The sequence below is a fragment of the Lathyrus oleraceus genome, chromosome 4 (assembly GCF_024323335.1).
Source record: "Lathyrus oleraceus cultivar Zhongwan6 chromosome 4, CAAS_Psat_ZW6_1.0, whole genome shotgun sequence".
Lineage (NCBI taxonomy): Eukaryota > Viridiplantae > Streptophyta > Magnoliopsida > Fabales > Fabaceae > Lathyrus > Lathyrus oleraceus.
The window spans coordinates 154,314,914-154,387,002 of record NC_066582.1 but is presented as its reverse complement, the minus strand read 5'-3'; the positions used below and the strand labels follow the sequence as shown (position 1 = coordinate 154,387,002).

General features: G+C 38.3%; 2 protein-coding genes and 1 long non-coding RNA gene across 3 annotated transcripts; 2 read left to right on the top strand and 1 right to left on the bottom strand.

The window, feature by feature from the left end:
• The first annotated feature begins 15,956 nt into the window (after positions 1–15,956).
• On the top strand, positions 15,957–18,226 carry LOC127135300 (uncharacterized). Its single transcript, XR_007808505.1, has 2 exons — positions 15,957–16,432; positions 17,910–18,226. It is a non-coding gene; the product is annotated as an uncharacterized LOC127135300 (long non-coding RNA).
• Positions 18,227–19,256: 1,030 nt separating this feature from the next.
• Positions 19,257–24,857, top strand: LOC127136480 (uncharacterized). Its single transcript, XM_051063029.1, has 2 exons — positions 19,257–23,716; positions 24,356–24,857. Exons 1-2 carry the CDS (start codon positions 19,257–19,259, stop codon positions 24,855–24,857), a joined length of 4,962 nt encoding a protein of 1,653 aa, XP_050918986.1.
• Positions 24,858–32,818: 7,961 nt separating this feature from the next.
• On the bottom strand, positions 32,819–37,057 carry LOC127074264 (novel plant SNARE 11). Its single transcript, XM_051015570.1, has 10 exons — positions 36,629–37,057; positions 36,445–36,537; positions 35,780–35,873; positions 35,660–35,697; positions 35,457–35,545; positions 34,595–34,674; positions 33,949–34,005; positions 33,751–33,843; positions 33,584–33,658; positions 32,819–33,297 (listed from the first exon to the last, which is right to left on the bottom strand). The coding sequence occupies exons 1-10, from the start codon at positions 36,703–36,705 to the stop codon at positions 33,205–33,207; spliced, it is 789 nt and encodes a 262-aa protein (XP_050871527.1). The 5' UTR covers positions 36,706–37,057; the 3' UTR covers positions 32,819–33,204.
• Between the last annotated feature and the right edge of the window lie 35,032 nt (positions 37,058–72,089).

Here is a 72,089-nt window from a genome sequence, read left to right as displayed (position 1 = left end):
CTTTACTGAACATGGAGAGAGATGGAGGAAAAAGGATTTACAACATCCCTCCTAGGTCAAAGCGCATTACTGATGTAATCAATCCAACCATCTTCAAACCCAACACTGAAGGAAATCCTTCAAAGAACAAAGAGCTGCATCAGAACCTCAGAGTGTGGCTGAAGATCATTCTGGGAACTATTCACCACCGCCCAGCATCCAACTCCTCTGATTACATCAATGCAGATCAGAAGTGCATTTTGTACTGCATTCAGAAGGGTGTGAAGATCTGCCTTCCTGCACTTCTCTTCAGATATCTCAGAGATTCTGTAAGGGAAACCAGGAACAACATGAAGCCCAGATCCTACATCCCTCTGGGAAGGCTCATATCTGATGTCTTCATTGAGAATGGGTTGGTAGATCATCTGGAGAAAGCCAAGCTGATGCAAGATCTGGCAATAGATACTGGGAAGCCTCTGAACGCCAGAAATCTCAAGAGTATGGGAATAATAAAGAAGATTTAAGTCAGACCCACTATGGATACCTCCTGGGATGCCTTGAAAGATCAGAGGAAGCTGCCTCATGGTCTTGCAAGGTTCTTCAAGGATGAACCCAGAGATGCGGTTGTTATCTATCTTCAGCGTCTGCTGGATGAAGGTGTTGACATATCTGACTTCAGCCTCGACGATTGTCTAGATTCAGAAGAAGACTTCGTCAGGTACAAGAGAGGTCTCTCTGAGAAGAAGATAGCATCTCAGGCAAAGAAGGCAAGAATTGGAGAATCTTCTGGAAGCAGATCTCCAGCTCCTCTGAAAATTTCTACTGGTACGTCTGTTCCTCCTGTTTCCTCTGACCCTCTGATGGTTTCCTCTACTCCTTCCTCTAATCCTCTCCCAACACCACCCATTTATACAACCTCTGATATCCCACCTTCAACCACCAGAACTTCACAATCTTCACCAATTCTAAATATCGCCCGTACATTCATACCTCCTTCTGAACCTGAACAAATGAACCAAAGCACTTCCTCTTCATCATCCTCAGCCCCAGAATCACCACCATACCTCAACATTTCCTCTGACCAAGATTACTCTGACCCTGACTCTCCAACCTTAGCCCAAATTTATGCTCAAAACCTCGCTTCACAACAACCAACAGAACCTGAAATAACTTCACCACCACAACAAACAACCACCATCCCTTCTGAAAACCAACCTTCTGAAGACCAACCCTCTGACCTTCCCACCTCTGATATCAACCCACCAAACACCTCTGCTGCACCTGAATCAGAAACTGAAACTGAACCTTTAGACTTAAACCCTCTTTACGCTTCACCCCAAAGATCTGAACCTGAAGCAGAATCTGAACCTCTCACATTAAATCTCAGCCCTCCAACATCTCCACCTCATACCTCTGAACCTGACCTTTCTATACCTACCCTTGAGGAAGCCATCATGCTGGTAGCAGGGGCTTCAGTACAAAAGGTCAAGTCTCTAACCACCAACTCTGAAATCAGTGATGATCCTGATTCTGTAAGGACACACTTGAACAGAGTCATTGGCTGGATGACCTCTGAGGCTTTTAGACTGAAAAACATCTCTGAACAAGTCAGAAATGGCTACATCAGAGATGCTGAGGCAAGACTCCAGGAAAGACTTGCCAGAGAAGCTGCTGAAGAAGCCAGGAGGCTAGAGGAAGAGAGACTTGCGCGAGAAGCTGAAGAAGCAAGAAGACTGGAAGAAGAAAAAGCAAGGGAAGCTGAAATCCTAAGGTTAAAGGAAGCTGAAGCTAAGGCTCTGGCGGATGCTGAAGCGCAAGCTGCTGCTGAAGCTGAAGCACAACAGGCTCTGACTCTGGGAGAGTCCTCTTCTGTTATCCCTATGATTCTTCAGACTCTGAAAGAACTTAAGCAAGATCAGAATGAACTCCGGGCCAGAATGGACAAGCAAGATACTGTCAACGACAACATCCAGAACATGCTTGCTATGCTGCTTCAGAGAATGCCTCCGCCTCCAAACTCTTAGGCACTTAGGATATTTTTTTGCTTGCCTGTTGTTTTGTTTTGCTTTCTCTGAATCTGATGTTTCTTGTTCCTTTTGCCTTTGTGCTTTTATCTGAATACAATGTTTTTCTCTTCAATTATTTATTTTTTTGCTATGTCTTTTTGATTCTGACAAAAAGGGGGAGAAGTCATTAATAGCTCTGATGAAAATATTGTCTAATACCTTAAGCATTCTGCAACATATTTTTCTTAAAAATAAATTTATCTAACCTGGACTTAAGAAATTGCAGAAGGTATCAACAAACCTCTTTACTTAGAAGCTCTGGTAAGAACTTCTGAACTCCCTAGCACTATCTCAGGGGGAGCTTCTGTTTATCTGATCTAATATTATTCATGTTTCATCTGCTAATTAAGATTGTTTTGTCATCATCAAAAAGGGGGAGATTGTAAGAACAAAAATTGCTCTACAACAGATTCCTTGATTTTGATGATAACAAAGGATGAAACCAAAAATGGCACCCTAACGAAAAGTTTCTAAGTGTGCAGGGTTCTAAAGAAAGAAGGAAGAAATTTGATGATGTCATCAGATACAGAACCAGATCAGATACAAATTATCAGAAGATAAGAAGCATCTGAAGTGGAAACAAGTTCAAGAAAGTCTAACTCTGAGCATAACAGCAAAGTATCAGAAGCATCTGAACAAGAAGTAAGCTCTAGATGGTCTGACTCTGAACAACGATATCTCTAAATTCCAGAAGTTATCAGCGCTGTCTGAAGAAACTATCTGAACTCAACATCAGAAGCAAGATTCCAAGATTCTCAGATACACGAAGACTCTGATCATGGAATTGCTAATTATGAAAGAGTAACGTTAAAGTCAAGTAAAGATTTGCAAATGGATTTCCTAAAACAGAAAGAGACGTTAATCTCCAATTTCAATAAAGAAGATACTATATGTGGTAAGTAGTCATTTCAAGGAGAGAAAGTTATCCTGCAGAAGCTATTTAAGTGATGGCGTAAATTCATTTTAATATCCATCAGTTTCAACTACCACCTCACTGATCTATATAAAGAACTGCAAATCAACATTCAACATACAATACATACAAGCAGAAATTATACTGAAACATCAACGCACAAGAAAACATTCTTGCTCTCTAAATCTTCACGAAGCTTTTGCTTATAACGTGAATCACTTTGTTCTTACTATTGTAATATTAGCTTATCTTAGAAGCACTCTAGATTACATAAATCTTTCATCTATTGATTGTTGATTTCCTCAAGTGACTCTGTGTAGTCTGTATACTTGAGAGGACTAAGAGATTTTTCTCTTAGACGTTGTTTGTAATCTTTCAAGATTAGTGGATTAAGTCCTTGTTGAAGGCGAAATCACCTCGGCCGGGTGGACTGGAGTAGATTTGTGTTATAAGCGAACCAGTATAAAATCCTTGTGTGATTTTCATTTTGAAAAGCGCTTATTTTTCCAAACAATTCAAACCCCCCCTTTCTTGTTTTTCTCACCTTCAATGCATTCCGAGCTGGTGAGTCTTCATCAGAGTCTTGATAGATCAGAGTTTGCCTTCAGAGGATAAATATGTCTAACCACATCAGAGCTTCTCAATGCTCTAGACTTCTTTATTCTTTTATCGGAGTTTCTGACTTCTTAATGTTACGCTGGTATCTGCGTTGATCAGAATCAGAATCTTCTGGACACATTCTTTCTGAGTAACATCTGATAATCAAATATTTTGTATCTGACATAATTTTCTATCTGATGTATGGTCAGAGTCTTGCACACTAAGAAAAAATCTCGTTAGCGTACCATTTTTGTTTCATCCTTTGTTATCATCAAAATCTTAGAGATATATTGTAGAACCAACTTTGTTCTTACAATCTCCCCCTTTTGATGATGACAAAACAATACAGAGTAAAGGTGAAACATTAAAGAAAATCTTAGATAAGATAGTACAGTGGGCTCCCCCTGAGTTAGATCCTTGGATAACTCAGGAGTTCTTACCGGACCTTCCTTGGTTTGGTGCTTTTAGTTACTTTCCTGCATATCTTTAGTCATTGATTTAGTAATAATTTATTGAAAATGTTTGCAGTGCTTGAGAGGATTTAGTTATGTTTTCATCAGAGCTGTTTTAGTTCTCCCCCTTTTTGTCAGAATCAAAAAGACATGGCAACAAAAAAAGGTTGATATTGATAAAGAAGCATTTACAGATAAGCACATATGTCAGAAGGCAGAAAGAAAAGAGAAAATAACAAAATAGAGAAAGCAACAAGAAAATAGCCTAGGGGCCTAAGGGTTTGGGGCCGGAGGCATCCTTTGAAGCATCTAGGACAACATGTTCTAAATGCTGACGTTGACTGAGTCCTGTTGATACAGCCTGGCCCAAACTACCTGTTGTTCTTTCTACAGTTCCTCTAGAGTCTTCAAGACCAGAGGGACAAACCCAAAGTTAGAGTGCTCCCCCTGAGTCAGTTCATCAGCATTGGCTTTGGCAGCAGCTTCTTCAATAATGTGAGTTGCTTCTTCAGCATCGGCTTTAGCTTTTGCCTCAGCCTCGGTAGCAGCCTTTGCTTCAGCTTCTCTGATTCTGTGAAGTTCTTCTTGGCGCGCTTTCTCTTCAGCATCCTTCCTTTCCCGTTCCTCAGCTTCTCTGGCTAGGCGCTCTTGAAGTCTAATCCCAGCGTCTCTGATGAAGTCGTTACGGACTTGTTCAGAGAGGCCTTTCAGCTTGAAGGCTTCAGAGGTCATCCAGCTTATCACTTTATTCCAGTGGATCCTTACAGCAGAGGGATCACCACTGATACCAGAGTTGATGGTCGGAGACTTGACCTTCTCAACTGAAGACTCTGCAAAAACCTGGATTGCTTCTTCAAGGGTAGGAAGGGTAGTTTCTGGTTCAGTGGCAGAGGCTGGGGAGGGTGAGGAGGGTGAGTTAGGGGCACTTAGATTAAGTGTGGGAGTTGTTGGGTCAGCGGAAGTGATGGGTGGTGGTATGTCAGAGTGGGTATGTGAGAATAATTCAGGTTGTGGGGTTGGTTTAGATGGTGATTGGGTTGGTTGTGGTTCATAGTGGGTTGGTTATGGTTCAAATGGTGTTTGAGGTGGTTCAGATGTGGTTGAATTTGGATGTTCCAGAGGTGGGGAAGTGACTTCAGGTTCAGGTTCAGGTTCAGGATGTGATGGTTATTGAGAGGCCAGAGCACGGGCTTGGAGCTGAGCCAGAGTGGGGGATTAGGGGTCATATGGTTCGGTATCAGAGGAGAGTTCGTAGTAAGGTGGGGATTAAGGAGATGATGATGATGATGGTGAGGTGGTTTCATTCAACATTTCTACTTCTAAAACTGGTAATGTTATGGTGGCGAGGTTGAATTTCAGAGAAGGTGGGTTAGAAGATCTAGTGGTTGAGGGAGGAGTTTTAATAGAGGTGTATATGAGAGTTGTTTGGGGAAGAAAAGAAGCAATTGGTTTAATTTTGACAGAGCGCGGGAGAGATACAGACTTACCTGGAGAGCCAACCAGAGGAACTGGGGGTCTTGATCCAGAGGATTCTCCCAGCTTAGCTTTCTTCGCCTTCTTGGATTTCTCAGAGGGCTCCCGCATCCTCTTCATGAAGTGAGTGGATGCTCAGGAAGCCAATCCACTGCGAAGTCAGAGATATCCACCCCTTGATTGGCAAGGTCCTGTAGATAGTAGGCTACTACCTCTTGAGGGTCAATCTTGGAGAACAGGTAGAGTCCGTTGAGAATCTCCCTATAATCTCTGAGTGCTTCCCAAGAGGTATCAAGTGTTGGTTTGGCTCTGACTTGATCAATGATTCCCATGCTCTTCAGATTTCGAGCATTCAGAGGTCTTCCAGTGTTAATGGTGACATCTTCCATGAGTTTGAGCTTAATCAAGTGGTCCACGAGGCCACTCTCGATCGATACATCAGATATCAGCCTCCCTAGAGAGATGTAGTTCCTTGTCTTCATTGTGTTTCTGGTGTCTTTAACTGAATCTCTGAGGTACTTGAAGAGGAGTGCAGGTAGACATAGTTTCAGACCTTTGTGAATGCAGTACAAGATACACTTCTGATCTGTGTTGATGTAGTCAGAAGAGTTTGAAGCAGGACGATGATGGATGGTGCATAAGATGATCTTCAGCCAGACCTGGAGGTTCTGATGTAGCTTCTTGTTCTTGGAATGCTTGCCTTCAGCACTCTGTTGGAAGATGGTAGGGTTGATTTCCTGGGATAAGTACTTTGCCCTAGGGTTTATGTTGTAGATGCGTCTTCCTCCTATCTTCTCCATGTTCAGAAGGGAGGCAATTAATTTTTCATTAATGACTATCTTGACTCCCAGAACCTAGGAGACAATGTAGTGAGCATCTGAGTCTGCAAAACGCCAGAACTCTTTAACCAGATTCGTGTACACAGGGCCATAGAGGCGTTAAAATTAGGTTTCCCACCCTTTCATTTTCAGTTCTTCAGTGAGGTCGACGCCATTTCGGTTCATGTTTTCGAAATCAACCAAGGATTCACATAGAACTTCAAGCTTCTCAAAGGGAGTTGCTAGATGTATATGGGGCTCACGATCGAGGATGTGGGGTTCCCTATAGGCTGGAGTTGAGACTACGCCGGTGGTTGCAGTGGTTTGTTGGCTAGAATTGAGTGCTTGCTCTGTTGAGTTCATTTGTTGTGAGAAGTTGTAAACGGATTATTACTGAGAATCCATGAAGAACAGTTGAAGATGATGATGAATGTTTGAAGAGCTTGATGAAGACTGTAGAAATTCTTTGAAGGAGATGAAGAACTGAGAGAGAGGGTTTTGTGAGGTCGTGGGTGTAAAGTGTGCAAGTGTAGTTTGTGAAATGAATATATACACATTTAGGGTGCATGCAAAACGATAATAGAAAGTGAGTTTAACAATTAAGAAATTGAATGCAGCACGTTAACCAAGTAAGCACGTTTGAAGGAGAATGATTACAGCCCATGATGGAGGTCTAATCCCCAAATCAGCATACTGCTCGAGGAGATATAAAAAGTCTGTCTCTTGATTTCTGCTAGACAGTTGTCTAGAAGTTCCAAGGTCATATGCAAGATGTACCATGTGTTATTATATATGATCTTTAGGAATACCAAAGGGTTGGATCCTGAAGGTTTCTGACTCAGATGACTTCTAACTGGTAGTAGCATCACATTCAGATACAGATTCCAGGTGTTTACTTCAGAGTCTTATTTTGTTACTTCAGAGGCACATTTCATTCTGGACAATTTTGAATGTTTAGATTTTTCAAGATAAAAGAGAATCTATCTTCAGCTAGGGGTTTGGTAAAAATGTCAGCCCATTGATGGTCTAGACCAATAAATTTTACAGTGATTACCTCTTTCTGAACATAGTCTATAATGAAATGATGTTTTATTTCTATGTGCTTAGCTCTGGAATGCAAAATAGGATTCTTACTTAAACATATGGCAGCAGTATTGTCACAGAAAATAGGAACGTTACTCTCAAAAATCAGAAGGTCTTCAAGTTGATTCTTCATCCAAAGCATCTGAGTAGTGCATAGTGATGTTGATATATATTTTGCCTCTACGGTGGACAAAGCTATGGTTGATTGCCTTTTGCTAGCCCAGGATATCAGATTCTTTCCTAAGAACTGACAGTTCCCAGATGCACTTTTACGTTCCATTCTGTCTCCTACGTAATCTGTATCACAATAACCAGAAAGTCTATACTCTGATGTTTTCTCATACATCAGGCCCAGGTTAGAGGTTCCTTTCAGATACCTGAGTATTCTTTTAACAACTGTTAAATGAGATTCTCTAGGATCTGATTGGAATCTGGCACAGAGACATACACTAAATAGAATATCAGGATGTGTAGCAGTCAAATAGAGAAGAGGGCCTATCATACCACGATAGAGCTTCTGACAAACCTTCTGGCTAATTTCTTCTTTTTCCAAAATGCAGGTTGGATGCATAGGTGTCTTAGTAGGTCTGCATTCAGCCATTTCGAATTTCTTCAGAATGTCTTTTATGTATTTACTTTGATAAACGTAGGTAGCTTCTGAAGCTTGATTGATTTGAATCCCTAGAAAGAACTTTAGTTCTTGCATTAAGCTCATTTCAAATTCTGTCTGCATTAGCTCAGGGAATTCTTGACATACATAAGGGTTAGTTGAACCAAAAATAATGTCATCAACATATATCTGGCATATCATGAGATCATTTCTAATGTTTTTACAGAAGAGTGTAGAGTCAACCTTTCCTCTAATAAAGTCATGTTCCAGAAGGAAGTTACTTAATCTATCATACCAAGCTCTGGGAGCTTGTTTTAAACCGTACAGTGATTTCTTAAGTTTAAAAACGCGGACATTTAAAGTTTTCAAAACCTAGAGGTTGATTGACATAAACTTCTTCTGATATATAACCATTAAGAAATGCACTCTTGAAATCCATTTGATATAGTTTGATAGAATAATTTACAGCAAATGAAACAAGTAAACGAATAGATTCTAACTTGGAGACTGGGGCAAAGGTTTCGTTATAGTCAATGCCTTCTTGTTGACTGTACCCTTGTGCCACCAGTCGAGCTTTATTTCTGACAACTTCTCCTTTTTCGTTCAGTTTGTTTCTGAACACCCATCTGGTTCCAATAATGTGAGTTCCTTTAGGCTTTGGAACAAGATCCCAGACGTCATTTTTTGAGAATTGATCTAGCTCTTCTTTCATAGCTAGAAACCAGTCGTTGTCTTGAAGTGCATCATCACAGGAAGTAGGCTCAATCAGAGATACAAGTCCTAGAGGGATTTCTTCAGGTACTTTGAATGTTTACCTAGTTCTGACAGGTTCATCCTTGTTTCTCAGAATCAAATCTTCAGAGATGTTGGGGCGGCTTCTTGATTTCTTCTGGATAGTCGAGGCTTCAGTTGCATCTGGACTTTGTTTATCAGATACTTTTGGTGCTTTGGTCTTATCGTCAGAACCTGCAAGAGTAATCTCCAGATCTGCAAGTTTCTCAACTAGCTTTTACTTTTCAGGGTCAAGCTTATCATCAAATCTAACATGGATTGATTCTTCCACAATTTTGGTTTCTGTGTTGTATACTCTGTAGCCTTTAGAGAGTTCTGAGTATCCTAACATAATACCTTTTTGTGCTTTTGAATTAAACTTGTTCCGATGTTCTTTAGTATTCAGAATCAAGGAAGAGCATCCAAAAGGATGGATATAAGAAATGTTGGGTTTTCTTCCCTTGCACAGTTCATAGGGAGTTTTTTTCCATAATAGGTCTTATAGAGATTCTATTATGAATATAATACGCTGTATTTACTGCTTCAGCCCAAAAGTGCTTAGCCACATTTGTTTCATTGATCATGGTTCTGGCCATCTCTTGGAGTGTCATATTCTTCCTTTCTACAACTCCATTTTGTTGTGGAGTTCTAGGACAGGAGAAATCATGGGATATTTCAAAAAAAATATTTTCAAATTCTCCACCATGATCACTTCTGACTCTGATGATTCTGGAGTCAAATTCGTTTTGCACTTTGGAACAGAAGCTAGTGAATACAGAGTGAGACTCACTCTTGTGCTTTAGGAATTTTACCCATGTCCAGCAACTAAAATCATCAACAATAACTAGTCCATATTTCTTTCCATTGACTGATGCTGTTTTAACAGGCCCAAACAAGTCAATGTGAAGAAGTTTCAGAGGCTTAGAGGTGGAAACAATATTTTTCTTTTTAAAAGATGTTTTGGAAAATTTCCCTTTCTGACATGCCTCACACAGAGCATCTGAAGAATACTTCATCTTGGGTAGACCTCTGACTAACTTAAGTTTGTTTAGATGAGAAATTTTTCTCATGCTAATGTGGCCCAAGCGTTTATGCCATACCCATTGCTCTTCGTGAACAGACAAAAGGCATTTTGCATTTTGTTCTTTTAGGTCTGAAAGATTTATCTTGTAAATATTGTTTTTCCTCCTGCCAGTGAATAGGACTGTTCCATTGTTCTGATTAATTGCTTTACATGTTTTTGATTGAAAATTACATCATAGCCATTATCACTTAATTGACTTATTGATAACAGGTTATGCATTAATCCTTCTACATAGAGGACATCAGATATAGAGGGAAGGGTTCCATTACCAATAGTTCTGGAGCCTCTGATTCTTCCTTTCTGATTTCCTTTGAACCCTACAAAGCCCGCATCTTTAAGTTCCAGGCTTTGGAACATATACTTTCTTCCCGCCATGTGTCGTGAGCATCCAGAGTCCAGGTACCATGACTGGTGTCTTAACTCTGCTGCATAAGATATCAGCAACATAAATAATCTTATCCTTTGGTACCCAGAATCTTTTGGGTCCTTTATGATTAGTTTTCCCAGGGTTTCTTAGAACTTTGGGTTTTCTAGCATTATCAAAACGTTGTGCTTGTGCATGTGTGTAGTGATAAGAAAACGGAGATTTAGGTTTGTCATTTGTGAAAGATTTATCTTCACCGGGGACATACCTTATTCCTCTTTTATTATTCTGACTTACTCCATAAATCATGGATGCCATTCTGCTTCTCTCTATCCCATTTTTCATAAACTTTTGAAAAGATTTTTCATATTCATATATTAATGTGTTCGAAGTTTGTGGAGCTTGAGATAACGCTTCTTCAAGTTTTGAGCATTGTTTCTTTATGGAATCTCTTTCTAATATCAAAGTTAGGTTTTCATCTTTTAGTTCTGAAACTGTCATTTCAAGTTTACCACATTCTTCGATGGTTTCTTCAAGAACCTCTTTTACAGCTTCAAATTTTTGTTTAAGTTTTTGATATGAGTTTAGAGTTTCAGAAAGGCATGATTCAAGGTCAGAGCGAGAAAGATAAGAAAATACATCTTCAGAGTCAGATTCTTCATTTGATGTATTTCTGGAGGTGGTAGCCATGAGTGCAACATTTGCCTGTTCTTCAGAGTCTGATTCTGAGGAATCAGATCCACTGTCGTCCCAGGTGGCCATCAGTCCCTTTTTAGTTCTGAATGAGCTTTTCTTAAAACCTTCTCTTCCGGAGCTCTCTTTCTTTAGCTTGGGACATTCATTTCTGTAATTACCTGTTTCCTTGCATTCATAGCATGTTATATCCTTGTTTGACTTACCTCTGGAAGTGGATTCTGAGCGATCTCCCTTGGGTCTTGGTCTTCTGAAGTTATTATTCCTTTTTCTCCAGAGTTGTTTTACTCTTATGGTTAAAAGGGATAACTCTTCTTCGTCGTCAGAGTCTTCCTTCTCAGATTCATCAATGTCTTCCTCTTCAGCTTGGAAGACTTTGTTTCTATCTGGTTTGTGTCTTTCGGATCTGGATTTTAGTGCTACAGACTTGATCTTCTTTTGAGGTTCATCTTCCTCTAGTTCTATCTCGTGGCTTCTGAGTGAGCTGACGAATTCCTCAAGGTTGATATTGTTCAGATCTTTGGATAACTTTAGGCTTGTGACCATAAGTCTCAATTTCTTTGGCAGACTTCTGACAATCTTTTTGACATGATATGCAGTTGTGTAGCTTTGTCCAGCACTTTGAGTCCTGTAATTAAAGTTTGAAATCTAGAGAACATTACCTCTGCAGCTTCATCGTTCTCCATTTTGAAGGCTTCATATTTCTGTATTAGAGCCAGAGCCTTTGTCTCTTTGACTTGAGAATTTCCTTCGTGAGTCATCCTCAGGGAGTCAAGTATTTCTTTAGTTGTTTCCCTGTTGGTGATCTTTTCATATTCATTATAGGAAATGGCATTGAGTAGTATCGTTCTGGCTTTGTGATGGTTTTTGAATTCACGCTTCTGATCATCTGTCATTTTGCTTCTAGGAATAGCAACGCCAGCGTCAGTCACAGGTGGTATGTAACCGAGTGTGACTATATCTCATAGATCAACATCGTAGCCCAGAAAGAAACTTTCAATTCTATCTTTCCAATAATCAAATTTTTCTCCATCAAAGATTGTAGGTTTAGCATTGTAACTATCTCTTTCATTGGTGTTGGCCATAATGTTTTTCTCACGTTGGATCTCTCTACACTGTTAAGTGTTTGATTAGAAAATCAATAACAGAGTCGTAGCTCTGATACCAATTGAAGGTTGAGAAAAACAATAAAGGGGGTTTGAATTATTTTAGAAATAAAACTTTTTTTAGAAATCAGACACACACAGAATAAACAAGAGATGACACAAAATTTTATACTGGTTCGCTTGAAATTCAAAGCTACTCCAGTCCACCCGGCCAAGGTGAGTTCGCCTTCAAAAAGGAGTTAATCCACTAATCTTGAAAGATTACACAACCAAACGTCTAAGAGAGTAATCTCTCAGCCCTCTCAAGTATTCCGACTACGCAGAGTCACTTGAGGAAGTAGTTCAAGCAAGAGTATAAATTGTAATGTAAAGTGCTTCTAACAAACAAGCAAGAATTACAGAATTATAAGAACAATAGCTTTTCACGTAAGAGCAGCAGCTCGTGAAAGATAAGAATGAAATTGAGAGTTTTCGTTTTCTTGTGTGTCTCAGGTGTGTTCTCTTGTGAAGTATTTTGTCCTTTATATAGTCGTTGAGAAGGACCGTTGGAGTGTTGACAAGATCTTGATCATTGAAGAGTGATTAATGTCATTGCTGTCATTATTTATTTCTAAAACAATTTTGAGAGCCTCATTATTTCCTTCTTGAAATAGTTTCTTTCTAAACACAAATTTCTTTTCGGTTACGCATTCTGAGTTGGCGAGTCTTCATCAGAGTCTTGATAGATCAGAGTTTGCCTTCAGAGGATAAATATGTCTAACCACATCAGAGCTTCTCAATGCTCTAGACTTCTTTAGATTCAGAGTCTGGATTCAGTATTCTTTTATCGGAGTTTCTGACTTCTTAATGTTAAGTTGGTATCTGCGTTGATCAGAATCAGAACCTTCTGGACACATTCTTTCTGAGTAACATCTGATAATCGAATATTTTGTATCTGACGTAATTTTCTATCTGATGTATGGTCAGAGTCCTTCGCACTAAGAAAAAATCTCGTTAGCGTACCATTTTTGTTTCATCCTTTGTTATCATCAAAACCTTAGAGATATATTGTAGAACCAACTTTGTTCTTACAATTCTCACCCAACAATTGACCTCGGAGTTGATCTTTTGATTAGGTTTAAGTGACTCAAAATTTTGGGAATATGGGTGATGACGATCCGAAGGGAGCGTATAATAGAGCACCACTTTTTAAAGGCAAGAATTATGCTTATTGGAAAGATAACATATATGTTCACTTAATGGAAGTTGACAAGAATCTATGGGGGACAATCATCGACAGGCCTTTTATCCCTAAAAATGAAGCTGATGATTGTTAAAAATCCAAAAGATTGGACTGATGATGAAACCAAAAAGGCTTCATATGATTTAAAGGCGATGAATATACTTGTATTTGCATTAAGTGCTAAAGTGTATTACTCTATGTCACATCATAAAAGTGTATAAATTATATGGAACACTCTTCAAACCCTTTACGAAGGTACTGAAGACGTCAAAGATTCTAAAATCAATATGTTGACAAAGGAGTACAAAATTTTCCATATGGAACTCGGAGAATTCGTGGAATCCATGCAGACTCATTTTATCCATTTAATCAACAAGCTAGACAATTTGAAAAAAACATTTCTAACAAAGATTATGCTAACAAAATTCTGAGATATATTTTAGAGAGTGGCAACCAAAGGTCACCACCATAAAAGAGTTAATGATCTTAATTATTTGGATATTGTCGCGCCGCGAAAAATACTTGAGCGCATCGCACGCTCGAAGATACAACAGAGTCGCCACCGAACTTTATTCATTCCAAAGAAAAGGGAAAATATCGATAAAACCGAAGGGAATAGAAACAGGGTAAGGAAGTCGATTATGCAAGGGGAAGGTACTAAGATCCCTCACATCCGTTGTGATCAACGAGAACCATTTTGATTGTTCTTTGCATGAATAGGTGTTACTATCTAAAGGTTACTTGTAAAAAGGGGGGAAATAAGTTTATTAATTAGTGTGCTCGCAAAGGATTTGAACCCTCGTGCCTACATATTCTCATAGTGCAATGAGAAAATCAGAGCTCCGTAGTTCATGGTAGAAAATACATATGTGTTGGTTGTTTTTAGGGAGCAATTATAATCGTATCCTAGAAGTGTGTAGACGTTAGCTGATTCTGATCCTTGTTCGGATGCTCTAAGCTTTTGTATGACTGCTAAGGAATGTATCATAATAGTTATTTTTTGAAAAGAAAAGAAAATTGTTTTGCAAAAGATTTGTGTGATAAAAGAAAAAGAAAAAGTTGATTAAATAGAAACTAAAGAAATAGACTTGCTTGAATTGCAAAAATGTTTGAATTGTAAAAAAAGGGTACGAAAATGGAGAAAGTGTGTTATTTGGATGTGGTGAAAGTATGACTTAAACCAGAGGTTTGTGTTGTTTGAATCCATAGGGTAGGTGTATCTTAATCAAAGAGTGTGCTTGCGTTGACCAATAGATGGTGTGATCAATGTAGAATTGTAGGATTTTGCCTAGATCCAAGGATCTACAAAGGGGGTTGCCAGAGCATGAGGCTCCACAGGGCATGATATAAAGGTTTTCCAGGAAATGAGGCTCTACAGGGGAATGCATGAAAATTTCCAGAGCATGAGACTCTACAGAAAAATGCATGGAAGTTTCCAAAGCATGAGGCTCTACATGGAAATGCATGGAAGTTGTCAGAGCATGAAGCTCCACAAGGAAAAGTAAAAGAAAAAAGGTGTTCCAGAGCATGAGACTCCATAAGGAAATGCATGAGGGTTGTTATAGCATGAGGCTCCATAGGGCAATGTATCAAAGGTATTGATTCAGAGATGATTGCTTGACCATGAGGTGCTTAACCCAAAGAGTGTATGGAAGTCCAAAAGGGAGTGTATGTTTGGTCTAAATAGGAAATGTATGGTTGATGAAGATTGTTGTAATGTTGAGATGTTGTCTGTGGAGGATAAGACTTGATAGTTATTTGATTTAAATTGCACTAAAGTCTATGAATGAAGGTGAATACTTCGAACAACTGGGCCAGGCATCTTGTATCCAAAGATATTCATAATGAGGATAGGAATACTCCATCTCACCCCTTCTCCATTACTTAAGGCTCGTGGCGTACAATTCGCATCACAATTGACAAGTGTTGACAGAAGAATCTTTTTGTTGTGCTTGAATGATGAAACATTGATCCAATCTCGGTGTCCCTTTTGTCTTCCAAGTCTTGAATGAGAAACTTGACCACTTGTTTGGATTGAGGAATCAGACAAGTGATCAAGAGGCTCTTGATCACTTGTTTGGATTGAGGAATCAGACATATATCAAAGGACTACTTAATCAAAGACAACTTTGATCAATTAGTCAAGGGATAATATTAGAAGATACAAGCACAAGGATTTTAATTACAGGATTCAATTCATGACAATATTAACAAGCATTCTAAAATTAATATGAACATGTGTATTATTTTCTAAAAAGATTTAAATTAAAAATTATTGTAAAGCTACTAATTACCTAAATTCTAATGAAAACCTAAGTGTGTTATCATTTTTATTTAATTTTTAAAGTGTGGATTAAGTGGTAAAAAAAGTAAAGCCTAATTAAATTCTAAGTACTAAAATAAAATCTTCCAAAGTGTTTTTATATCAAAATAAAATGCAAAAAATATCAGCAATCAATTAAAATGAATTAGCTAAATGTATTAAATGGATTAAAAGTAAAAAAAAAATGTATTAAAAATAATAAAAACAAAAAAAAGAGTAAAAAGAAAAATAGAAAAAAAGAGGCAGGTGCAATCTATGAAAAGAGTGCAATCAGCAAGTGGTTTGGGCTTGGCAGAAAGCCCAAAGACCAAAGTACTTTGGTTCAAGAGGGGGTGTGGCGTAGTAGAATAAGGGTGTGCGTAGTAAACTTTTCTTGGGCCAATGGCTTTAAACCCAACACAGAGGAGCTAAGGGAGGAGGGAAAATTTTTCAGAAACATGTTCAAATTACTCGGCTCAAATGCGTTGTTCCCTTCAAGCTAAGGCCAAAAACTTCACCGCATCGGAAATCGCCTCTGGTGGTGGTGGAGGTCCAATCACCACCAAGTCAATATCAAATTACTCGTCCATCCTTATTCTTTTACAATCCACCATAAATTTCTTCATATCCCTACTGCAATTCCCAAATTGAACAAAAAACTTTAAAAAAAACCTAAAGCTTTAAAACCAAAATTAAATCACTATGGAGGGGAATCAAAGCAAGGGACTTTGTGGCTTTGATTCCCCTCAGTGTCCTCTACATGATGGTAAATAGATTGAAGCCGAAAAGAATAGGGTGCAAAGGATCCCTACCTATAACGTTGTGGTCTGCCTTGGTAGTTGTTGAAGATGAAGATGGAGATGCTAAAGCAGATAGAAGACCAGAGGAAGAATCAGGTAATCAATTCGAGCTCTTCACCTTTTTGCTTGCGATAACTTCTTCTCCTTCTTCTTCTGAGTAGTCCGCAGGGATCGAAATTGTCGCCTTGTTCTGTGTTATTGTTGTAGTGGTGTGTGTGAGTGAGTGAGGGATTAGAGATTGAAAATAGGTTGAAGATGCTTGTAGAGTGAAAATAGAGAGAATTGAGATTGTGTTTGTGAGTGAAAAGTGAATGAAATGATTGTTGGTGATGAATTGGAGTGAAAGTTTGAGTATATAGGGAGGGATGAAGCAACTGAATTGGGTAGTCTGGAAAGGGGTTAGAGAGTCATTAGGGAAGGCGTGACTATTAATGAATTTGGAGAGGAAAGTTATTATTGATGTAACTCTGTTATAATTTTTGTTAGGATCCAATGAAGTTAGTTGAAATCGGTTATTATAATTAGCATGGAATGGAAACTGTTATGAAAAAAAGAGATGTTAGTTTTATGTTAGCATCAGTTAGTGGTGAATTGAAGTTAGTAATTGAGGAATGTTAATTGAAAATCGAAGTTAGGATTAACTGAAATTAGTTAAAAGGTTAGTATATTAGTGAATAGTTAGTTAGGTTATCTTATTGAACTAGGTTAGTTTAGGAAGACTGTTAGAATGAATTTGAATTAGTGAGGTCGTTACTTTTTGGCTCAAATTGGAAATACAGTTAATAAATTGTGAGCTTGAAATTGGTTAAAATTCTATAAGTTTTGAATTTGGAGGTTAGTTAGTTGTTATGTGTTGGTGAGTTAGTTTGTTAGGAAAATTTTGAATTGGAGTTAAATTGAATTTGTAGTTAGTGAAATGATTTATGAATGTTTGATTGTTGAAAATGAGCTTAAAGTTAGAATGATTTAGGATGATGTTAGTGTTAGTGAAACGAAAAGAGGTTGAATGATTAGTGTTGAATGATTGTTTGATTGGCTGCTATTTATTGAATTCAAAAATTGGTTATGAAATGAGCATTTATGGAATGTTATAGAATTAGCATGTTAGAATTGCAGATCTGTTATAGACTGGCTACTAAGTGAATTTGTAAATGCCTTAAAGTTAATTGATTGGTATGTCATGTTTATTGTATTAATACTGGTATGTGTTGATGTCCAACTGACTTTTTTTTGGGCATGTGTTTTGATGTCTGTCATGATCAACATGCTTAGATGGGATATGGATCTAGTATTTAACAAGGTTGAATATGTATTAATTGTTGAAAGGGTAGTGTATGTTGGATGACTGAGTTATGTGGATTGACTTACATTTTTGGTGAACTAAATTTGGATTGAATTGAGTTGACTTGTATGAAAATTGGTTTAAGTTTGAATAATATGCATGATGTTGGATGTCTATGACCATGCTTGTTTGATTGGTTTGAAAATTTATGTATGGTGTGCTTTAAATGTATGTATGAATGGTATGTTGGTGATGTCTTATTGGTTTGAAACCTGACCTAGTTTGATGCAGGTATGCCCATGAATCAAGTGATGACACATAAAAAAGAATCATGATAAGGATTGAAGACCAAGATGAAATGGCTTGTGAAAGAAATAGGTAATTGACTTTGGTAAACTTACTGACCAAAAAGTCAACAATTAACCAAAAGTCAATTGTAGGTTAATAACATGTAATTTTGTATGCACTTTGATTCTTGGCTTTGTATAATGAGCTTGGGTATGAAAAGTGGCATTTGAAAATGAATTGTAACTTTTGAATGACATATCTAATGAAATGGTTCTTGTACTGAATTGTGATGCTTGTGTAACAAGTAACATGATTTTCCCTCCAACATTGCACCTTTGAATATTTTGAAATTTGAATTGCATTTGAGAACTTTGACCATGAATATTGCAATTGGACTGCGAATCTTAATGCCTTGTTTTGAATCACCACCACACATAATGAATAAGTGTAATGACCAAGCCCATAAAGAAACTTAATCAATCAAATGACCCTCAATGGTTGACCAATATGATATATGCAATCCTTGATTAAATCCAAAACCATGATGCCACCCATACGATCCATAGATGCCAAGGATCAAGGATTAGGGTTTCATGGCCTTGAATTCAAGAGAGCTGTCACCATTAGTAAATGCATCATGGTATGCCCTGGATTTGGATTTCAAGGAAACTGTTCTGGACTGGGCCATGACACTAGGCACGGCACGGCCCAATGCTCGCCAAGCCCACGTCCAAACGACCATGTCCCAACGACCACGAGGACACGTCAGGTGAACGACCGTCCGCCCGAAGAACGTCTCCCCGGCCCCTTAAATACGTGTCGGACAACGAGCGGGTCCTCCCCATACGATCTCCATCCACTCATCGTCAACCCACGCCGCGGACACCTAAGTTGTGTCGGGCAGAGCCATAACGGCATCTCACTCACCACGTCACCCAACTCCCCTATATTGTCTCCTTAGGGATAGGGGCAGTTGGACCAGGGGGCAGACCTTGGTCTAGGTCTTAACGCTTCTTACGCGTCCCCTGGCAGCTCCTCTTTGGGCCTAGCTAATCCAGCCCATTAGGAGCCTTGGCCCAGCGCTGGGGGCTCAATATAAATACCCCTTTCATGGCAAAGGGGCAGGTATTCTAACTCACACTCTGATAACCTCATTCTGTACCTTTTCTGACTTAAGCATTGGAGCACCTTGCAGGTACACCCCCCTCTCATTTCATTCTCCGGCCCATTCACCAAGACCTTGGAAGGCCCTCCTGATCAGGTGAGATCAGTGGCACCGTCTATGGGAACTAGCTATCCCCATCTTCATCAAACGAGGATCAAAAGCTCATTTATTTCTGTCCTTCCAACATGGCCGGAGAACAACATAGCGATCACAACCGTCCCCTCGTCAACTACAATATGGACGACGGCCCGCCATCCCATGAAACGGACGCTCGGGACGGTCATCCATCCACCCCGTCTCCAGAGCCCCAAAACAACGGGGATGCCTCTCACGCCCACAATTTAGGGGCAGAGACATTTCATCCCATTCCCGTTCCCGTTGAAGGAGACGCCGTAATGATTGCCATGGTGAATGCCCTCAATCAGGCCGGTTCTATGCTCCACCAGCAGCACGAACGAATCATGGCCCTCGAAGCCGAACGACAAGAGGCCCGGCCCCAGCCGGTGAGTAGGATACAACAACGTTCGGAGCCAACGAAGAAGCGAGGACGTCGCTCTCCAGAACCCCACGTCAGCAGGGCACGCGCCCGTCGTGACGGTGGTCGAGCGGGAACATCACCAAGGCGCGGACACAGCCCCGACAACAACGAACTGTCTCCCTTAAGGAGCGACGAGGAAGATTTGCATTGCCCCCTATCTCGGGCAATAATGGAAGCCCCGCTCCCCAAAGGCATGGAGAAACCACCAAATCTAGCTGTGTACGACGGGACTACAGATCCCGACGATCACGTCGACAACGTCAACGCGATGCTCGACTACCGCAATGATATAACCGGGCACCTCAAATGCCGACTGTTCTCAACGACCCTCAGGAAAGGGGCCATGGCTTGGTACAAAAGCTTGGCCCCTGAGTCCATTACGTCATGGAGAGTCATGAGGTCCATGTTCACCAGGCACTTTACAGCTTCCCGTCGTCACCCCAAGACTGAGGCGACCCTTGAAGCCATAGTGCAGAAGAAGAATGAAACACTGTGCTCATACATCGAGCGATTCAACCAGGAAGCTGTCGAGGTAGATACCACCGAGCACATGAAGAAGTATCTCCTCGAGAGAGGTCTCTTGCCCGGCAGTGAACTTAGCAGAGCCGTAGGGATCGAGCCTCCCCGCACCTTAAACGAGCTCCTGCATAAAGCCCAGGCCTACATCAGATACGAGGAAAAGCAGGTGGCACACAATGCCCGCAGCGGACGTAACGCTGGGGAGACCGAGCACTCAAAACGCGAGGACACGAGCATTCCCCGTCGCAACGGAGACAAACGAAGAGAAGAAAGACCTCGCGAGCTCCGGGAAGGAAGAGGCCCCGCGGGCAGATATAGCGAGTACACCTTACTGACAGCTCCTCGAGAGCGCATCCTCGCAGAATGTATCAACTCTGAATTTAAGCAGGGCAGGGTCAGGTTCCCAAAACCGTCTGCACCAAAGCCCCACACCGACAAATCAAAGTACTGCCGGTTCCACAGAAGTCACGGGCACGTGACCGAAGACTGCGTCCACCTGAAGGATGCGATAGAAATTTTAATCCAAGAGGGGCACCTGAAGCAGTATACGAGGAAGAACGAAGCTCCCAGACACGACGAGCCAGAGAAGAAGAGACCCCGGGAAGACACACCCCCTGACAACTCTCCCTATCAAGTGGCCCTCTGCGTGTCACGACCGGAAGATTTCTTCCTCCCCGAACCATTGCCCGAGGGCAAGATCACTGCGCTCAGCCCCTGGGAAAACTTCCCTACCACACTGGTGATATCAGGAGGAGGAACTAACGGGGAATCCGCGGCCCTCTCCGTCAAACGTAAGTTCGACGAACTCCTACTGACTGCCCCCGAGCAGAAAGCGACATTGACAAAATACCGGGGAAAATCCAACCCAATATCCTTCTTCCTGGAGGAACTCCCGGGCGGATCCCCGAACTCGGGCATCCCACTATTGATAAGGGCAAAGATGGCCCAATTTGACGTACGACGCATCCTGGTCGACCAAGGCAGCTCGGTGGATATCATGTACGTCCACCTCTTCAAGACTCTGAAGCTAGACAAGGCCAACTTAGCCCCCTACGTCGGATCAGATCTCCAAGGATTCAACGGAGCAACAACCAGACCGTGGGGATATGTTGAGCTCCTCGTCACCTTCGGCGAACAAGAAACGGCCAGGGAAGTCAAAATCCAATTCCTGGTCGTAGACTGTCCGTCTCTCTACAATTGCATCTTTGGACGCCCGACACTGGCCGAACTCACCGCGGTCCCATCCACCGTCCACCTGAAGATGAAATACTACACCAAATTGGGACGTGTGGTCACCATCCATGGTGACATCGAAGCAGCCCGGCGATGCTACGACGCCGCAGTAAAAGGACAGGCCGTAGTCAGCACGAAGAGCAACTGCAACAACAAAAAACTCAAGACCGAGGATCCTGCCCGAGGAGTCAACGCCATCGACCTCGACTGTCGCATCGGGCTGGACGAGACCGAAGAGGGGAGGTTCCCCAAGGAACGCTCTCTCGAACACCCGGTCCGACCAATCCCCGACGGGGAGTTCGAACTCATTCCTCTTGGGGACGATCCGGAAAGGACGGTGAAGATAGGTAAGGGACTACCCGAGGAAACAAGAGAAGAGCTAGTAGCATGCCTCAAAGAGAACTCCGACCTCTTCGCGTGGAATGCCGCAGAAATGCCCGGGCTGGACCCCGAGATCGCGTGTCATAAGCTAGCTTTAGACCGGGCAGCCAAGCCCATAGCACAGCGTAGACGCAAGCAATCGCCCGAAAAGGCAGAGGCTGCCGAGCGAGCTGTAAAAGACCTCTTAGAGGCAAATTTTATTTCTGAAGCCCAGTACACAACCTGGCTCTCTAATGTAGTCCTCGTTAAGAAAAATAATGGAAAATGGCGTATGTGTGTTGATTATACTGATCTTAATAGGGCTTGCCCGAAAGATGCTTTCCCCCTCCCTAATATAGACTTGCTCGTTGACAACTCTGCAGGTTTTAAACTCTTGTCCTTCATGGACGCATATAGTGGATACAACCAGATCCCTATGTCGCCCGCAGACAAGAAACACACAGCGTTCATGACCCCAACGGGCAATTACTATTACAACGTGATGCCGTTCGGGCTCAAGAACGCTGGCGCTACATACCAACGCATGATGAACAAAGTCTTCAAGGACGAAATAGGGGACATGCTCGAAGTGTACATGGACGACATGATCGTCAAATCACACGAGGAGATAACCCATGCTCGACACCTTGCGAAGGTATTCGAGCAGGCGAGACAGTGTAAAATGAGGTTCAACCCCGAAAAATGCACGATCGGAGTCCGGGCAGGCAAGTTCCTCGGTTTCTATCTCACCGAAAGAGGGATCGAGGCCAACCCCGACAAATGCCGGGCATTCTCGGAGTTTCCGACCCCGAAAACCAAAAAATCGATCCAGTCACTCAATGGAGTGCTCGCCTCACTCTCCCGTTTCATCGCCAAGTCCGCCCAGCACGCATTGCCATTCTTCAGACTCCTTCGCAAAGAGGCTACCTTCGACTGGACCGATGAATGCGAGCAAGCGCTACTCCATCTAAAGAAGGTTCTGTCCCAACCCCCGGTCTTATCACGGCCATCAGAAAAGGAAACCCTATACTTATACCTATCCGTGGCAACCGAGGCCGTCAGCGCCGTTCTAATAAGAGAAACCGACGAAGGACAAAAGCCCATCTATTTTACGAGTAAAGCACTCCAAGGTCCCGAGCTCCGATATCAGCAAATCGAAAAGGTCGCCCTGGCCCTCATCAACACAGCGAGGAGACTACGATATTACTTCCTCGCACACACGATAAAGGTGAGGACCGACCAGCCAATCAAACAGCTGCTCGGGCGCCCGGATATGGCCGGGAGGATGCTCAAGTGGTCACTAGAACTCTCCGAATTCGACATACAATACGAAAGTAGGAAAGCCTTGAAAGCTCAGGCACTGGCCGACTTCGTCGCGGAGATGACCCACTGCCCGACTCCAGCAGAAAGCGCCCACAAATGGACGATCTTCGTCGATGGCGCCTCTAGCACATCAGGCAGCGGGGCCGGGATCATCCTCGAAAATGAAGAAGGGATCCTGATAGAGGTATCATTAGCGCTAGCGTTCCCAACATCAAACAACCAAGCCGAATACGAAGCCTTCCTCGCAGGCCTGAGGTTAGCCGAGGACCTGGGAGCAAAAGAGGTAAAAATATCCACCGACTCCCAGCTCGTGGCCTCACAAGTGCGAGGAGAATACCGAGCCAAGAACGACAACCTCCTCGAGTACTTGTCCCTCGTCAAAGAAAAACTTGATAGATTTGAAAAATGGGAAGTTCAACACATACCCCGCGAGCACAACACACGGGCAGACGTTCTCTCGAAACTAGCCAGCACGAGGAAAAAGGGTGGGAATAAATCAGTAATCCAAGAAATTCTCCCTCGGCCCAGCATCGACAAACTACCGCCTCCACTCGAGGTCAACGCTATTGGAGATGCCCGCTGTTGGATGACACCCATCTACAATTACCTCACACGAGACGAACTCCCGGCTGACCCGAAAGAGGCGACCACTGTCAAACGACGCGCATGCTCGTACGTACTCCTCGAAGGCAAACTCTACCGGAGAGGATTCTCCATCCCACTACTCAAATGCGTCGAGGAAGAGAAAGTCCCCGACATACTTGAAGAGATACACCGGGGAATTAACGCTCAACACCTCGGCGGACGATCGCTCGCACGAAAAGCCCTTCGAGCAGGCTACTACTGGCCGACCATGCAAAACGATTCGAAAGAGCACGTCAAAAGATGTGACAAATGCCAACGACATGCCGACATGCACCTCGCACCCCCGAACGACCTCAAATCACTGTCTTCCCCATGGCCCTTCGCGTGGTGGGGCATGGACATCCTCGGACCCTTCGTCACCGGATCATATCAGAATAAATACCTCATCGTCGGGGTGGATTACTTCACCAAATGGATCGAGGCGGAGGCACTGGCTAAAATAACCGCGCAGAACATTCTCCGGTTCTTCAAACGCAACATCCTCGCTCGGTTCGGTATACCCCAGGCACTTGTCACAGACAACGGGACACAATTCACGGACGGAGGATTCCAGGACTTCATCGCCAGCCTGGGCACCACACAGCATTTCACGTCTGTCGAGCATCCGCAGACGAACGGGCAAGCAGAGGCGGCCAATAGGGTAATCTTACGTGGCCTCAAACGCAGACTCGGTGAGGCAAAGAGGGCATGGGTCGAGGAGCTACATAGCGTGCTATGGGCCTACCGCACGACACCACATTCTACCACCGGGGAAACCCCGTTCCGACTAACGTACGGCACCGAGGCAGTCATCCCGGTGGAGATACGGGCGCCAACGAGGAGGACGGAGGAGCCCCTAGACGAGGAAATGAACGATGAAACCCTTAGAGCCGAGCTCGACCTAGTCGAGGAGATACGTTCCGAAGCAGCTCTCAGGGAAACAACCCTCAAACAAAAAATAGCACTACGCCATGACGCGAAAGTCATGAAAAGAGAGTTCCAGGTCGGCACCCTGGTCCTCAGAAGAAACCAGAAAAACCCGAGAGAGGGCAAACTGGCGGCCAACTGGGAAGGCCCTTACCGCGTCCGCGACAAAACGAGCAACGGGGCCTATTACCTAGAAAACCTACAAGGAGAACAACTCGCTCGACCATGGAACGCAGAAAAACTTAGACAATATTACAGCTAAATACACCACGGGGAGACGTGGCAGGTACGACCACGCTCTTCGTCCCCAAAACCCCAGGGAGGAACCACGAGACCCGGGAACGATCCGGGGTCACATAACAAACACAACCCTCCCCGACGGTTGGGATCTTGACCAAGACTCAACGTCGAAGTACCAGGACTGGCAGGGCACCCAGCTCGCGATGGGAGGGCCCAAGCCTCGGGACCAGGGTTCGAACAACGGACCCGGGCCTCGATACCCACGGGCACAAAGCCCGACACTTCGTCGGTTCCCTAAACCGAGGAGATTAACAAAGTCGAGCAGAGTACGAACTCATACAAACAAGTATCAAACACAAACGAGCACAATGAATGATAACGTAAATATTCATACATTAAAAACGATAAGAGCGGCCGAAGCCAAGTACGCCCGAAGGCCATATTACAACGCCCGAAGGCCAAATACATAAGGCACGCAGGCCATGATAACTAAAATCAAAGAAAAACAAATAAACTAAGACTCCGCTCGGAGCACCTCTTCATCCTCTTCTTCTTCTTCTCCCCCCAGCTCCTCCTCCGCTTCAAACGGGCAGATAATCTCACCATCCCGGACGCAGCAGTTATAGGCCGACCCTACTGTCACCAACTCAGGGTTCAGAAGCCCGAGCTGCTCGACAGCATTGTCGAAACCCTCTTTGAAGCAGGCCACGAGATCTTGGTTGAGAGTCCGAATATGCCCTAGCAGCTCACCGCGCGAGCCAAGGGCGCGTTCCTCCTCGGTCTCATCTGCCAGAGGACGGACCTTTCCCTCGAGAGACTCAACCTGAGCCCGTAGGCCAGCGTTGTCCTCGGTCAGCTTCTGATGGTCGACCACCTGCTCTTCCAAGCTCGCCTTAGCAGCCTTCAACTGGTCCCTCTCCTTTTCCACCTCCTCCAGCTTCTGGCTCAGCCCTTCCTGCAGCTGATGCTCTTCTTTGTAGTCCGACAGATCTTTAGATAGTCTTTCCTTCTCCGTCTGAACCTGCAAAAGGGCATCCTCCAGCGAGGCGGTGGAGACCGAAGTGTCGGTCAAAACCATGGCCGTCTCCATCACCCGGATGACAGCAGCAATATCCCTGGCCAGATCTTTCCTCCGGGCAGCAACATCCTGGTCCAGAATAGCCTTGGCATCAGGCGCAGGCACAGCAATCGACTCCTCGGCCTTGAAGAACGACCGTTCCACATAGCAGGGAGGTAGAAGATAGCTGCCCGGTCCATTCGAACTTCCTGGAGACGACCTGGTAAGGGCCCCAGCCGGGCGCTTCCGTTTATGGAGGGGAGAAGCCGTTGGCGACGGACTGCTATCAGGAATGTTGATCGGGTTAGATCGAGGAGGAGAGGAAGGAATCACGCTCGCCGCCTGCGAGGGACTAGCCCCGGCATCGCCAGCAGTCTCCAAGGGACGGACCACAGTTTTCTTCTTCTTCTTGGGCACCCGGTCAGGAGCGCCGACCTGATTCGCTAGCTTCAGCACCCGATCACGAGCATTGGGCATGGCACCTGCAAATAAATTACACACCAACATTAGCGAGCGAAGTCATAAACAGAAATAAAAAGCTAAACAAAGTCTGCCTACTCAATAACGCCAGAGCTTCCTCCTCGGTATCACACTCGAGCAGAGCCTTCGTATTGATATAACGCGCCTCGGTGATTAGTTCCCCGGCCTCATCCAGGTAGGGCACGCCCTGTCGATTCGCCCAGAACCCCAAGCTGAAGCTCTGCACGTAATCGACCAGCTTCTTGTACGCGAGCCTATCCTCCTCGCCGAGCATCGCATACTTGACTCGGTAATGCGCCGTGGAGAGATCGAAATGATCACGCTGCCACCTCAGCGGTATCTTCGACATCAGCGTCTCCTCCCCATTGGGTTTCCGCTGATAGTAGTATAGAGAGTGAAGGGCAGCCCGGGTAATCGGCATCACCACGTACCACCGGTTTTTGAAATGGCGAACAGAATCCTCGTACGTCTTGAACAGACGCACGGGCTGCTTGAAAGAAACCCAACTGTGGCGACCACGGGAACCGGACCTCTGGAGATGGAAAACGTGGAAGAAGAGAGCCCGGGTGCAACCAATGCCGAGGAACTGGCAAACTAACTCGAATGCCCGCATAAATGCGAGAGCATTAGGATGTAGTTGGGACGGCGCCAGCCGGAGCCACTTGAAGACCGACATCTGGAAGGAGTTGAAGGGCAGTCTAATCCCCGCCTCACGGAAAGCAAATTCATACATGGTGAACTGCTTCCCCGGGAAATGATGGCAAATGCGGTCTTCTTCCTTGGGGGCGCAGCAATACCAGTTTGGTGGATCCTCCCGGCTTATGGTCTCGACCATAGCGTAAGCAATGATGGCCTCGTCACAGAAGTCTGATTCCTCCTCCAAGGGCTCGTCCGCAACCCATGAGAAGTCGACCTGCCCGGAAGAGGAGGCGTGTTCGGTACCATCTCGGACACTCCCATCCCCGACAGGGAGACGAGCGATTGTCGCGTCTTCGGTGGAGGACCCAGAATCTTCCCTCCTCGGTCGTAAGCGCCCGGTAGCACCTGAAACGCAGACAGAAAGAGTGAATTCGACGTCATATCAAATCCACCCTTCCACCGCAGGTCAAGTGAAAGGGCGTAGCGGCGACGGACACTAACCGTGCTCAACTCGGTGACGCGCGCATTCTATGGAGACCGGGCATAAACTTCATACAGCCTATGCAAGTATTGCCCGGCATATGAAATTTATGCCCGGTACAGCATGATCCCAACCCTATTTTCTACCATCTAATATACACCTACAGTCCACTACACTATTCCTAAGTTAAACCTAACCACATTTCTACAAAAATAGCATGCGTTTGACAGAAAACAACAAGGAAAAACAGTGGATCACAGTGGAAAATCGTACCTGACATAGTTAAGTTGAAAGGGGTACGGTGGTGCCCGAGCAGAAGACGGTGGTTCAGATAGGAGGACGGGCGGAGACGGCGGTCCAGACGGTAGAGCGAGCAAACGAGGGAGAATGTGGAGAACTCCGGTGAACGTGTGAGCGAAAAAAGTGGAAATGAAGTTACTCAACCCCTTTTTTATAGGGCTTGGCACGTGGACCAACACGCTAGGTCATCATTGCCTAGCCTGCCTACGCCGTCTTTGCACACGAAACGAAGCGACCCCACTAATTCTGAGACACGTCTATCAAAGATAAGAAACTGAAACGACCCGAGCACCTATCCGTCTCCTCGACTCACCAAGACGCCACCTCCCCGCGTCATACCCACGTTTACCACAAGGAAGGTGCAGACCAACCGATCACCTCCATCCCCGACATTCCCGGAGAAAGGGTCGGTCATGAACAGGTCTGTTACGACCTCACCTGTCTAACGATCAAGCTTCCCCATCGTCTCGGGGAACCCTTAGTTGAAACATAAGTCATCTCTCTGGCTCAGAGACTCGACTTGGGGGGCTCCTGTTCTGGACTGGGCCATGACACTAGGCACGGCACGGCCCAATGCTCGCCAAGCCCACGTCCAAACGACCATGTCCCAACGACCACGAGGACACGTCAGGTGAACGACCGTCCGCCCGAAGAACGTCTCCCCGGCCCCTTAAATACGTGTCGGACAACGAGCGGGTCCTCCCCATACGATCTCCATCCACTCATCGTCAACCCACGCCGCGGACACCTAAGTTGTGTCGGGCAGAGCCATAACGGCATCTCACTCACCACGTCACCCAACTCCCCTATATTGTCTCCTTAGGGATAGGGGCAGTTGGACCAGGGGGCAGACCTTGGTCTAGGTCTTAACGCTTCTTACGCGTCCCCTGGCAGCTCCTCCTTGGGCCTAGCTAATCCAGCCCATTAGGAGCCTTGGCCCAGCGCTGGGGGCTCAATATAAATACCCCTTTCATGGCAAAGGGGCAGATATTCTAACTCACACTCTGATAACCTCATTCTGTACCTTTTCTGACTTAAGCATTGGAGCACCTTGCAGGTACACCCCCCTCTCATTTCATTCTCCGGCCCATTCACCAAGACCTTGGAAGGCCCTCCTGATCAGGTGAGATCAGAAACCCTAGCTCCTTGTTGATCATAAACATCAAAAGCCTTTGAATCTATGATGTTTACTTCAAAAATGCAAATGGTAAAATGAATGTGTTATGATGCTAATGAATATGTAGATGAACCATAGACCAAGAATCAGATGAAAGTGCAAAAGGAGAGGGAAAATTTTGGGGTATGACAAATATCATAAAATTGTTTGGAAAGCTCACCAAACATGAAAGTGAACTGAAATGGATCACCAAATATGTATCCATTGTGTCCCTCCAACATTGCACCTTTGAATATTTTGAAATTTGAATTGCATTTGAGAACTTTGACCATGAATATTGCAATTGGACTGTGAATCTTAATGCCTTGTTTTGAATCACCATCACACATAATGAATAAGTGTAATGATCAAGCCCATAAAGAAACTTAATCAATCAAATGACCCTCAATGGTTGACCAATATGATATTTGCAATCCCTGATTAAATCCAAAACCATGATGCCACCCATATGATCCATAGATGCCAAGGATCAAGGATTAGGGTTTCATGGCCTTGAATTCAAGAGAGTTGTCACCATTAGTCAATGCATCATGGTATGCCCTGGATTTGGATTTCAAGGAAACCATAGCTCCTTGTTGATCATAAACATCAAAAGCCTTTGAATCTATGATGTTTACTTCAAAAATGCAAATGGTAAAATGAATGTGTTATGATGCTAATGAATATGTAGATGAACCATAGACCAAGAATCGGATGAAAGTGCAAAAGGAGAGGGAAAAATTTGGGGTATGACAAATATCATAAAATTGTTTGGAAAGCTCACCAAACATGAAAGTGAACTGAAACGGATCACCAAATATGCATCCATTGTGGCCACAACCCCCCCCCCCCCCCCCCCTTTGGTGTGATACTTCAACTTTAGATGAATCGTAGATGAATTAACCCCTAGTGTGGCAAAAAATGTGGCTTGAATATCTTTCTTGCCTCTTTTTTCCGAGGGATATCTTGAGCTCAATGTGCCCCTAGGGCTTTGTTATTGACCTGTTGAACCCTTGAATTTTGCTCCTTCTATATGAGTGAGGTTTTCACGGGTTAGGCACAATATTTCCAAGAGGTTTGTGTACATTATGTTTCATGATATTCCTTGGTCTATCAATATTATTTGATCTTCGTAGTTGCTCATTACAACCCTTATCAACAATGCAACGTGGGAGTTGGGTATCCTATTTTATCAATTACTTATCTTAAAATTAACTGGTTATCGACATTTCTTGATTGGGTTTTCATGTGGATTTTGTTCTTGTATCATTATCTCCCTTAGCTTCTTCTTGATCGAATTATATGAGGCCCTGTCAAGATTAAGGAAACCTCTTAAAACCACTCATATGCCTTTGTTTGTCATTACACTGAATCACACCATAGTGTCTTCTTTCAAAGTCAGAACAAAGAATTTTCACTTCTTTAGATCTTTTCCTCTCTTAAAATACAAAATAACATACACAAGTTATATGTGTTCGTCTGGTTCGGCTGTTCCGTAGTAACTCATCATTCTCAAAGATTTCAAAAGCTCCTTGCAGATAAGGTATTTGTTTATCCTTTGACTAAAGGTGTTTCTGAAGGGGGTATATCCTTCTCCTTTAGAGATGTCAGATGAAGAAGAAGGTGAAGTTTGTTGGCGACAATAATGATGGTGTCTCAAACGAACTACCTTAGATATATATATTTGGAGGAGGAAAGTTTTTGAGGAGTTATAGAATGTGTTGTGTGCCTCCTATGGTCGTGTGAATGGTGTCGTTGGGATCATTCATCTTCATACTTATCGTGGTAAGTCAGTATTTTATCGTTGGCTCGGGCCAAACTATCGTAAGTCCAAGAGGTATGTGGTGGCCAGATTATTTAATTCGATTCTTGAATTTGTTTGTTACATTACTCTAATGTAGTTTATTTCCTATGTATGGACACCAGTAGGCCCCTCGACAACGTGTTTGTTCATCGGTAGCTAAAAGTGTCAAAGGGATGTCACCATATAGGACATTGATTGATTATTATGATATAATGTTGACTAACGTTCTCACAGACAACACCAATGATCTTTTATGGATCGGATTTTCTCACGTGAGTGAAAGATGGTTCATATCATAGGTGATTTATGGGATGTTTGTTGATGCATTTCAAGTTTAATCTTGCGCTAAGGGGGTACCTTCAAACACTTTTACGCCCAAGACATCTATCATTGATAGCGAGAGGTATTTTAGGGTAAAAATGTGTGTACCTTTATTTGACGTCTTGCTTCTGTTTTTATAGTGTAAGGTCCTACGATTTTAGGGACCTAGAATATTATGTGTAAAATATATGTTCAAAGGATAAAGTTGTCAAAATATTATTCGTTTAGTTGTGACCTAACGATCTTTCGTCAATCATTTGTCTTGATCAGGTATTTCTAAGGCATGTTCGCGCTTGTTCCCCAAAGTCCTAGAATCTTCTTTGAATTCATATAAGGATGAAAATGGGTAGGGTTTGGGTAAGGTACTATAGTACTTGTTCGCATACTCGCGGTTTGAAAAAAAAATCGTACCCGAGGCCATACCTGCGTGGGCACTAACATTTTTACATGTTCCCTGTGGGTATCTAAGTACTTATACCCATATCCGTTTATCCATATTTCTAATAAAAAATTATTGACCAGATACCCATACCATCTAGTGTATGCGATTTTAGGGGTGAGTTGGGTAGTCAACTGCCCTTTTTTTTCAAGTGGTTGTGCTTACCTCTCTTCAGCCTACTCTTTCTGGGGGTGGTGTGCCTGGTGTTTCAGGTGGGTTTTTCCGTCGACCGGAAGATTGTCTTATGTTTTTGTTTTTTGAGATTTTGGTGTTGGTTCTCTCTCTCTTGTTTGTCGTTGTTTGTGGTTTTAGTACACCTCTGATACGTTTATTTGTATCTTGTACTCTTTTCTTTTTATAATATATTTTGTCTATTTTTTCATTTTAAAAAAATTACATGTTTTTTTAAGTTTTTAACAATATTTTTAAAAAATCCAAGGATATTGTTGTTGAATTAAAAAAATAAACAAACACTTATATTAAAATATTAAAATATGTACAATTTTAATAGTGACGTATTTAATAAAATTGATAAATATATTGTGTCTATAATAGCAAAAGTAGTGTTATTTATTATGAAACAATTTGAAGAAGAAATGCAAGAATGTACATATGTCATTATTTTCGAGAATATTTTTGGATTTTTATAAAATTTAATTTTGTTTTTAATAGGAATCATGGAATAGTAGTAACGATGAATAATTTAGATTTATTCTTGTCTTTTTTGTCTTTAATTTTTTATACAAATAAGCATTCTCCTAATAATAAAAATATATATTATGTAATTTAAAAATATATATTATGCAAATATAAGATGGAGTGGATACTAAGATACCTGTACCCGCACACATGCATATTTATTTTAATAGATAATTATTTGAGTCTATATCTATTTTGCCAATTTTTATTCTATTTGTCGTAGATAATTTTTACTTATACCTATATGTCCATGCCAAATCAGTTGGTATTTTATCTTCTCTCTAAAATCAATTTTTCATCTTTGGGTCCACAGTTGTTCATTTTAAAAGTCTTAAATCTTGTTAGTAATTTTACGAAGTAAAGGCAATTTTTCTTTACTAAAGGCAAATATTTTTGGTAGGAAAAAACGAATATTTGGTGTTTCATAAAAACGAACATTGGATCTTTTGATCAAACCTTCATGTTGTGCAACTGCAGCACCTTTCAAAACTCAAACTAAAATAGAACTTGATTGTCTACAAGCTACAACCTGTCTCAAACTTGGTTAAAAATTAAGGTCAAAACTAAAGCGTAAATAAATAATTGAACTATGCTATAATTGATAATATTTATGATGTCAAAGTAGTTTTTTTTAAGGACTATAAATGGTACATAGAAAAATATAAAGCCAGCGTATATTACAATATGACTCTGATCAAATCTGTGGAGTAAAAATTGTGCAGTTCAAGAAAAACAATCAAAGGTACATACAGGCTTAGACCAATGTTCCATCATGCTTCAGGTCAACTAACCAATCAACTAGTATTATCTAACAACACAACTATTGGCAACATTGATTCGAACAACAGCTTGCATCCTTGTCATCGCCAACAAACCAAAGAGCACGACACAAAATCAATTTGACAACCTCATCAATATGTTCATTTTAATCCTTGTGTGTTCCCAAAGCAATTGTCACTTGTCTAAGTTCATCAAAAAATTCACTTTAAGCCATCAACTGTGATTCCAAAGCAGTCTTCTGTTGTTCATGACAGGAGGAGCTAATCCTGGAATGTCGCGTATGTCCTTGTTGCCTGGATGAACAAGCTGAAAATTTGAAAGATAAGGTTTATCAGTAAAAATAAGCACCAAGGTAGTGATAACTTCTTGAATATAGTTTGGCAAGATAGTAACAGAGATAACTTCTTGAATGAAACCAAGATGGTGGTGATAACATAAAGGAAACAAGGTGTTTAGGCACCGGTAAGTAAACAAGTTGTTTAGGCACCGGTAAGTAAACAAGTTGTTTAGGCACCAGTAAATTCAGCTTGAAACAAAACAATAGAGGATTTTGCTAAACTGAACCATAAGTTAGAAAGTAAACTTCTCTCACCTTTACAATAATGATAGCAATTACTCCAATGACAATGAGGAAAAGCAATGCCATAATACACTTGTCAGTAGCAACCTATTACAAAAATGTCAGCAAGTTTATCAATGAATGATTCATAAAGTTAGGAACTATACTGAACAAAATATGTGGATTCTGTAGAAATTGACCTGCCTACCGATTTCCTTGACCAACTTAGATGCTTTCTTTATAGAGAAATGGATAGAATCCAACTCATTCACAACTCTGCTCATTTGTTCCGTCTAAAAAAGAAGAGATTACAGCTTTTAATTCCCATGTCAAATTCAAAATAAAAAAAAACTTGGATTACTTATAGGGTGGCTGTTTATGTATAAGATTCATGATACCTGAGCCTTAAGAGCTGCTGCAGTCTCGGTACCAACATTAACTGTGTCTTGAACAATCTATTCAAGCAGAAGGGTTCATGGAAAAAAACTTTCTGTTAGCAAAGTTCCCTTCTTTATCCACAGGAGATAGACAACAGAATTTGTATATCCAGCATATTCAAATCAAACTTTATTTAGTATTTAGGATTCATGTGAAAATGTATAATTAGATTAAAATTTAGGACTCAGGAGCATAATCTTAGATTAATATAAATGAGGAAAATGCTGTGAAAGAGATAGGTAAATTGCCATAACATATTTATGGAAGTAAAACGACGAGAGAATGTGCTAAATAAACAATAAGCAACACAAACAATAGGGCACAACCAAGACAACGGTTTGACAAAACAGAAAGACCAGTATAGTCTTATTCAAGGTATAAACCGTACATATTTTTAAGGTCAGACTCATCACCAATAATCAAATTGTGTTCTAAAAATCATATATTTACTTAACCAAAAGCTATTATCACGAAAATAAAAGTAAGAAAGCATATTATTATGTGAGCCATTTCACTCTAGAACAAAAAAACTATAGCAAGTTATAAAATCAGTAGCAGTCTATGTATTTGGAAGAAAAGTATAGTGATATTCAAGGTATAACCAACCCTTTTTCCCCTCTCAATGGCTTGATCCGTGTCATCCATCATCCGATTCCCTTGATCCATTAGCTGTTCATTTGACATTGCTGTAATTCATCATAAATGGTCCAAATTAACCAAAGTGGTAAACAGATTAAATCTTGCTTGGTCATGCAGTTAAAACCACAACAGCTTGTATTTTAAAACTACTTCGGACTTTTAAAGGTCAACAGCCAAAAATTTATAAGTGCTTGTAATTGACAGAAGAAGCAGAAACAAAACAGCCCCCTTTAAACAATAGCGGAAACAGAATATTTTTTAGACAATTTTACTTTTTCTACTTATGCTTCATATTGGAGCCTTTTTAAAAAATAAAAAATGATGACAAAAAAGGATGAAGATCATAGAAGTGTGAGAAAGGAATTACACTATGAAGCACGCATGTTGAATTTCAAGTAATGTAACATGTCAAAGCACATCTAGACCATCTCCAAATATGAAATAATACAGAAGTATGATAATTTTTCTAATCTCTCACTTTCACTGAAATGATTAAGGACTCCTCCACTCATACAGTCACGTTTTTCTATCTATGATTCCTCCTATATCGCATGAATATTTGCTTAACTTAGGGGATGTCACGGTACAAATGCAAAATGAATACAACCACGAGTCATATAAATCAATCATAAGAAGGTGGCAAAAGTACAGGCCTTGTCTAAAAACTGGGTAACTGGAAAATGTATTTGTTGACTAAACATAAAGTGTTTTCAGTCATTAATGTCACGCCTAGTGAAATAAAATGATCATGGACTTCATTTGACCGCTGAAAACAAGGTGTGATGCATGAATATTAGCATAACCGATATGAAGAAGCTCAGATACTTACCAGAAGCTAGCAAGACATTTTCTTCTGTGTAACCTTCACTGGGCCCCTCAAAGAGTTCAATTCGCTTATTCTCAATATTTGTAGCATATCTGCATTGTAATAAAACACAAGCACATATTTATTGATGCTATCAAAGTCCGCATTACACTCAATGAAGAACTGAATGATACATTCTAAGGAAGCAAAAGGATGTTCTCACTTACTGTTTCTTCAAAGCAACATATGAATTCAACTCTTTGATCTGCAACAAAAATCAAATTCTTGTCAGCAACTGAATGAATGCCATTAGATGTTACAGACAGCAATAAACCTAAAGATCTTACCATTGACTGCTTTTTCTCAGTCAAATATTTGTTAGTTTCTCTGTCAAATCTAGACTCCAAAGCTTTGACCTCTTTATCGAACTCTTTAATAAGCCTGAAAAAACAGATCCAACAACATACACACTAGACGGTAAGCAGAGAGCCAAACCTCAGTTCTTAAACAAGTTAATTCATGATCAAAACTCCGTGTGCTTCCAATGCCAAAATGGAATTAATCAACCAACCTTTAGAATTGATTTTGACATGTATGGATGTTCTTGAGTAGAATTGATTTTAACTCCATAATTGATTCTATCTCTAAGCTAGAATTTCGAGATTTTGCCTCTAAAATTGACTTTTAATTTTGTTCAAATCAATCACTTTTAGACGAAAGTACCAAAACATGAATATTTTTCTTTCAACTCACTTCTAGTCAAAATCAATTTAACCTAATCAATTAATTCAAAATCAATTAACGCCACCTATAACCAAACACTCAACTATCAAAATACATTCAGATTTCTGGTTCATACTTTTTAACACATTTTCAACACATATCTGGAAATCACAAACAACAATTAACTCTATCCAATAAAATGAACAACATCAAGCTCACATTGCCAGATTTTTTTATCACCTAACATAAAAACCAAACACATGAATCACAAAGGAAAGAGAAAAAGTACCCTTTACTCTCTCGCATTTTCTCCGTGAGCTCTTCCAATTGTCTGCTCTGCCTACTCGAATCCTTAATCTTCTCCAGTTTCTGAAATCCATTTCTGCACAAAAACAACAACAACGATTCAAAAATCGAAACAGAAAACGTCATTTTGAGGCAAAAAAAAATGGCGGAGGATTTCAGATCCCTACGATAGAGCGCGGAAATTGTCGGCGACGCGTCCGTCGATCTCCGCCAGATCCTCGCTGATCGCCGACAACTGATCCATTTTCAAGGGCGGTGCAATCTACCTCAACCTTCAGATTCCGCACCAACGGCGAGATCTGAATGAGGATAATTAGGATTTGTTTGGAAGAAGATTTTATAACGCGGAATAGCTTTTGAAATGTGGGTTGGATTTCAAAACGACGTTTAGAGATTACTGTGCCGTTCGTTTACTTTCGAAGAACAAAAAACATAAACAATATTGGATCTTGTTGTGTGTGTTTCCTGTCGCTCGTGAATCGTGATTATTTTTCAGAGTTTTTTATTAGTATTTTGGGTTTTAAACGAATTTGGCCGTTTAATTTAAACCACGATAGAAGATACTGGTTTTGTTTTTTTGTTAATATACTAGTACGTCGTTAAGTTGGTTCGCTTGATTTGATTGTTGTTATATTATAAGGTACCGCTGTAATAAATTTTGAAAAAAATGTGATTAAAAGGTTGTTTCTGTATAATAAAGTATCACTTGTAAGTTGTAAATCATAGCATAGCATTATTTATAGAAATAAGTATATCGTTGTGAAATTTGATAAATAAAACAAGTTTAATTTTATTTAAAAAATTAAATTCGAAAATATTTTGAGATATATTATGTGAAAATAAAAAATTTGAAACATATTTTAATATTGAAGTCGAAATATAAAAGAAATAAAAGATAATTGAAATAAAATTCAATGCAGTAAATAATTGAAAATAAAAAATTTGATTTATAAAAAAATTGGAACGCTTATGAATACATTTTTGACTATTCTCTCACAAACTCATTGATACTTATAAGTTAGTCTTAAGAAATATCACTTCTGACTTTTTAGAGGTCCATGCCAAATACTAAAAATGGATTCTTAATAAAAAATACAATCTTTAAAATAGAACAATGTTTTATTCGTCAAATAAGAACATGTTATTGCACTCATTTCTTTATCAAATTATTGTATTCATCACTGTCACATTAGTTATAACTAATTCCCCCTCCAACCAATCGTTTTAGACAAGAGAATATTCTTACATAAGCCAGAGTCTTGCAATGACCACACCTAAAAAAGTATAACAAGGAGGATTGAACCCACAACATTTACCATCATTTAAAAAAATATCTCTTACCACTTAGCCAATGACAAATTCATGTTTATTTTCCATTTCATAATTTATTTAATATATTATTAACTATATATTTCACTTTTTTAAAAACAAAATGAGACCCCTTTAATTTGGGGGCTCTGGGCTAAGGATCGTCTTGCCCTTACTCAAGATCGACTTTGGTCTTAAGTTAACCGTCTACAACGGTCGACTAAGCAAAATATGTCACGTTTTCGTCTCCATGCAGACTCCAACTTCGATAGGTTTTCACGTGTCTTCAAATAACTGTTTGATCTTATCCACTTACACCTCATAGACTGCATGGAGAAAATAAAAGTTTGGAAAACTCTTAATTTTATAAGTCTCAAAACCAATCAAACATTTGGTCTCTGTCTGATTAGAAATTCGACCAAAGTTGGCATCATCTTTTGACCAAACAAATTTGTCGAAATATCTACGGGATTTTCTAACCATTTCAATTCTGACAATAAATCTATCATCAAATCAGAAAATTTATCGCATCTTTATAATTAATGCTTATGTCGAAAATCGGAGGTAACATGTTCATGTAAATATAGTCAATTTTATTTTTAGTCTTTGAAATCTTTTTCAAAAAATAGTCCTTCAAATACTTTTCATCCACACTTTTGGTCCCTAACGTCAAGTATCACTAACGGAGTATGACAGGACAGTCAAAAAAATATTCATATAAATGTGATTCACTATAAAAATAAAAAACTTAAAATTAGTGAAAATGACATTTAAACTTTTATCATTCTATTGTTAGATATCTTTCTAGACAAAATTTAGCTTTTCGTGGAACAAATACCAAGATCAATGTACAAATAATGAGAACTTTTTTCTTTTGTTGAGATGATTACCGAATGGGATCTTGTTATGCAAAGGCACCTTGAATGTGTATTTACTCCAAAACGTCAAATTCGTAGAAAGAAATTGTTAGAACAAGATTTGATTCCGCATCTATACCTTGAGTTTTGATGATAACAATGTTGTATTTGTGTGAGAATAATTTTGGTGCCCTGATGGTTTATTATTGTGTAGCTTTAACAGGCAATTCTGATTCTAAGTATATGACGTGCAACGTCATCAGTTTCTGAACAATGAGTTCCAAATCCGCTTTTGCGCCAGTTAATAGAAGTTCTAAAAGATGTTCAATGTTGTTGCTGCAATAATCTTTCTGCTTCTGTGCTAATTCACTCATGAGAAGCTTATGAGGAAACGCTATATTGTTGCTGCAACGTTCTCTCGGTCAGTGCTTCTGGATGTGACTCTGATCACCAGACTTCTAAAGAATGACAAGCTTCTGAAGTTGTGTTACGTAACTGAAGATTCGGAAGATCTCAGGTCAGACGATTGAGGTTATCAAGATTCTGACTGTAGATTCTAAAGACTCTGAAGATTCTGAAGATACTGAAGATCTCAAGCCAGATTATTGATATTTCCAAGGTTCTGACCAAAGTTTTTGAATCTAACTTTATATTTGTTCATTTCATGCTTCATCAACTTTCATCAGAAGCTAGTGAACTTGAAGATAAGATCAAATGAGAACATGATCAAATAGTACATAGTACAAATTGAATATCCTTTCCACTACCTGATTTCATGGGTAAAGGATAATATTATACAACACACTTATCACTGATTTTGTGGGCGAAGAACAATACGCAATATCACTTCTTTCAACATCCAATAGTGGATAGTCGCTCTATGAGATTTCCCCATTTTACCCTCTAACGGTCTTTTTCTTATGCTATATAAGTGAGATATTGGAGACTTGAAGAAAAGGCCGGTGATACAACTTTTTGATAAGTCTGTTTCTTTGTGAAAAGCTATCATTCTTTTGTACACAGTTTTTCTTTAAGTGTTTGTTTATCATTTGTGTAAAATATGCTTGTATTGAAGCAACTTGTAACACACAAAATATTATTCAAACTGTTTATTTGATTCCTTAAAGATACTAGGATATAGTCAAATCCTTGAGAAGACAAATAAGGTTATTCTTTGTGAGTCCTTAAGGAGACTAGGGTATAGTCGGATCCTTAAGAACACAAAGAATGTTATTCTTTGTGATTATTGTAATATGTTGATTATAGTGGATTAAGTCTTTATGTATAGGGCAAAATCACCTTGGTGGGTGGATTGGAGTAGCTTTGAGTTTCAAGCGAACCAGGATAAAAATAATTGTGTTTTATCTCTTTTTTGTTAACTTATTATTGTGTTCTTGAGTTGGTAAAAAACTTTTGTTTTGTAAAACCCAATTCAAACCCCCTATTTCTCGTGTTTTTTACACCTTTAATTGGTATCAGAGCTCCGGTTCTGATTGTGATAAAAGTTTTATCAACACTTCACCATGTTCAATATCGATCCAGTTTGTGTGAGAAACAATGGTTGCTACTAACATTGTTACCAATAATGAAAGAGATCACTACAATGCAAAACCACCAATCTTTGATGGTGAGAAATTTGATTATTGGAAGATAGAATAGAAAGCTTATTTCTTGGTTACGATGTTGATCTTTGGGATCTTGTATTCGGTGGCTATGTTCATTTAATTAATGTTGAAGGAATAATATATCAAAAAGTGATATGATTGATCAACAGAAGAAAGATTTCAAAAATCATCACAAGGCTAGAACTATATTGCTAAATGTTATCTCTTATACTGAGTATGAGAAGATAACAAACAGAGATTCTGTCAAATCTATTTTTGACTCTCTGAGGATGACTCATGAGGGGAATGTTCAAGTAAAGAAGACAAAGGATTTAGACTTAATCCATAAGTATGAGGCATTCAAAATGGACGATGATGAAACAGTTGAGACTATGTTCTCAAGGTTTCAAATGCTTGTTGTAGGACTGAAAGCTCTGGACAAAGGATACTCTACAGCTGACCATGTCAATAAGATTATCAGAAGTCTTCCTAAAAATGGAGATCTATGGTAACTGCTTTGAAGCTGGCAAAGGATCTCAGCAGTATTAGTCTTGAAGAACTTGTTAGTTATTTAAGAAGCCACAAGAGTGAGCTCAAGGAAAATGAACATCAGAAGCGAGGTAAATTTGTTGCCTTAAAGTTTAAGCCTGAGAAGATAAAAGCTTATCAAGCTGAGGAAGAATCAGAAGGATTTGATGAAGACTCAGAGGATGATGATGAGTTGTCTCTAATTTCAAAGAGAGTCAACAGACTCTGGAAGCAGATACACAATGGTCAAGGGAAGTTCAAAAGAGCCAAAAAGATTGTTGGTCGTTTTGATTCTTTGTCTGAACATAAGAAGCAAGGCTCTGGAAAATAAGTTATCTACTTTGAGTCCAAGGAGCCAGGCCACTACAAAAATGATTGTCTTAAGTTGAAAAGGGACAAAAGGCCTAAGAAAAAAATTTATAAAGGCAAGAAAGGGTTGATGGCTACATGGGATGATCCAGAATCTGAAGAAGAAGATTCTGACGAAGAAAAAGCAAATATTTCATCTATGGCAACTACAGATGATCCTAAAGGTTCTGAAGAATCAGAAGACAATGTATTATCAGAATCAGAATCAGACTCTGATTCCAAAGAGGTATTTTTTTAACGTATCGCGTTCTGATCTTGAATCATGTCTCTCTAAAATGCTGGAAAAGTACCAGAGTCTTCAGAGTAAATACAAGGACTTTAAACAAGTCCAAGTAATTGCTTCTGAAACTCGCAGTGAGCTTGAGAAAGATATTTTCTCTCTAAATGAAAAAGTATGTTCTTTATAAAGTAACAACCCTGCTTTGAAAAGCAAAATTTCAAAACTAGAGGAGGAAATAGTCTCAAAATCTTCTGGTACTGATTACATCATTATATATGACAGCGCATTCTAGTACTTTCTAGCTAAAAGCATAAATATAAGAAAAATGGCTTCTCTAATCTATAGAGTTAGCAGAAATGGCAAGAAAGGTTTAGGTTGTACATAAACTATAAAACCTAACGAAAGTCAAAAGGCAAAACCTCTCTACGTGCATTTCGTGCCTGCTGGCACTGAGATTGATATTTCTGCACAGACACAGAAACATACAAAGGGTAAGAACTCAATTTTGAAACCTAAGTAACATGCTCTAGTTGCCAGGTTAGAGTCTATATGTCTTTTAATTTTGTTTTCAATTAATCATGTAAGTTGAGTATGCGCCTAAGAGGGGGGGGGGGGGGGGGGGAATTAGGTTATTTGAAAACTTTTTTCGGTTTTATGAAAACTTTGTTCTTTCTTTTCTGGTTTGGTTAAGCAATGAACGGTAAAGTGCAGAAAGTAAAGAACACAAAGAGATATCCTGGTTCCCCTTACAGATCGAGAGTACTCCAGTCCCCTTTCAATATGAAAGAGATTTTACTATTGTTAGGAGTTTTACAAGACTCTTCCTAGTTTTTCTATATATGCACTAACAATCACACCAAGAACAATCCTCTTGGATTTTTCACTGAGTTCAAAAAGAGAACAATCCTCCATTTTAAGGAACCTCTTGTTTCCAACAATCCTTGACAACAAGGACAAAGCAATATTATGAGTTTTTACAAGTTTTTGACAAATGGAATAATCTATCAATCTATTGATTGATCTTCTCCTTTAAAGTAATTAAACTTCTTTATGATAAACAAGTGTTATAATGATGATATGGATGAAACTATATGAATGTGTATGAAAATTTTGTGTAAAAAGTCTCACCAGAAAATTTAATCAAGAACACTTGAAATAATTTTGAAAAGATGAATGAAGAAGATTGTTTGAAAATATTTGGTGAAAAATGAGGTGTGTTCAAATTCTGCAGAAATGTGTTATATATAACCCTTAAACACCTCTCTAAATGGTTATGATACATGAAAGGATGTCATGCTTCAAGAACACACTTCATAAAAAAAATCATGAAAGAATGCAATGTTTTCTGTCACTGGTTCAATGGTAATCGATTATCCAATATGGTGTAATCAGTTACACCTGAGCCAATGTTAAAAAATTTGAAAAAATGCATTGTGTAATCGATTACCCAAAAGATGTAATCGATTACATGCTGTAAAAATTGTCACACAGGGCAGCACGCATAGCTGGTAATCGATTACCTTAATACTAGTAACCGATTACCATATAGATAGAATAGCAAAATGCATTTTGAAATTAAAGTGAATGCCAAACGGAAACGTTTAAGAGACCTAAACAACCAAGATATGTATGGATGATAAAAACTAGAGCACTTGACTTATCATAGAGAGATTGAGAACTTAATACCTTAACACTTTGATTGAATCAATAGCAATCTTCAAGACTTTTAAATTCTTTTAAAAGAGAAGCTTGTGTTTGAGTCTTGAGGCATTCTTTTTTCAATGCATATATGTTGAGCATGTCTTCATCAAAACACTTTGAGAAGCTTGTCTTCACATTCTCCCCCTTTTTGATGATGACAACTCCATATTTGACAATTTGATCCAGTTTTGATTTCTCTAACAAATGAAAACTCCCCCTTTATACAAGATTGGGATTTTTAAAGAATTTGTTAGCTGCATTGTTAGAGAGACAGACAATATACAACAACCAAAAATACATCTTCTCCCCCTTTGTCATTAGCAAAAAGGATGGGAAAAACGAAAACAATATAACACATATATGTTGTAGGATGATAAGGTGAATAATATGAACACATACATAGATAGAAAAATAACCATAACACACATAATTCAATACGAAACCAAATTGTTCATGAAAACATAATTCTAAAGATAAAAAATTCAGCATAACAAGGAAAACACGAAACAAAACATAATAATTATTTTTAAAACCCTTTAGTCACTTTTCGACATTCCCATATCCTCATCGTCTTCTCCTTGATCTTCATCACTTTCTTCTTCATCACTCATCTCCGGGTTTTGGGATTTGGTAAGGTTTTCCAAAAGTCTTTTGATAGAAGTCATTTCAAATTTTTGCTCTCGATAATTTTTCATCATAGTAGTCTCAACTGAGCAGATTTTGTTGTAGAGAACTTCATTTCAATATCCGCATTCCGGAGCCGGTGGAGGAGGTGGAGGAGCATTTGAAGAGGTTGGGGATTCATCCTTATATTTATACATACCATCCATGTCCATAAAGATATCGGTATTTGTTCGCTGTCGATTTTGGCAAACAACCTTTGGTTTTCCAATACTTGTCGAATTGGGTTACTTGCAGGATCAACCACACAAATCCTAGGACATGTGAAAAATCTAAATAACTTTGTAAATTTCTAGAACAACTTTTGTATCTTTCATTATATTCACTAAGTCTTTCGTGTCGAAAGATATTGATAACAAATGCTTAAATATAAGTAAACTTAACAAGATTAAGATAAAATGCGGAATATGACTGGCAAAGTATAAAGTGTCGAAAAGGAAATGCAGAAAGATAAATGACTGGTAAATGTAAAGGAAAATTGGTAAAGAACTTTGAATTTTATAAAATAAAACTTTGAAAGAATTGGTGTTTGTTTACACGTACATGTTCCAAATATGACTCTTTTCTCTCACACGGGTACTTTGAGTATTTGCAGGAATTTTGTACAAGTTTTCACACACTTTTTTCCGATAACAACTATCCTATTTATATACAAACAAAATAACTGTTACTAACGAACAAATCCTAAAACTGTGACACTTGGCTTTCTTTCTTTCGCCAGATGCTTCCACGCGTCTTCTGCCAAACGTCACAACTCTTTTGAATTTAAAATTTCACTTTATGTCGAAATGACGTCTCTCTCCAGACTTTGTTGAATTGTCGAAATACTGTAACATCATTCATGCCTGTCAAAGACGTCTTTCCATCTGCAAATATCTTGTCGAAATGTCGAACCATCATTTTGTCGAAGTGTCGAACAACACTCATCAACTAAACTGTTAATCTCATGACGTCATTTGTCGAAAGAATCATTCTGCATACTAAATCTCATGGCGTCAAAAACGCATGTATACAGTATTTCTAACCGATGTTGAAGCGTTGATTTCACATTCTTTTGCAGTCATCTTCTTCTTTGGTTCCCTTTTCAGATCAATACCACATCCTTCCAAGATTTTGGAGATTATCCTAGCATAGGGTAACCCACCAGTTAGGGATTGTTGATGCTTCATGTGGTACATGATGGTATATGCCCAATTAACCTGAATTTTGGTTTTGATAGCATACATAAGTTGTAATTCTAGATCACCAATTTGAGAGTGATTTGAATGTTTAGGCATCAAAACATAAGAAATTAAGTAATGAAGCATCCTATTGCTTACGGTCAAATTCTTTGAAAACAAAAGTACCCGGGAAGAGGCTGGATTCTTCTTACCAAGAATAGCTTGTTGAGAGACATGACAGATGTGAAAGAAATAGTCCATCTTACTATAACCTTCCCATTCTGGGACTAACCCATGATGAAAAGCTTGACCCTTATACGGGATTCCCAAACAGTTCCCAAAAGCTTCTAAATCCAAAATAATTTCAGTATTCTTAATCTTAGAAGTTAGGACATCCTTAACACCAGGAATAATAACCAGATTTGCATAAAAATCTTTAACCAAATTCGGGTAAAAATTTCCATATTCGGAAACCATAGAGTATACTCCTTGACGTCTCAAGAGTTCCGGAAAATCAAAACTATGAGAAGAGAAAGAGGAGAGGTTACCATATTTCACCGGCATAAGGGACCGATTCCGGAAATCAAACGTAAGTCTGTTGTTTTTGAGGGATGGAGCATGTTGAGCAGATTCTTGATGTTCTAAGATACCTTCATCAGTTTTGGTTTTTCCTTTATCTTTCCTTGATGGAGCCATGGGAGCTGGAAAAGTTAGGGTTTTTAGGAAATATTTTTTGGTTTGGGGTTTGGAAGGAGTTTGGGGAAGAGAGAGTGGAAGTAGAGAAAGGTTTGTAAGTGGGGTTTTAATGGAGTTTAGGTTATGAAGATAAATGAGAGAGGAGAAGTTTGAAGGTCTAGGGTAGATGAAAAGTGATATTGGAAAGTGATAAATGAGTATAAATATTTAAAATAAAAACACTTATCCAAAATGACACAAATTTAATTAAAAAATTCTGAAACGATCAGGTGTAACCGATTACCCAGGGAGGTGTAATTGGTTACACCATAAAATAGAGACAGAATGGAGTCACGTAATAGGGGTGTAATCGATTACACCCAAAGTGGGCTTTTATCTAACATGCAATGAAATTTAAAACAGTGACTTCACCAAGATCACCATGCAATGAAATTTAAAAAGTCAACCATTACACATCATCTAACATATCTTTTGACAACTTTATGCGAGGCAGACAAGTAATACAAACATTGTAAGGACACACAAAATTGACTTTTTCTTCAAACTCATGTAAGAGAAAACACACACACACACACACACACACACACACACACACATATATATATATATATATATATATATATATATATATATATATATATATATATATATATATATATATATATATATATATATATATATATATATATATATATATATTTCAAAATAAAAGATATTGGGTAAGAAAATGATGTCGAATGTCAATATGTTTGGTTCTTGGTGTCGCATCCGCGAAAAACAACCGGCGGGCTGAAACAAAACAACACAGAGCCGCCACCGTGCGTTATTTATCCCAAAAGAGGGAAAGGAAACGCTCAGAGTAAACCTGGAAAAAGCATGGTCTCGCGACCAAAGAGGAAGGGTACGGGAGTCGGTTACGCAAGGGGAAGGTATTAGCACCCCTCACGTCCGTCGTACTCGACGGGATCCACGCTCTAAAAGAAAGAAAAGGTTGCTAAAACAAACATCACACACACACACACTGAAGACAACACAGGTGGGGGAAGAGAGGAACGGGCTCGCTAGGATATCGCATCCTATGCCTACGTATCTCGTCTGGAACGAGAATCAGAGCTGCCGTAGTTCGGCTCACGCACGCCAAACAAGACACACACAAACACAGGCAAACATGGAACCCGAACGCCAATCGCTGGACTTACATCGGCTTCCGAACCAAACAAACACACTCAGGATACGGACAGCCAATCGCTGGTCTTACATATCCTGGCACACAAGAGGGCTAACAAGCAAACACACACAAAAAGAAAAAAAGTGCCCGGAGAGACCTCGCACGGTCTCCTGCCTACGTACCTCATCTGGTATGAGGATCAGGGCGACGTAGTTCCCCTAAACAGGGAAAGAAATTCTAACCAGATACAAAGGGAGGCACACTACTAGGGAGCTGTACTCGAGCCTAGGTGTTATCATGCATCATTGCCCTATGTTATGGTTTCTATCCTACTTGCACAACAGCAAGCTAATCCTAACCAGGAAAAAGCAAAGCATGCATGCCCAATCAAAATAAAGCAAACATTCACAAGTAGCACACACTATATCCAGTCAAGTGAGGCTCAAACAAGGGTGAGACTGCCAAGGCAAGTCATCTGTACAGGGTAGTGTTCGCTCTTAACCCTGACATTGAGAGTCAGGGTGAAGCCAGATGAAAGGTGAGTGAGGATTAGACTTCACAGCTCTTATCCCTGGCCAGGGAGAGCTTCAGACAAAGGAGTGTGGGTTCAGAAAGGGGGAACCCTTCTACACTTAAGACTCTGACTCAACTGTACAACTGTACAAGATCTTGGGTTAATGTCCCAATGCATCAACACAGTGGTGTGAGCAGAGGGACGACTCAACAGAATAGCGGGAGATAGATTGCATATCTCTTTGATCTGCCAATTGCCTCATAGAGGTCTTTACCTGCTTGGGGACAAAAGTAAACAATCACAAACATCGCCTCTTAAGGAGGACTTCAGACAGTTGCCTGGCTAAATAACAAGCCAGGTCTTCCAGACTACATGGAGACAAGAGAGTCTACCTCAATTGGTTTATACAACCAAGCAGCAGCACAGCAAGTTCTTAAAGAACTAAAGCAACTATGGTACCTGAAATCAATCTAATACAGTCAGTATTCAAGTCACAAAGTCAACACAGACAAGTTAAGAACCAACAGACAATGTATAATCAGACAATGCAATGTGCAAAGCACAATCAACTCAAGTGAGCCAAGCACAAGCTCAAAGCAAGTGAGCCAAGCATCCTACAAAACACACAAGTTAGTTCACAACAAGCAACCAAACTCAATTTAATCAACTTGCATTTTTCTCCTTAAAGCATTTGCATCTCAACCTGAAACACAACTCAAAAGTGAGAAACAAGACCACTAGGACAAGCCTAGGGCCAAAAGGAGATGAAAAATCCAAAACAGTAAGTGAAAATTAACCAAAATCACAATCAAACAAATTAGAAACAAATCCCATTGGTCCCATGCTCATATCATTCATCATCATCATTTCATGAAAGAAAAGGCACAAAATATGCAATTTGCAACCTCAAAGGACCAAACAGAATGATCATCATCAAAAGCATACCAAAACATTTCAATAAATTCCACAAAAATTCAAGTCTAAACAGAACATATCCAATGAATAGCATATCAAATTTCAGCTCATTTGGATCAAAGGAAGTAGGTCAATGAAAATCAAAAAGTCCAGACAAGTTCAAGCAAGCCAACACAAGGCATCAAAACAAGCATCAACTTCCAATAATCATAAAACAGTGACAATACATGATAAATGAATGGGACCAAAACCACAATGACCTATAATGTGTCTAGAATCCACATGTCAAATTTCACATCCATCCAATTAATGACCAGAATTTCACAAGCCAAATACAAACAAGTGTCACAAAAAATCACAAAATGACCCAACAGGGGAGGAAATTCCAATCAAATAGGAAATGTCATCAATAAATCCAGAAAAATTCACATGTGTTCTCAACATACATATGCTCAATCATGCAAAAATTTGGCTCAATCCAATGTCCCTAAGCAAGGCAAATAAAATCATGAAGTTCATCAAGCTTGGTGTGACACAAATTGTCACACCTCTAATCAAAAATTCATATCTCATCAACCAGGGATCCAAAAATTACAAACTACATACCAAAATCACCATAAAAGAGTCCAGAATAAGCACAAAAAATTTCAAACATTTCTATGGAAGCATCATCATTTTATGAATGAAATGGCAAAGCATGTACAAATTGCACACATCCAAACAAACCCTAAGCAATTTATTTTTTCACATGTGCACAAAAATATTAAAAATCACCATTAAAAACTACACCTCACAAGGAGAATAATACAAAAAACCTCACAAAATTTGGACAAGAAATGAATCAGTTATGAATTTTCTAAATCATGGATCAAAAATGAAATGGAAAATGAAAAAGAAAAAGAAATAATGAAATAATATTAAACTGAAAATGGCAATTTTGTAATATTCTGCAACGCAAGCAAAACGACGCCGTATTCATTTATTCAGTGGCGCGCTCTCATTGGCTCTTGGAAGCGGGAAACACGTTTTCGAAAAGGAAATGGAAAAATGTGGATCAAACACGTGCGCGAGCTTGCTCTTCATCAAGAACATCACCAGAATTCCAGAAAATCCTCAAGAACTTTTTCTCACCAAAATAAACATGCTATACATCAATGAAACCGTCTGAACACGCACATCACGAATATACAATTAGTTTGACCTAACTCTAACTGTGCTAAGCAAATCGAACAAAAATAGGTTTGCACATCAAACTTCCAATCAAGATTTCTCTCTCGATACTCAACCAAATCCAAAACCACAAACAGCATGATAATCTATGTTGAGAGATCTATCTAAGCCACATGATGATTCAAGCAATTAAAGAGATCGAGATTTTACCTCTTGGAGATGGCAGATCATGATTCTTGCTCTTCAACGTCCAACAAGCCAAAACAGATGAAGATTATTGATGTGGAAGTTGAATGAAACGAATGCCTTAGCACAACAATGCTCCAGATGCAAGAATTATGAAATTGCCATGGTAGATCAAGCTTTCAACAGTCACGATTATGCAAGCTTTTGTCCTTGATTTGATGAAACAGATGCACACAAGTGATTGGAGAAGGTAGATCCAACAAGAATTCACACTATGGATGAAGAATTGTGATGAAATTGATGAAAAAGTGTGTGAAAATTTTGAGAGAATTTGGAGGTTTTTGGAGGGAAAAGTAGTTAGATCTTGAAATGTGCAATGTCTAATGACCTAACAAATGATATGCAATATGCAAAGCTAGTCCCAAGAGAGGAGGGCAAATTTTGAGGTGTTACACTTGGGTGCATGACCGGATTCTTTGTAATGTTTATCGCACATGTGTTATCACAACATAGAGGAATGCATCCAAGATTGAATCCGTAGTCACGAAGTTGTTGCTTAAGCCAAAGTATTAGAGCATAACAGCTACCTGCTGCTATGTATTCCGCTTAAGCGGTGTTAAGGGCAACACATGCTTGTCTCTTGCAAGCCCATGATACTAATGCATTTCCAAGAATGTGACATGTACCACTAGTGCTCTTTCTATCAGTTTTACTTCATGCATAATCAGCGTCAGAATAACCAACTAAATTGCAAATACTACCTTTAGGATACCATAGGCTGACATTTGTTGTTCCTTTGAGATACTTCATGATCCTTTTAACAACGGTGAGACGCGATTCCTTTGGATTGGCTTGAAAATGAGCACAAAGACACACACCGAACATTATATCAGAATGGCTTGCCGTCAAATAAAGTAAGGAACCAACCATACCTTGATACTTTGTGATATTGATCGAACCACCTGATTCATCTTGATCAACATAAGATCCGGATCCCATTGGAGTAGACATTGCCTTGCAACTATCCATGTCGAATCTTTTCAGCAACTCTTTGTCGTACTTTGATTGGTTGATGAAGATGTCATCCTTTAGTTGCTTAATTTGGAGTCCAAGAAAATAGTTCATCTTACCCATCATGGATATCTCGAATTCTCCTAGCATCATTAATGAAAATTCTTCACACATTTCTTTGTTTAGTGAGCCGAATATGATGTCGTCAACGTAGACTTGAACCAATAAATTGTTACCTTTTATTTTCTTAATAAACAAGGTCTTGTCAAATTTACCTTTTTCAAATCCCTTTTCACAAAGAAAGTTGTTGAGACGATCATACCGTGCTCTTGGTGCTTGCTTTAGGCCATAAAGAGCTTTCCTCAACTTGAAAACATGTGAAGGATTCTTGAAGTCTTCAAAGTTAGGGGGTTGTTTGACATATACTTCTTCATTGATGTAGCCATTCAAGAATGCGCTTTTGACGTCCATTTGGAATAATTGAAAATTTAATAAACATGCATAAGCAAGTAATAAACAGATAGCTTCTAACCTTGCAACCGGAGCGAACGTTTCTTCAAAATCAATGTTTTCCTCTTGATTGTATCCTTAGGCCACCATTCTTGCTTTATTTTGAACAATTATACCATTCTCGTCAATCTCATTCTTAAACACCCATCTGGTACCTATGATGTGTTTACCACTTGGCCTAGGGACAAGTTCCCAAACTTGATTCCTTTCAATTTGGTTTAACTCTTCTTGCATAGCAATTATCCATTGGTCGTCACCTAAAGCTGCATCAACTTTGGAGGGTTCAATTTGTGAAACAAACACCATATTTAAGCATGCATCTTTGAGATTTATCTTGTTGCAACGCCTTGACTAATATCACCAATGACTTTATCAATTGGATGATCCCAATGATTTCTCCATTCCTTAGGTAGATCGTTGTCATTTGTCTTTTTTTAATCTTTCTCATCTTGATGTTTTGGTTGATTATCATTGTTTGCACTTGAATTATCTTTTTGAGGAACTTCTACAATATCATCATCATCACACAAAACAATATCCTCCTTGGGAGGGTTAGTTTCATCGAAAGAAACATGCATAGATTCTTCAATAGTTAAAGTTCATTTATTATATATTCTATAAGCTTTACTAGTAAGAGAATATCCAAGAAATATACCTTCGTCGGACTTCTCGTCGAACTTACCTAGATTGTCTTTGTCATTGTTGAGGACAAAGCATTTGCATCCAAAAATGTGAAAGTAAGAGATGTTTGGTTTACTTCCTTTTAAGAGTTCATAAGGGATATTTTTCAAGATAGGTTTAATAATAATTCTATTACTTACATAGCATGTTGTGCTTACCGCATCCGCCCAAAAATACTTTGGAAGATTTGAATCGCTAAGCATTGTTCTTGCAAGTTCCACAAGTGACCTCTTCTTTATCTCCACAACTCCATTTTGTTGAGGAGTCCTTGGTTCCTAGAAATTATGAAATATTCCATGTTCTTTGCAAAACTCTTCGAAGGAGGCATTTTGGAATTCTCCACCATGGTCGCTTCTTATGGAGGCAATAGTTAGAGATTTCTCATTTTGAATTTGCTTTGCATATTTATTGAATGCCTTGAATGCATCACTTTTCTGCACTAAGAAGAAAGTCCAAGTGTATCTAGAGAAATCATCAACAATAACTAAAGCATTACATTACCTTCAAAGCTTCTTGTTCTTGATGAACCAAATAAGTCCATATGCAACAATTGTAATGGACACCACATTCTTTGATGTGAAAGTTGATTTGGTTTGTTTTCCCTTTTGATATGCATCACATAATCTATCTTTGACGAATTTTATCTTAGGCAATCTAATAACAAGATCATGCTTTATAAGTTTATTCAAATGTTCCATATGAATATGAGTGAATCTTTTATGCCAAAGTCATGACTCGTTATTGTTTTCCATAAGACATTTTACCTTCAAAGACACATCATTAAGGGAAATCATAAATATATTATTAAATCTCTTACCTTTGAGTTTTACCTCATGTGAGACTTCATCTTCAATCAAGTATTCATCCTTGGTGAACTTGATTTTGAAGCCTTTGTCACAAAATTGGCTAATACTTAGAAGATTGTGCTTTAGTCCTTCGACATAAAGGATATATTCAATGGATGTGAAAGGTGGTGCTCCAACTTTTCCTATACCAAGAATTCTCCCTTTGTTTTTATCACCATATGTGATATAATCCTTGGCCTCTAATGCTAGATTTGAAAATTTGTTAATGTATCCCGTCATATGCTTGGAACAACCACTATCAAGATACCAAAGGTTTGATGTGGTTTTCAAGCATACCTACAAAACAAATTTACTTTTTGTTAGGTACACAAATTGCTTTGGATCCTTCATAATTAGTGCCTTTCTTTACCCATACATAATGCCAACTTGCTATGCTAAAATTTCTAACATAGCATGCATTATGAGTATGGCCAACTATTCCATAATAAAAACAAGTAGGTTCAAAGTTGCTTCTATATCTAGGAACATAAGATTTCTTTTTAGAAAATATTTTTCTTTTAGGACAGTGATGAACATCTTTTGGTTTATTCACTTTCTCTTTGGTTGGTTGGTCATTAGATTTAACAAAGATAGTTTTACTAGAACTTGGCTTGGAAAACTTTGAATAACCAAGTCCACTTTTGTCATTGGAATATCTTTGTTGGCTAAGGACACCTTCCAACCCAATTTGTCCTTTCTCACACCTTTCAAGAACTAATTTTCATTAGACAATTTGGAAAGAAAGTGATTCACAATTTTTACATACAAAATTTTGTTTTTCACTAATCATCTTTTATTTTTCATCATCGACATCTTTTTCAATTGTCACGAATTTTTCTTCTAGAGATGAAATTATTTTCTTTTGAGATGATATTGTTTTATACATAATTTTGCATTCTTTAAGAAGTTCATTTATAGCACCTTGTGTATCACTATCGTAAAGAGAAAAACTGCTACTAACCTCATCTTCTTCATCGTCGGAATGGTGTGAAGCCATTAATGCTAAATTTGCACATTCGTTGCTTTCCGATCCTGATGAAAAACTTATCTCATTATCTTCCCATGAAACATACGTCTTTTTATTCTTGAATTTCTTCTTGCCTTTAAAGCCACCTTTCTTAGAGAGTTTCAGACAATCCGGCTTTATATGACCTTGCTTTCCATATTCATAGCATTTGACATCTTGCGTAGATGTGGAAGCCTCCTTTTTCCTGAAATGTTTATTTCTTTTTGCATAAAAGGATTTGTTATTTTTACCAAAAAACTTACCACGCCTTTTAACAAAGAGCATGAAATTTCCATCTTCCTCCGGTGCGCCATCATCTTTATCTTCCTTTGAATCTACCTTTAAAGCAATTCCTTTGGATTTCTTTTCTTGACTTTCATGCTTTACAAGTCTTCAAAGTTCAAGTTCATGTTATTGGAGTTTTCCGAATAATTATGCGAACATCATAGTAGAAAGACTTTTCTTCTCCAATATGGTCGTTACTTTTGGTTGCCATTCTCTAGTCAAGGATCTTAGCACTTTAAGGTTGAGATCATCACTTGTAAAGGTCTTTCCGAGAGAAATTAAATGATTCGTCAAGTGAACAAATCTTTTCTATAATGTAAAATAGATTCTCCAGTCTGTATTATGAACATTTCATATTCTTGACTCAATGTGTTTAATCTGAATCTTTTAACTTCAGCGGTTCCTTCGTGAGTCTCCACCAAAATGTCCAATATTTCTTTTGCCAATTTACATTGAGATATGCAGAAGAACTCATCTATAATTAATGCACTTTGAAGAATATTGATAGCTTTCTTTTCATTAAGTATTCTTTTCTTATCGTCTTCATTATATGAACTTTTAACCTTCGGAGTGCCAACACCATTGATCATACTAATAGGATTATATGGACCATTTTCAACGGTTTCCCATATACAATCTCATTGTGCTTCTAAATATGCTTTCATGCAGATTTTCCATAAGTCAAAATATTCTCCAGAAAATAGAGGTGGTTTGTTTCTACTACCGCCATCTTTGAAAACCGGGTTTACGCTTGCGGAAACCATCTTCTGGATTTGAGGAGCAAGTTACCAATAACCCGCTTTATTGCCAAATGTAAGTTGAGTATGCGCCTAAGAGGGGGGTGAATTAGGTTCTTTGAAAACTTTTTCCGGTTTTATGAAAACTTTGTTCTTTGTTTTCTGGTTTGGTTAAGCAATGAACGATAAAGTGCAGAAAGTAAAGAACACAGAGAGATATCCTGGTTCCCCTCACAGATCGAGAGTACTCCAGTCCCCTTTCAATATGAAAGAGATTTTACTATTGTTATGACTTTTACAAGACTCTTCATATTCTTTATATATAGACACTAACAATCACACCAAGAACAATCCTCTTGGATTTTTCACTAAGTTCAAAAAGAGAACAATCCTCCCTTTTAATGAACCTCTTGTTTCCAACAATCCTGGACAACAAGGACAAAACAACAATATGAGTTTTTACAAGTTTTTGACAAATGGAATAATATATTAATCTATTGATTAATATTCTCCTTTAAAGTAATCAAACTTCTTTATGACAAACAAGTGTTTTAATGATGATATGGATGAAACTATATGAATGTGTATGAAAGTTCTGTGTAAAAACTTTCACCAGAAAATTTAATCAAGAACACTTGAAATAATTTTGAAAATATGAATGAAGAAGATTGTTTGAAAATATTTGGTGAAAAATGAGGTTTGTTCAAATTCTACAGAAAGTGTTATATATAACCCTTAGACACCTCTCTAAATGGTTATGATACATGAAAGGATGCCATGCTTCAAGAACACACTTCATAAAAAAAATCATGAAAGAATGCAATTTTTTCTACCACTAGTTCAGTGGTAATCGATTACCCAATATGGTGTAATCGGTTACACTTGAGCCAATGTTAAAAAAATTGAAAAAATGCACTGTGTAATCGGTTACATGTTGCAAAAATTGTCACACATGGCAGTACGCATAGTTGGTAATCGATTACCTTAATAATGGTAACCGATTACCACATAAATAGAATGGCATAATGCATTTTGAAATTAAAGTGAATGCCAAACGGAAACGTTTAAGAGACCTAAACAACCAAGATATGTATGGATGATAAAAACTAGAGCACTTGACTTATCATAGAGAGATTGAGAACTTAACACCTTATCACTTTGATCGAATCAATAACAATCTTCAAGACTTTGAAATGCTTTTAAAAGAGAAGCATGTGATTGAGTCTTGACGCATTCTTTTTAAAATGCATATATGTTGAGCATGTCTTTATCAAAACACTTTGAGAATCTTGTCTTCACAAATCATAACATCATTCTTTATCAGATGAATATTAAGAGTGCATTCTTAAATGAGTACATTTCTGAAGAAGTGTATGTGCACCAACCCCCTGGTTTTGAAGTTCTCAAAACCCAAATTTTGTTTTCAAACTCAAAAAGTCGTTATATGGTCTGAAATAAGCTCCCAGAGCTTGGTATGATAGACTAAGTTACTTCCTTTTGAAAAACATTACTAGAGGGAAAGTGGACACAACTCTCTTTTGCAAAACCTTTAAGAATGATATTCTGGTTGTGCAAATTTATGTTGATGATATTGTTTTTGGTTCTGCTAATGCTTTTTTATGCAAGGATTTTGCTAAATCAATGCAGGCAGAATTTTAAATGAGTCTAGCGGGAGAACTCAAGTTCTTTCTGGGAATTCATATTGATCAATGTTCAGAAGGAATGTACATTTTTCAGATCAAGTATACAAGGGAACTTTTATAGAAGTTTAACTTGTCAGAATGTAAGCCAACAAAGACTCCAGTGCATCCTACATGCGTTCTGAAGAAAGAAGAGGTAAGCAGTAAGGTAAATTAGAAGCTATTCAGAGGTATGATAGGCTATATCCTTTATTTAACCGCTTATAGACCTGATATTTTATCCGGTGTATGCTTATGTGCTCGCTTCCAATCAGATCCTAGGGAAACTCACTTAACTGTTGTTAAGAGAATCTTTAGGAATCTAAAAGGTACTACTAACCTTGGTTTGTTTTATATAAAATCAAGTAATACAAATTAGTAGGCTATTGTGACACTGACTATGCTGGAGACAAAATAGAAAGGAAAAGTACTTCTGGTAGTTGTCAATTTCTGGGAGACAATCTGATCATGTGGTCGAGTAAGAGACGGTCAACAATTGTGCTTTCAACAGCCGAAGCTGATTATATTGCAACTTATGGATGCAACACTCAGATACTCTGGATGAAAAGTCAGCTGGAAGATTATCATATACTTGAGAGTAACATTCATATTCTCTATGATAATACTTCTTCTATTTGTTTGTCCAAGAATCCTATCTTGCATTCCAGGGATAAACATATTGAAATTAAACATCACTTTTTACGTGACTATGTTTAAAAGGGTATTTTTATTGATACACACCATCAATTGGCTGATATCTTTACAAAACCCCTTGCTGAAGATAAATTCGTTTTCATTATGAAAAACTTATTTATGGACTTTTGTTCAGAATGAAAATATGAATTTCACAATGTTAAGCTTCCAGAACTCTTGATTAGGTTCTGAGAATTTATTTGTTGATTATGAGACATGAGCTTTTTGAAGTGAGGAAGTTTCATGAATCAGAAAGGTTCTGATTAGAAGCAATCTTATCGATTTCCCTTCTTGATTTTGAACAGATGTTACATTTAATGTTTGTCATTTCGTATGATATCATGTGGTTCTTAGTGGTGACATATGTCCCACTTTCTGAGCATGCGTGATGTTAGCGTGACACATTGGGTTTCACATTTCTTGGAATTAGGTTAAAATCTCTTATGTTTCCCCCTAGGACGGTGTATTCCTTTTGTTGTCATCATTACTTAAATTTTTTATATAAATCCACTTCACTCACATTTTCACACTACGTGCACTTTACTCCCACACTTTCATTCTTTCAAACTTTCAAACACATTCTCAGCAACTGTTCATCTTCATCTTCAAGATTCATCAATGGGTGCTCTTCAACAACCACAATCTCCTATTTACTTTATTGCTTATGAGAATCATCTCATTATGGAAGGGATTCCTTAGTTAACTCTCAACACTCCTATTGATGAGTTAATGGTTTTATATGAAACGGTTGTAGACTTCGAAAACCTTAAGGAAAATGGGTTTGATTTCTTTGAGACCTTGGCTTTTTAAGGATGGAACTCTTTCTTCGAAAGATTAAAGGGTTCGGTTTATCAAGTGCTTGTAAAGCAAATTTGGGTGCATGTTAATGATAAAAAGGAAACGGTAACTTCCTATGTTATAAACAGGAAGATCGTAATCACTGAGAAATTCATTGTTGATTTAATCTCTCACAATGGTAAGTGAATAAGGGTTCACAGTGTCAAAACTAATGCTATAAGAGAAGCAACAATAGCATTTGTCATCTTCAAGCATGGAATTAATCTTGATGATGATAAAGGTCCTAACACCAAGGATTTGACAAATAACCTAAGAGTTTGGTTCAAGATCATTATGGGTTGTATCCACCATAGACCAAGTACAAATAGTTCTAACTATGTCAGCACTCGTTAGAAGTATATGTTGTTCTTTTAGGAGAAGGGTCTCAAGCTGGCATTCCCTTCTATATTGTTCAAATTTATAAGTGATTCTATTAGAGAATCCAGAACTGGAAGTTTGTCAAAGAAAGGCAAAGGAAAGTTCATTCCCAATGGACGCTTGATTTTAGACATTCTGGTCAAGAATGGTTTAGTGGATGACCTTCTTGTGAGTGGACTTACTAATGAATTGGTCGAAGACTCTGGAAAAGTCTTATGGGGCAAGAATTTGAAGAGTATGGGTTTGATCTCCAAGATCTCTAAGCCATAATATTTTCCCTCCAAGGAAGAAATATGTGGCATTAGAATCCCATTAGAAAACTATCCCATCTTTACCAAGATTGATCCTTAGGAAGTTTTGCCTTACTAAATGGAAAGTTGCCTAAAGGATAATGTTGATCCTTTGGTAGATCCTTTCAGTCTACCTGATGACTATCCAGATGTTCATGGCCAGCATTCTAAGAGAAGCAGAAAGAGAAAAGACGCCGAGGAAGGGATTTCTGCACCAAAGAAGAAGAAGAAGAAGAAGGTTGCACAGTTTCTGGACGAAGACGAAGTGCCTCTAAGTGAGCGCCAAAGGCAGGTGCTTCTAAGGGACACTTCTAGTGTTGCCCATCAATCAAGGCTCTAAGTGAAACTACTTATGGTAAGTATCCCATAGCTAAAAGTGTTGTTGTTTCTAATTCTGTAATTTCTGAACATATCTTACCAACACAACCCTCTCCGTCTCCATTTCAAAACATTCCCATCTCACAACCACCATCCACAAATATCATCATTCCACAAACAGTTACAAAAACTTTTGAACCTCCATTATTTGATTAACACAAACTAGGATACACTACTATTTTAGAACTCCATCCATTAACTCTACCTTCATCCATTTCTAATCAACCTATTTCTGCTCCCCACTCCGAAAATCCAAATATAACAACACATAGAAGATCTCCCTCGAGAGATTCTAGTAACTCAGTGTCTGAAGGTACTCCTGAAGGCATGTTTAATTTTGAACCTGAACCTGAAGTATCTGACTTTGAAAGATACGAGGCCATACAATCCTTTCTTCCATATGTTTATGGTCCAGATCCTCATCCAACCATAACTGATATTTATGTCAGAAACCATAGCCAACCTAAACCAAAACAACCAAATATTGGTAAGATTCTGAAGAAATTCGAATCAGATTCAAGAAGTTGTCTTCACGCTGCTATGAGGACTAGTTTTTTATTAGCTAATCCAGCAGAGAGTGACACTGCTTGGGAAGCTTACAGAAGTTGGATAAACTCCAAGATCTCCAAGCTGAAGAGCTTTGGGTATAAAGTCTCTGAAAGAAACTTTCATTATGGGTTTATACCCCTTATGGAACTCTGGAAGTTACGACATACTCCACTGTGTCTTCCTGCTCAAAAGGTTAAGGAAGTTGTTAAGGAAGCTGAGGAAGATTTTGGTCATCCAAAATTTGTCATGGAAGATGTTGTTGCTCAGCTGGATGCTTCCAAAGAATAATAGATTGGGGTTTATGAAAATAAACATACTGTTGGAACCTCTTATGGGGTAATTTGTGAAGTACTTTTGAAGACCATAACTGATATGCAAGATGAGAATGCTCTTGTAAAAGAACGTTCAGACAGGCAGAAAATGATGTTTCAGTTGATTTTATCCAGATTTCTGCCTCTTCCACTACAAAACCCTTAGATTTTTTCAAAATAGTTTTCCACTTTTGTGTTTTTATTTTGTTTAAGTATTGTTTTGTGTTTTTGTCTTTGTAACATGATTGTACTTTTATGCCTTCTGGCATATTTCAATGAAATCATGTTTGTCTCTTTATTTATTTTTGTCTATGTTTTTTTGATTGATGACAAAGGGGGAGAAACATAATTGATTTTGATATACCTATACATCAAAAGTTTTTGAAGCTTTTCAGATCAGAACATAAGTTACCAGTTTCTGAAGAAATGGTTTACTCTCTGAGTCTAAAGTTTTAACTCTGCTGTTTGAGAAAATTTACAACCAAGAATCATAACCAGGCATCAAGTTCTGAGGAATTAAATTCCATGTTAATCAGACTTGATTCAACCAGGTCCTAAGGAATATAACAAGGCTCTGAAGCTCTTTAAGAAGAATTTGTAACCAGGATCTGAAAGCTCTTTCAAAGATTCAAAGAGAATTTCAAAGAGAACCAGACTCTGAAGCTTCTTCAAAAGAGTTCAACCAAGCTTCTAAAGTGAAGTTCATCAGAATGTTGATTTTGACAACCAGTGCTCTGGATAAGTTCAAGCAACTTCTAAAGACTAACCAAATTCTGATGGAAGATCATTCTGGATCTTCAAAAAGGTTAATCAGAAAAGTGCTCTTTCATTCTGATTTTATCTTTTTAGAATTATACATCTCAGGGGGAGATTTACGCTTTTGTAAGATGTATCTTTCTGTGTTTACCCTGTACAAAACTGTTCACCAAAATACATGTTTTTGTCATCATCAAAAAGGAGGAGATTGTTAGAACAAGATTTGGTTCTACATATATACCTTAAATTTTGATGATAACAATGTTGTATTTGTGTGAGACTAATTTTGGTACCATAATGCTTTGTTATTATGTAGCTTTAACAACCAGTTCTGATTCTGAGTATATGATGTGCAACATAATCCGTTTGTTAATATTTGTTCCAAATTCCACTTCTGCGCTAACCTTGAGAAGTTTTGAAAGATGTTAAGTTGTTGTTGCAATGTTCTTTCTGCTTCTATGCTTATTCACTTCTGAGAAGTTTCTGAAGAGACGTTATGTTGCTGCTGCAACATTATCTCTGTTTCTGCTTCTAGACATGACTCTGATCATTAAGCTTCTGTAGAATGGCAAGCTTATGAAGTTTTGTTACTTAGCTGAAGATTCTGAAGATCTCAAGTTAAACGTTGAGGTTATCAAGGTTCTGACTGAATATTTTGAAGATTCTGAAGATCTCAAGCCAGACTACTGACACTATCAAGGTTCTGACTGAAGATTCTGAAGTTTCTAAATCCAACTGTGTGTTTCTTTTTTCATGTTTCATCAACTTTTCATCAGAAGCCAATGAATTTGAAGATAAGATCAAAATGGATATGTGATCAAATAGTACATGGTACAAATAAAATATTCCTTCCACTACCTGATATTGTGGGCAAAGGAAAATATTACTTTTTACACCTATCACTAATTCGTTAATGGACAACTACATTTTGGTTATTTCGGATTTGCCCTCCAACGGTTTCTTTTTCATGTTATAAAAAGAGGACCTGGAGACTTGAAGAAAAGACTATTGCGACAATTTCATAAGATTGTTTTCTACGTAAAAAAGATCTAGCATCTGTGTATACTTTTCTTTAAGTGTTTGTTTTTTCATTTGTGTAAAAATTTGCTTATGCAGAAGCAATTCGTAAACACAAAAACTTAATTCAAACTTGTTGTTTGTGATTCCTTAAGGAGACTAGGGTATAGTCAGATCCTTGAGAAGACAAAGAAGGTTATTCTTTGTGATTATTGTAATCAGTTGATTATGGTGGATTAGGTCTTTGTGTATAAGACGAAATCACCTTGACGAGTGGACTAGAGTAGCTTTGAATTTCTAAAGTTAGCTAGATTAGTTTTTATATTTTGAGTAGTTTGTTAGAGGTGGTTAATGTTAAAGTTATTTAGATTAGTTGATAGATTCTTTCATGTTATATATACATTGCTCTTGTATCATTTGGTGGTTAAACACAACAATGAGAATGTATGTTTCATTCAATCATTTATCTTATTCTTCCTAGAGTTTCTAAAGTTTTAAGCTTTCTTTCACAGAGTTTTAACTTCTCAACGATTATTATTATTATTATTATTATTATTATTATTATTATTATTATTATTATTATTATATAAATACCCCACCATTGTTTGACTCATATGATATACTATCGACAGTAGACTTTTTTCCCCAAGTGTCCCCTTCTTGAAATTAAAATCCCATTTTACCCCAGTTTGAATTTTTTTTCCCAATCTACCCTTTTTTTCTTATTGGGCTCGTCCATTCATTGGATGAGCGTATGAAGCCCAAAACGCGCTGGGTAGGCTCGACCATTCATTGGCCGAGCGTGTGAAGGATTTTTTTTTAATATTTTAAAAACTTTATTAAATAGTTTTCTATTATTATTAAATAGTATTTTAATTAATTCTATATTTAATTAATATAATTGATTTTTTAAAAAAGAATAATAATATTTTTATAAAAATATTTAAAATAAAATGTTAATAATAATAGTTTTTTATAATAATAATAATTTTTTAATATTGTTTTATTTAAAATATTAATAATAAAAATTATTATTTTTTAGAATATTAATAATAGAAAAAATTAATTTTTTAAAGAATTACAATGGAAGAAATACATTTTATTGATATAATGGAAGCAATACATTTTATTTATAGTGACCGCCTGTTCCACATCTTGTGGCAACTTTTTTGCGTTTTCCCTTGCCCAAGTCTTCTTGTCTTTGTCTTGCGGGAGACGGAGATGAGTCGGAAGACAATTCATCAAGGGCGTCTTATTGTTGTTGATGTTGTTGACTTTGATGTTGTTGTGATGTGTTTGGAGGCATATCCATACCGTCGAGTTCTTGAATGCAAAAAGAAGGCATACTCATTAGATGGTCATCGGTGAGGTCAAAGTTGGGTAGTGAATGTGTGGCTTATGTGTAGGTTCCGGGTTGGGTGTGTTGGCTAGAAGGATAATAGACATCATCAGGGTTGTATGTGGGAGTGGGATGTGCGAATGTGGTGTTAGAATGTTGGGGTTGAGAATGAGGGTTTGAGTATTCAAAGTTGGGTTGAGGAATTGGAGTGTATTGTATGGGTGGGCGTAGGTTGGTTTGTTGTTGATATTGTTGGTTGTAATAGTAGTTTGTTTGAGGGAATGGAGTGTGGGGATTATGGTGTTGGGTTGAGGTGGAATAAATTGTGTGTTGTTGTGTGGTCTGGGTGTGTTGGTAAGTTTGTTGAGCTGAGGATGGTGGTTGGTTATGTTGTTGTTGGGGTGATGTTGTTTGTTGGGTTGAAGAAGCTACACGTTGACGGGGATCATTCAGAAACTGTGTCGGAGCAACGTGCATAAAAGGAATTGATAAAAACCAATTCATGTATTCTCTACCCGGCTTAGACTCACCAATTACCGAGTTTCCTTGTAACACCAAATGCCTTATTCTTTTCCATTCTTTCAACTCTTCTTTATTTAAATCTTGCCAATGCGTGTCCCAAGCTTGGACCATAGTCATGTTATGGTGTTCACTTATACATCTTGGCTAAGACGGTATTTGTTGTTCAAATCCAAATTGGAGTTTGACTCGATTCGTCTGATGCATCTCAACGGTAAAGAAACATATCATATATGTTGTTGCACTCCAAACTCGACTGTCATTATAATCAGGCATTGGATATTATATGTACGGCCTCCAAATAAACTGTTAACAGAAATATAACTATTAGAGTGTATAAAATAAATATAAATAAGTTTAATATTATAATTAATCATTCTTACATCGTTTTCTTCCATGTGTTCTATTGCAACACGGTACCCTCGTAGATGATGACGAGGATTATTTCCATAATTCATACCTCGTTTGCACCATCTTGCATATTAAAAAAAATACGTTAAAGCGAAGTATAAATAATTTTGATAAATATAAATTGCATTTAAATGAAAATCGTTACCTTAATGCATAAGGATGTGCTGGAACCTCATTACTAACCGAGGCTAACAAGGGTATGCGTGTGAATACCCATACAGTTAGTAATACAACACATCCTCCTATGCTCTTGACTCCTTTATGGGCCGCCTTACACATATGTCTATATAGTGTTGCCAAACAAGCAAAACCCCAACTGTATGTATTACATTTTTCAAGGTCTCCTACTAAAGGTAACCAAGAAGAATGCAACATATTGTGACTCTTATCTGGAATTTAAAAAGTAGCAATTAAAAGTAAAATATAAATTTTTGCATGAAGAATATTTTATGCCTCGGTCGGGTTAGGGTTATTTTTGAGTTGTGTTAATACTGCTTCTAACCAAACTATTTTGACAGAAGCCCCATTTTTATCCGAAGCTGTTGGTTTGATGCCCAAATTTTCCATGTAAACATCATTGGTTACGTTTGTTGGGCCATTAACAGCTTTACCATGGATTCGGAGACCGAGTAACATACTCACATCCTCTAGTGTGATAGTATATTCACCTATTGGTAAATGAAAGGTATGTGTCTCCGGTCTCCATCTCTCTAACAATGCAACAATTAGTTTAGAGTCTACTTTTAGACTTGCAATCTTTGCAACATTTGCAAAACCGGCTAGTTCCAAATACAGTATTATAACCATACTTGGTTGAATGTATGTATGCGAATGGACCCGAAACCTACCGTCTTGCTGAAATTAAAATAAAAAATGATAATGAATATTTGATGTGATATTTACATATTGAATTTGTGAAATAGATTTGAAAGAGACTTACGTATTCGGCAATGTTTGCAGCCGTCCCACGGTGTGATTCGCCCATCCATAACAAAGACATTTTGGAAGGAAGTGTAGAAATTGAAGAGAGTAAATGTTTGAAGAGAGTAATTATTTGTGAAATAGAAATTGTAGGTAGATGATGAGAAGGAAGTGTAGAGGTATGGATTATTTATAGTGGTAAAATATAAAAAATATATTGGTTAAGATTTTAATGGGGGATTTGACATTGCATGGAATGCATGCAAAAAAATTTGGAAAGGAATCCTGCAAGAAGAGATTCCCACGCTGATGGAAAATTGCACTGCGCAAAAGCCTGTCTTAAGGCTCGTCACTTTGATGGACGAGTTATGCTTCTTTATGAGCTCGTCCAATGGAATAGCGAGGTGATGCGTTTGCCGTATGGGCTCGTCCAATGGAGTGACGAGTTTACTCTTTTAGGGTTTTGGCTCGCCCAATGAATGGACGAGCTAGTACAACCCAGGGATCACGCCTTCTCTCCTTCTCTCTCTTCCTATTAAATGAAAATCAGCATGTGATTTGTATAGGATGGTTTACTATAAATACCACTAACATCTTCATTCATTCTCACCAAACCAAATATACATTCATATCTCCTAAACTAAATCAAATATTCCACATCCATGGCTCAAAGAAATTTAATTGTTTCTATCCATTCCGAAGGGTCCCTTTCCACGGATCCAAGTGAGGGATTCTCATTTTGCAATACGAATTTAACTATGTTCAAAATCCACATCAACTCCGACTTTCATCATTTAAAAGACCGTATTGAAAAAAAGTTGCAACGTTATGTTGAAGACATCATTTATCGTCAACCATTATTTAATGGAGATGATAATATCGTCTTTTACATAATGACACCCATTGAGACCGACGAAGATGTCAAGTCGATGTTTCAATGTCATGTAACATTATCTCAATTACCCAGCATTGAGATATATGTTCGTCTAGTCGATAATCTTGAAGAACAACCGAGTCACAATGAAGATGTTGAAGAACAACCGACTCACAACGAAAATCTCGGTTATCCAACGCAATCTGTATAGTCACACAACTATGGAATGAGTCAAGCCATTGACGAAGAGCCGACTCAAAATAATGAACCTTTCATACCAAATGAAGAGGTAGGCGAGAATAGTGAGGATGATCTTAAGGAGGTTCGATTTGAAGATCTATTTGGTGTTAGCGATGACGATGGCAATGAGGACATATTCGACACACCGACCGTTGCACTAAGAGCGCAACCAATTAGTTTGGACAACCCACCTGCGCACATGCAAAACATAAGTTTGGATGATGCTGAACCAATCTTCGTTTTTGGCAGTTTCATACCAACTCACTATTCTGACGAAATAGATGAGGGCATCGAGTATGAAGATAAGGAATAGTGTGTTCTGGCGTTGCAACAATGACATATAAAATATAGTCTAGATTTTTCTATGGTTAAATCTGACAATGTACGTTTTGTCATCAAATGTAGAAATTCAACATGCAATTTCAAATGCAGGGTCTCTTTGCGTAAGGGCAACTCAAGGTGGAGAGTTGGTAAGTCTAGTGGGCCTCATACGTGCACAACCACTTCCATGTCACAAGACCATACAAAACTCAGTTCAGAAATGATTAGCAAGAGCATAATGGAACTTGTAAATTGGGACGCTTCTCTTAAGGTGAAGGTTATCATCGCTCATGTTGCTGAGAAATACAGGTATATCATATCATACAAAAAGGCATGGATTGCGAAGTGTAAGGCAATTGAGTCGTTGTATGGAAATTGGGAGACATCTTACAACGATCTTCCGCAATGGATACTAGTAATGAAAACATATCTACCAGGTACCATTATAGAATTACAATCCTTATCTGTGATTTCAAATGATGGTTCATACTTGGGTGACCAAAGGATATTTCATTGTCTGTTTTGGGCGTTTAGACCATGTATACGTGGTTTCACGTATTGTAAACCAATTGTGAAGGTTGATGGAACTTGGTTGTATGGCAAGTACAGAGGGACTCTGTTGATGGTTGTGGCACAGGATGGGAACGGGAACATATTTTCGATAGCGTTCGCATTGGTTGAAAGTGAGACAAAGGAAGCCTGGAGTTTCTTTCTTAAGAATTTAAGAATTCACGTTACCCCCCAAGCAAATCTATGCCTAATATCAGACAGGCATGAATCGATAAAGAGTGCATACAACAACCCGGAAAATGGATGGCAGTTTCCTCATTCATCACACGTCTATTGCATTAGACACATCGCGCAAAACTTCATGCGCGAGATTAAAGACAAGGATCTATGCAAAATAGTTGTTAACATGGGTTATGCGTTAACAGAGGCAACATTTAACTACTATCGGGGGGAATCCGAAGAACAAACAATGACGCTTTATCATGGATAGACAACATCCCTCGGGAGAAGTGGGCAAGGGCATTTGACGGAGGGCAACACTGGGGTCACATGACAACTAACCTAGCAGAAGCAATGAACTCGGTGCTAAAAGAAACCCGAAACCTTCCAATCACTGCATTGGTCAAATCTACGTACTATCGTTTAGGATCACTATTTGGTAGAAGAGGCCATCAGTGGACAAAAATGTTAGCCTCTGGGCAGGTTTTCACTGATAACTGCAACAAGGGGGTGGCTGAGGAAGTCATTAAAGCTAACACGCACAACGTCATGCAGTTCGATCGAGAGAGATTTTATTTCATGGTCCAAGAGAAGATTAATCATAATGACGGTCGACCAACCGGAAAATTCAGCGTTGATCTGAGGAAACAACACTATGACTGTGGGAAATTTCAGGCATTTCACTTACCTTGCTCCCATGTAATCGCAGCATGTTCGAGCATACGTCAGGACTATTCCATTCACATTCCAGACGTCTTCAAAATTCTTAACGTCTTCAAGGTCTATCAGGAGAGTTTCCTAGGACTTCCCCATGAGGAGATTTGACCACAATATGAAGGATTTACTCTTTGCCACGACGACTCTATGAGAAGGAGGAAGAAAGGGCGCCCAAACAGCACCAGGATTAGAACCGAGATGGACGGCGTTGAGAAGGAAAAGAGAAGGTGTGGAATTTGCCGTGAAATAGGACACATGCGTAGGAAATATCCTAATGTTGCAGGACCATCCCAGCGACCATCTAGATGATTATGTTGTTGTTTTAAATATCCGTCCAAATGATTATGTTTTTTTAACCATTAACTACTATGCACGTAATATATATAAACCATTGTGTATTTCTAATGTCTTTTAGGAATAAACAATTATGAAATACATTTGATAATCAAAGGCTTATGGTTACAAAGTACGATCACATTAACTAAACAACAACAACAACCAACATAGTTGGTAATTAAAAAACTAATCAACAACAACAACCAACACAAGTGGACCTTCAACTCCTCTATTAACTTCACCACTATGTGCCGAAAACATACACTGGACATCTTCATCATTTTCTATATGATTCAGGTAATACATGTACGTACCATCGGGGCTTGCATCAGTCAACGTTATGTATGGACAACGATACTCTACTTTCCTCACCTTCATACGACGCCCGCCCAACTGTCGGAAGCCAGTGTGGATGGCTGAAATCAGTGTTCTGAAATTCCATTGCGGATCAAGGCAAACACTCATTTTTTCACCGTGTCCATAAAATACAAGACCACAAACAGACATTCTGACAAAAGAAAGGATTTTGTGATCTGAGTTACATTTCTACAAGTTCTGCTATTTATAGAAAATTAATACTTGAATACTCGGCCAATCATTGGCCGAGACAATACAAACACAAAAAAAAATTGGCGGGAAATATATCATTCCCAAAAAATTATTGAAATTTTGGAGGGAAATATATCAATTTTATTATTAATATATAAGAAAAAAATTATTTATATTATTAATATTCTAAAAAATAATCATTTTTATTATTAATATTTAAAAAAAACAATATTAAAAAATTATTATTATTATAAAAAACTATTATTATTAACATTTTATTTTAAATATTTTTATAAAAATATTATTATTATTTTTTAAAAAAATCAATTATATTAATTAAATATAGAATTAATTAAAATAGTATTTAATAATAATTAAAAAACTATTTAATAAAGTTTTTAAAATATTAAAAAAAATCCTTCACGCGCTCGGCCAATGAATGGCCGAGCCTACCCAGTGCGTTTTGGGCTTCATACGCCCGTCCAATGAATGGAAGAGCCCAATAAAAAAGGAGGGTAAATTGGGGAAAAAAATTCAAACTAGGATAAAATGGGATTTTAATTTCAAGAAAGGAACACTTGGGGGAAAAAAGTCTCCACAGTAACTGTTTGCACTCGTGATCCAATGTTTCACTTTCATGACTTGATTTGCATGATTTTTATGTTGTTCAAACTCAACCATTCCGCAAAACAACAATGTGTATCTCACTATCCCCTATGAGTAAAAAAAACTAACAAATTCCTTTATCACTCCATAAAGTCCTATGTGCATTAGCCCAAAAAAGACAGAATATTACTACTCATGTGCCACTTTCATTTTGCATTTTCTATCCTAGTCCTAAGTTCTTTCTCTTATTTTTTTTATTCCTAGCTAATCAAAATCCAACCTACTCGTATTCTCTCACTCCACAAAATCATATGTCTATTCTCATTGCATTCACAAGCACTCTTCACGCAAATTTTGCAACACCGAACATAAAAAATTCTCTCCACAAAATACAAAATTCATGTGTCCCTTTTTGCACCAATTACGCGCCAACGGGATTCAACTCATGCACCACTAACTAGTGCTTCGATGCTCCTTACACACACAAAATCAATCAACCTCTGAAATTAGGCTTAAGGAAAATCTTTGTTATGAAACCTTACTTTCATGGGTCAAAATCATATATATGTAGTAAGATTTACTACAACACAAGGGGTTGTTTAAGTCACTCAAAGGATTGTTTCTCCACTTTAGTAAACAATTAAAATTATTTATAGAATTTGAAAATACACTTTCAGATGTACCTCAAATATATCTGATTTTGTAAAAAAAAAATCAAAAATATATTTCTAAAATAAATTCAAAAATATACATCCCGACGCACCTCAAATACATATATAAGTGAATCACGTCCTCGTTAAAAAAAATACAGAAATATACTTTTGGAATAAATCCAAAAGTTTACTAAGCTTTCTGCTATGTTGACAAAATACTAACTTTATAACTTATTCTAACTTTATGATTTATTGTGTTGCTCCTCTGGTTTTATGAAAAATATATTGCTAGTTAAATAATTTCCACGTGCATTGTGCAGGTTTCTAGTGTTTTTTTTAACATTCAAATTTATTTTATAGTTTAAAAATATTCTACAAGCAAACCATAAAATATCTTTTCGAACACTAGTATAGTATGAGGCTTAAAAATTTATAGAAATATACTTTAGGATTTCAGATTAATTTAGAAGTATATCTCTAAACTTCTTTTGACAAAATGAGGGTGTGATTTACTTGCATGGATTTGGTATATTTGAGGTGTGTTTAAAAATGCATTTCCGAAATTTAAGGGACGTTTTCAGATTTTTATAGGATGTTTTTCCACTACTTAGGATGTGATAAGCAATTCCCCAATACAATTCTATTGGGCCACACACACTCACCCAACTCACATACCTCTAGACTTGCCAATAAATTTTGATGACAAGTTTCAAGTGAACTCATCGAAAGAATAGAGCATGAGAGGAGGTGGATGATGTTATTAATATCATTAGAAAGACGACTCTAGGATTGTGCCTTAAATTGAAATTGCTTGAAGGTTGTTAGTCGAGATAAAGATTTTGTCGAGGGGTTGTTCATGAAGAGAGATTTTAGGATTGTTAAGTTAATGTGTTTTCTACCCTAGTTAATGGATCCACAAACCGAGTTTATTCTACTTTGATCCTACATGGGTATCGCTAAAGTTTTGTTTGGCCTAAGAACATGTCCACTAATTCACATGGATAAGACAATTATTTAGTTTGATAATGAATTGTGAAGGATGGTTGAAGACATTGTGGTTTATGGATGTTATTTCCTTATGAAAGTTCAATGAAGGGTGAATTCTTTACCTACTAGAGTTGAGGTATTAAGTTTGTAGTCAGCAGTAGAGACCGTCTCATACACTTTTGTGGCTTCCAAAGCTCAACTTTGGATGTTACAAGATCATGTATTAAGAGATATAGAGATATATGGTATGAACTCTGATTTTAAAAAATATTTGAATGGTTTTAGCGGTACAACTATATAATTTGACCTTAACAATTCCTAATAATAAGGTATGTCGTGTTTGTCGTAAGGTGTGTTGGGATACCTTTGGAGAATACATTGTTCATTGTAGGGAGCTTGCAGATTTCAAATATTGACATTACTTTGTTATGGATGTCCTTTTTTATTTATTTTGGATGGTCGAAGAATTTTTTGACCGGCCCACATGAGGGAAAATCAACACTCAAAACATTAGATTGTCTGGTGTACACATGGGTAGGAAGGAAACATGTATGTGTGTATTTAACTGGAGTTTTCTCCCTTTTGGGATTGAGGATGGTAGGTTTGACTATGGTATAAACATTCCTCAGAGGTATTTTAATTTAAATGATCAAGCATGCTAAATGTGTTCGATAAACAATGTGTCTTTATATTATTGGCATTTGAAAAATATAGTGAATCTTTTATGAAGAGTCCAGATACTCGCGCATAGAAAATAACTTTTAAGAAAATTGATTTTGCCATCTAAAAAGAGTAGCGACACAATTTGTTTCTCCCTTTTCTTCAATTTATGTATATTCTTATTTATTAATAAAAACATTAAGAGGTTTGATTTATATCAGTTATGTTTTTATTTTATTTGTTGTTTAATTGAATTTTAAAACCTTTAAGCTTTTCATTTTATTATCTACTAGTTTTCGTAGTTTAGCATAAGAGCATAATATTGGACATGATTTATCAAAACAACAACAAAAAAACAATTAAATTTTATAATTTTATGATGAATTTAGATTTAAAGTTGAAAGGCTACGGAATATAAAATTTACAAGTGAAAAAATTAGATTTATTAACGAGTTTTACATCCGTTGGTTATTCAATCAATGTGAAACCTAATGTGGGGGCAATTTTGCAATTTTATCAAAATATTTCACATTGATGTTACCATTAGCAAATGAAAAAAGAAATTATTTATAACTTTTTTTTATATTTTAATATTTCATATTTTGTGCTTTTATTGACCATTATTTTATATATGTATTATGATCTTACTTCAAGGTAATATTTGTGATTAAAGTAGTATTTATCACGTATGTGTTCTTCCCTAGTTTTCTTCCGTGCAAATCAATA

Coding starts and splice junctions, on each gene's coding strand:
- LOC127136480 (XM_051063029.1), top strand. CDS start 19,257: ATGGCCGGAGAACAACATAGCGATCACAACCGTCCCCTCGTCAACTAC. Junction 23,717..24,355: donor GTCAAACGACGCGCATGCTC/GTACGTACTCCT, acceptor CCTCAAACGCAG/ACTCGGTGAGGCAAAGAGGG.
- LOC127074264 (XM_051015570.1), bottom strand. CDS start 36,705: ATGGATCAGTTGTCGGCGATCAGCGAGGATCTGGCGGAGATCGACGGA. Junction 34,675..35,456: donor AAATGTCTTGCTAGCTTCTG/GTAAGTATCTGA, acceptor GATGAATTACAG/CAATGTCAAATGAACAGCTA. Junction 34,006..34,594: donor CCATTGAGAGGGGAAAAAGG/GTTGGTTATACC, acceptor CTGCTTGAATAG/ATTGTTCAAGACACAGTTAA.